This window comes from Melanotaenia boesemani, chromosome 20 (assembly GCF_017639745.1).
Source record: "Melanotaenia boesemani isolate fMelBoe1 chromosome 20, fMelBoe1.pri, whole genome shotgun sequence".
NCBI lineage: Eukaryota > Metazoa > Chordata > Actinopteri > Atheriniformes > Melanotaeniidae > Melanotaenia > Melanotaenia boesemani.
Genome location: NC_055701.1, coordinates 1,591,750 through 1,663,838, shown reverse-complemented (window position 1 = coordinate 1,663,838; position 72,089 = coordinate 1,591,750). Strand labels below are relative to the sequence as shown.

At 43.7% G+C, this 72,089-nt stretch overlaps 1 long non-coding RNA gene across 1 annotated transcript; it reads left to right on the top strand.

Annotated features, from left to right (window-relative positions):
• The first annotated feature begins 44,964 nt into the window (after window positions 1–44,964).
• On the top strand, window positions 44,965–55,369 carry LOC121631660. The gene is made up of 4 exons (XR_006008771.1): window positions 44,965–45,066; window positions 53,869–54,002; window positions 54,555–54,749; window positions 54,842–55,369. It is a non-coding gene; the product is annotated as an uncharacterized LOC121631660 (long non-coding RNA).
• Window positions 55,370–72,089: the final 16,720 nt, after the last annotated feature.

Genomic DNA, 72,089 nt, shown 5'->3' with positions numbered 1-72,089 from the left:
ACGTGTTGTGTGTTCATATACTATTCTGCTTAAATCCTCTTTCTTCCTCATTCTGCTGCTCAGTTTGAACTTCAGCAGGTCGTCTTCACCACGTCTATATGACTCCATGCTGCCGTGTGATTGGCTGGTCGGATACTAATAACAGGAAGTTGAACAGATGGAACTCATTATAAGGGCGGTGAGTGCATGTGTTATCTTTACTTTTTCCATTTGTATAAGAAAAAAAAAAAGCTTTAATAATGTAATTAATATCTAGAGAAATAAGATCAGGGTTTTGGCAAAGAACAGTGAAAGTAGGGATCTGCAAGGAAAAATTCCTGATTTTTTTATTTATTTATTTTATTTTAATTTATTTAATTAATTAATTAATTTATTTATTTATTCATTTATTTATTTATTTATTGGTGTGTGTGTTTTGCGTTGACCAGTTGGACCAAATGACTTCTTTTTAAGGATTTTCTCATCAGGCAACTTTCAGCAACAAGTAAAGCTGCTGCCAAGAAGGACCAGACAAAGGATCAACGTGGCACATTTACGACTGTAGAGCTGAGAAAAACCACACTTAAGACATTTCCAAACATGGAAGCTGATCTCTGAAGTTTGGATTCTGCAGTGCAGCAAAGCCTCGGCCCAAACAGATGAAAGGTGACGGGGAGAGGGGGAGAAATATCAAAGTGAACTGGTGTGATGTCCTGTAAATACATGAAGTGTGAGTGTAGCTGGATGAAGCGATAGGGGTGGTGGTGCATCTGAGCCTGGCATCCTGTTTCTCCAGCGAGGTGTTAACTGAGTGAGAAACGCGATGCCCAATAGGATGACTGGCTCGCCTCCACCTCCTCCCACCAACCCTACCCCCGTATTCATCTGATGTGTCAAAAAAAAGGAAAAAGAAAAAGTGAGGAGCAGCAAGACAGGGTCACGGGGGAGTACAGTCACACAGCACGACTGCAGGGAGCAGACACACTGTACATTTGTATGCGTGTGCTCATGTACAGATATCCTGGTTCTCTGAGAAGAATCAGTCCTCCAGGGTGTGTGGGGGAGTGTGATCTCCTACGTTTGTGTAGACGACTGAAGTGAGAGCTCCATGACCTGCATTTCTGTAAAATTAGCATCTGGGTTTTTACCAAACTGAGCTATAAATCTCATTCTAAAAACAGTTCTGCTAAAACCTGCTGATCCAGTCCTCATTACCTCATCTCTGACTTTGCTGTAATCTTTTAAAGTGGTCTTGATCAATAATTCTCCAGCTTTCTGAAAATGAGCATTTTTTTCTTTTTAACACATTTTCAGCCCAGTGTGACCTAACTCTGACCCATCAATCATTTAAAGAGGACATTACAGGCTCATAGCTCAAGGGATGAACCTTGACCTGTGGATGTCTCAATACAATTCGCACAACATAAAAACCAGGAAAGACCAGACAGTCTGACAAACAGGAAACAGGATTTTAGCAGCACCCCCAAACTTGGTTCATCTCAGCATGGAGGCAGAAACCAAACACATGGAGGACAAAAGAAGAAGTCAGGTCTCTATGGAAACGTGCCTGTTGGGGCAGGGATGGCTCAGGTGGCAGAGTGGGTCATCCAATAATCAGAAGGTTAGCAGTTTGATTCCCACTCCCCCAGTCATCTGCCGTTGTGTCCTTGGACCTTCGCCCGGCTTGCTTCCAGTGTCGGCATTGCTGGTGTGTGAATGTTCGGTGGTTTGCAGAGAGGCCGTGGGTTCGGATTGGCTGCCCCAGCGGTGGCTACCCGTAGCTTAGCATCACCTGGTATGAATGAATAATGAATACAATGAAAAGAGCTGTGGAAGTCGTTAGGGAGAAAAAGCTGAGGTATGTCACATGACACAAGAACTGCACCAAAGATCAGCGCCGAAGGAGGGACGGAGCCTCCCCAGAACCCGGACCTCAACATTATTAAAGCAGTGGGGGCTCATCTAAACCGAGGAACAAAAGGCAGAAACATCCAAAGAAGAGCTTTGGAAAGTCCTTCAAGGATCCTGGAAAACTACTTCTGGAAAGTCCTTCAAGGATCCTGGAGAACTGCTTCTGGAAAGTCCTTCTAGGATCCTGGAGAACTATTCATGGAGACTATGTTGAGGGTGTGAAGTGGTTTAGATATTAGCAATTATTTTAGTTTCCAAGTAAAGTTAATAATACTCCATTAAATTATTTCTAGAAAACTTTGATTACGTGGCACCACTGGAGGATAAAGTGGAAACTAATGACTGACATTCTTCTGTTAGTCTGTACATGGCAGTCTGGGGAAAGATACCACACAGAGCCAATGAGGAAAGACATGACTCTGAGTACTGACCTTCACAGCTAGCAGTTCTAATTTTAAGACATGACAGAAAGCTTCATTAATAAAGCTGCTCAGGCCAAATATTAGTCCTAAATTGAAATTATATTTGTGTTTAAATGTGTTTAAACAGATTGCTGCACATATTTCCTGTTTAATGGGACATATTCAAACAGACTATTATTATCATAACAATAAGATAATTTGACATTTTAGGGGCTGTTCTATTTTGATGTCATGAAAATTTGGACTCGTTTTGAGTTAGATTAAAAGTTAATGCTTGACTGTTTGCATGCGACTCCCATCAGTGCAGCTCCCTCCTCTTTCTCACTCCACTGTGCTGCTTGTTACTGGACACCGGCCTTCACCAAGGGCACCGTGGCAACGAGATCCACGGCCACCGCCCCTTCAGCCCACGGCCCGGAGCCCAGACAAGTGTTCAGGGGCAGAGATGATCGATACGGGGAGGCTGAGATATGCCATTACAGGTGAGGCCAGCCCCTGTGCCATCCTAGCTGCTCCTCACCACAGCTCCCTGCCCATTCAGCAATATCTGCACATATTGGGGATGTGGTAAAACGAGACAGGTCATTTATTCATTCAAGTGTTTTTGAGGTCCTGGGAGAATTTAGGGATCGTTAGGGCATCTATCGTTGGTCTACCACACCCTGCCTTGACATTGCCTGCGGCTTGGTCAAATGAAACTGCAAATCAAGCTCAATAATCCCTTAAAGCTTCTTCACAACTTTGCCCCCTGCTATTTGCATTGAGGAGCAGGGATTCGTTGTTGTTGAGTCACACTTAAGCTTTACAATAGATAAAGGGAAAATCATTTTCCTTCCTTCCCCCATGCCAAGGCTAAACAGCTAAATATCCCTTCCTCCCTTCACTCTCCCTATTTTCCTTCCAGAGGAGCAGCCAAGCAAACGCCGGCTGCAGCGCCTGTCGAACGTCCTCATGCCCTTTCAAGTTTGACTCAGTATAATAACAGTAATGACAAGGGATGTGGGAGTGGATACTTATCGCTGTTAAAGCAAATAATAGCTCTTAATGTAGCGCTAATGGGCAAAAAATAGATTCCCATTTTATCTGAGCAGTTAAGAGCACTTGTGCGGAATACCGAGGCCAGACTGCTCGCAGCTAATGGCTAAAGCACTGCTGAGGATCAACATGTGTTGCATATCGGCTCAAAGTCCGTTTGGTCCACTACTTCATGCTGAATTGAGGTCAACAAGCATGGTGAGGCATCTGCAGAAACAGAGCTTTGAAGAAGTGATAATGGCCACATCGTCTTCATGATGATGGTCATTGTCTGTGTGAGAAACACCAGGTTTGTAACTGAGGCATCTCCGTTAAATTAAAAAACATTGGACAGTTTTGTGCAGTTTCTCAGTCATTTACTGTGTTTGAGTTTGAACAGAGTATTTAAAAGTTTACTTCAAATTTCTCCTAGACCTGAGTGTGGTTTTCCTCTAAAGCCCACCAACCAACACGTCAGATCTCCTCACATTGACACCCAGATTAAAAGACCACAGTCAGCCATATATCAAAAATCCACCAGACAAAATGGCCCAAGTTTCTGTCTTCTCTGGAACTAAATGTCCCATCTGACTCTGGAAGGAGTCCAGATCTGGACAGTTCAATACATGTGATAATCCTCTGTTAGCAGACATGTTTGGGCCAAATCTGGGCCACTTTCAGCACTTATGGCTCAGTTACGGCACTGGCAAGTAGTGTGGCCAGAGGTGATCCAGATGTCAGTTGCCAGCCTGGTTTGAATTATTGTATGTCTCCTCTGGGCCGAATGTGGTCCAGATGTCAGTTGTTGGTCTGGACTTGTATTGCGGCCAGTATTTTATGGGCCAGAAGTGGTCCTAATGTGGAAAGCCTTCCGTATGGCAATTACCTTGTGGCAGCTATACAAACATTCAAAGACATAAGTCAAGGCCACATTTGAACCAAACAAAAATGTGCATTTAGGCCAAAGACTGTTTGCTATCTGGGTCCAAGGTAGGTCCAAATTCATGGTCTCTTGGCCACGTCTGGCCTATCCTGTAACTGAGCCATAAATACTTAAAAAAGCCCAAATTTGACCCAAATGTTCCTCCTATCTGGACATGTGAATGTGGTGGTTGTTTACAGAAGCTGCATCATTACAGATATTGTTTGATATAAAAATACATAAAATCATTGTATATTCAAAGCTTAAAAACACATAAGTGATGCTGTTTCTGACGTTTTGAACGTTATGTCTGAAATAACTGATGTAGAGCTTCAGCAGTGAGTTTGTATGGAATTATAATAATATGCTGATAAGTATGTTTAAAACTGAGAAGGTTTATCCATTTCTGAATGTGACTTTCCGTATCAGCAGGTTTCTCCTGGGTACACTGGCTAGTTGCTCCTTCCCTGCCTGCCCTTGTCCTTGGCTGGCTGCTAGCAGAGGACATGAGGCAGACCAGGTCAGCTTTCAGGGGCTAGTGGCTGGAACTTGAACTTCTAACATTCTTTAGTAGCAGGAGAGCCCCTCAGGGAGGCTCATATCAAAGAGGGGCTCCTTTTACTCCTCCTTCCCCTTCCACTAAAGGGGAGCTCTGCTCTTCTCCTGGGGAGGGGATGAAGGAGGGGTCACCTGTGATGGTGAGCTGAGGTCTGCTGATGTACAGCTGTGTAAATGATGACATATTCATGCAGAGACATGCAGACTGCAGCATGTCAATCAATACTTAAGATATGGGCCAAGGTCAAATATGCTGACGGACCACAGTGTGTGTGCGCGCGCGCGTGCGTGTGTGTGTGTGTGTGTGTAGGTGTGTGTGTGTGTCTTTCGGATTTGAAGCCATCAATCACAGCACAGACAAACTACATGATTTTACTGTTGACAGTGCGTGCAGCATCCTGAGAAGCTGCAGAACCAAATATTCCCTGGATGATGAGCTTGTTGGAATTTTTTATAGCACAGAAGGAGCTACAGCTTCGACACGGAGTCCTCGTTCATTGCTCTGTTTTATTTAAAGGAAAATGAACAAAACAAGCTGATGGAGAATAGAAGCTGGTTCATTTGTTTTCTTCTTGTCCAGAAGTAGTACCCTCCTCTTCCTCAGCCATGCTGCTGTAATGTAGCAGAATGTGGTTCTTCATCGTCTTGTTGAAAACGGCATGGACGTCGCTGGAAAAGACCAAGACAGCAGAACCCTGATCCAACCCCGTACCATCAGGGTTCCCTGCTCAGGCTGCTGCACCTGCGACCCGAACCCGGATAAGTCACAAAATTGGGTGTATGGAAAAACTGACCTTGAAGTTTTTAGGATTAAGCCCATAGAGAAAAGCATTTCAGCGTTTTGTAGTAATGATGTGAGAATCATCTCCAGATGGTTCGTAAATCCTGCACCGTGACTTTTTCTCATGCTGTGACCTCCATCATGTCTTTCTTTGTTGGTTGTGACCATTGTTTTTGATTGTCTCTAAAGCCTGAACAACCTTTCTTTTCTTCCTCACACTATCACCGTTCTACATCTCTTCTCATCTCCCTCGTCATCATTTACATTTTCAAATCTGCATTTTTCATATAGATCCCACCTTACTCTAATTTTAATATCACTGTTATTTCCCATGACACCTTTTGTTTTATTATACATTATGAATTTCTCCCTCTCTCTCCTCTGTTTTAGTCCCCCTTCCTCGTTCCCCCTCTTCTCCTCTAATCCCTGTGCCCACACTGTGCTTATGAGCTGAAATATTTTATCAGGTTGAACCCTCAGTCAAACTTATCATTTTAATCTTATTTCAATAAAAAAAATAATCTCTCTTCGTGGCTGTTTGACAGCAGCTAATGGTTTTTCGTTATCGTAAAGGAAACTTTGAGGACAAAAATAGACTGCCAAAAAAATGCAAAATAGCCCCCCCCCCCCCCCCCCCCTCCCCAATCACACGAGTTGAGAGGGCAAAACCTGCAAAGTAGATTTGTGTCTGCATGCTGATTTACATATATACTCCTGCACTTTCAACTCAGAGGGCTGGACTCTGAAGTCTCTCATTGTAGTTGACGGATCTAACCTTCAGAGCTGCTGGAGATCTTCATCGTCCATCACCTTCATCAGCAAAATCATCGGTTTGATTAAGTGATGAAAGGCCAGCGCACTCATATGTTTCATGATGTCTGTCCCGATGCTTGAGGCAGTGTGACTGTCAGCAGGAGTAAGGCAGCATCATTCATGTTGGTTCATTTAGAGCAGCACTTGGTAACAGTGGAGGAAAAAATCCATCTTGTAACAGGAAGGAAACCTGGACATTTCCAGGTCCGGGAAGGATGAGCATCTGCTTCAGCTTGGGATGTTGGAGCAGGAAAACAAGGAGAAGGAGCCTAAAAGCTGAGGGCTGGGATTAACTTGACTGCCATAGCAAAGCTTAAATGACTTTTTTCTATTTAATACATGTTGGTAAGCTGGGTATTATATATGTAAAATATACCCTTTCAGGTCCCTAGCAGAAAAAAAAGATTTAAAGACGGATCTTTAAAAAATAACACGTATAATCATGTAATCTGATGATCATTTAAAGGGTTAAAATATTTGTATAATGACACATTTGGGAGTTTTGATAAGAACTGAAGTTAATCAAAAGATTTGACCAAAAACTGGGAAGAAATATTTTTACAGCAGTTTTTGATTGAGAACTTTTTGCCCTCTAATGACCCAAAAGGGTCCCAAAGGGTGAATTATCAGATTTAATCCCACAAATCAGTATAACTATAACCATATCTGCACATATGACACACTCATCTCTAAAACAGTCTCTTTAGTCTCATTATCTTTGACACATTGATTATTATTCAGTCATTTCAACAACTCCAGTGTCCTCCTATACAAGCATTAAAATCACCATCATTTTCTACTTGTTCCAACTGAGTTTTACTACGTGTTAGTGAGATATATACTGGTAATAATACATTCCTCTGTAGAGAACAGTTTGGTTAGTGGTGTTAGGCGTCTAGTAGAGAAGGTGTGTTTCCTCAGGTTTTTGTGATGTTTGAATGATGTTTTATCTGATGAATGAAAGTAATGGATATAAAGTCTGACTTTAACACGTAACCATGAAGAGTCAAGGCCTGGACCACCTCTGGAAAGTTTAACTTGAAGCTATAAAACTCTTCGTTTTGGTTTAGGAAGATTCTCTGACTAATCTGCTTAGCTGCTTGAGAGATTTAAAAGCCTGGATGGAATTAAACTTTCTCCACTTAAATGAGGAGGAAACTGAAACTGTGGTCTTTGGAAGTTCTGAGCTTCTGAACGGTGCTGGAAGTGTTCTTGTTCCACTTGCTCCACTGTTGAACCCATGTGAAGAATCTTGGTGTGATCGTTGATAGCTTTTTGAACTTCCACCAGCAGGTCAGCTCAGTAGTAAAAAGAGTTTTCTTTCATTTGAGGCTGCTTGGCAAGATAAAGGCCGACCTGCCTAAGCCAGACCTAGAAAAAGTCCTCCACCTGCTCATCAGGTCCCACGTAGATTACTGCAGCTCCCTGTATTATGGCCTTGATCAGCCATCTCTTCACCGACTGCAGCTGCTCGGTTGCTTCCAGGGAGGAGGCGACGTGGTCACATCACCCCTGCTGCTACTTTGCATTGGCTTCCTGTTAGTTTTAGGACTCAGTACAAAGTTGTATTACTTGTTTTTAAAGCCTTAAACAGTTTGGCTCCCTTGTAACTGTCAGAGCTGCTGCTCCAGCCAGGGCTCCGAGGTCTTCTACGCAGCTCCTTCTGAGGGTCCTCCAGGCTCAGATCCAGGGGTGACGGAGCTTTTTGGCTGCTGCTCCAGTTGTGGAACGGTGTTCACATCAGAGCTGCCCAGTCTGGTTCTGGTTTTAAGTCCGTGTTCAAGACCCACTTCTTTGTTCTGGCTTTTGAACATAGTCGAGCTCGACATTTGCTTGCCTTTACTTATTTTTCCAGTTTTATGTCATTTGTTCTTTTTTCTGGTTTTTGTTGTTTATTATTTTACTGTGTAGTGTTTTACCTTAAAATTGCTGCAGGAAATGAGCTATAGAAACAAGCATGAACCGGAACTACTAAGCAGTCATGGTCAAATTTAAAATCCAGTGAAAATGTCAGTGCAGAGCAGATTAATACCTCTGTTTACGCGGTTCTGTAAACTGGACAGTAAGTTTTTAATCCACTCTGTTTCCCAAAAACACATTTCATATGTGCTGATTGTTTGATCCTGTTCAGCTGTGGAACCAGAGTCCTGGTGGCACCGAGCCCGACTCTCGGCATGAAAAGGCTTGTCTTCTCATCTTGTCAGCAACGCAGCGTCGCTCCAAACCAAATGAAAACATAAAAACATCTCTTCCTGTTCAGCAGATTACTAAAGGTTTTCCAGAATCTGGACGAGAACAAATGAAAATGGGAAATTTGCCAGCGGTTGGATCAGAATTCCAATCAGCGACGGCAGAAACACTCGGTGATATAAAAGTGTCACACTTTATCACTCTGCAGCTCCGTCACTTCTTCACACACCTCAGGGAAGCTGCAGCTAACAGATGAAGAGGAGGATGGAGATCAGGACGGGACCCAACCTCCTCCTCCTCCTGTGTCCATCCCTCCCTCCATCCTCCCTGGATTCACTGGGGGCACATTCCCTGACAGATAATTTGTTTAGTAAATGAAACAGATGTCTTGTTGGGAGCCATTTTTCTTTTTTCTCCTCACTGTGAGGGGAGTGTGCTGCCATGGGGAGGAGTGAATAGGTTTGGTGGCAGCATGGAGGAGCCGTGGGGGTGGATGGGGTGTCCAGGGGGTCAGACTGAATTCACTTCAGGGGCATTTGGAATAAAGAGAAATAAGAAGGCCCTGGCGGGGCGTCTGGGGACCCACAAGCATCATTTACATCTTCTCATAATCGTCAAGGCCATGCCGGGGTGCCTACTCCATTTACATAATACCGTCCCGACACTTTTACTCCTGCTATCCATCACGGCCGGGATGAGGGGATGAGGCCCTCTTCTCCTCCGCTCTGTCTTTCTTTCTTTCTGATTGGGTCTTGTGTTTATCTGCCTGAGCACCAAAAAGATTGATTCGCCACCGTTTCTGCCCCTTATGTTCAGCAGATATGAATTTTCACAGGATGATGAAGCACAGAGTCGGCTAATAATAAACAGAAAACACGTATCAGAGATGGAGAGAGGAACGGAGGAGGAGAGGGAGGGAGGTGGCCGATGAGGAGAGATGGATGTTGTTGGGTAAGAGACTGAAGAAGAGACTGCTTTGTTTTCTCTCCCCGTCACTTTCAAATGTCATCGTTTTACCAGGAGAGGAGGGAGGAGGAGATACAACACCAGGCCACGCCTCCTCCACACCTCAGATCACCTGGTGTACTTCATCTACCTACTTCACCCACTCAGATCTGTTCGTCTCGTCCTACATCACCATCATCAGTTACAGATAGAAAGACGGCTACCAGGTATTTTCCACTTTTCTTTATTTTCTTCACTGTAAGTTTCTTAACTAGATGTCAGTGTTCAGAATGTTAATGTTGTTGCAACTCTATGTTTTAATTATCTTGTTTCAGCTAAATAAAGTTCCTCCTTCACAGTTTCTTCTGCTGCAGAGGTCCATTGTTTCTGATACTAGCTGACTTACAGATGTCTGGGTGGAAAATGAAGCTTTGGTAGGAGCTGAGTGATGGAGAGCTTCTCTGTGAACCATCAGTTCAGCTTCATATGAGAGACGCCAGCTTACATCAGCTTCACACATACAGTCCACTTCAGTCTGTGTTCATAGAAATACATCAGCAAAAAGTTGCCTCACTAAAAGAACCTCCATCAGGACCAGAACCAGGAAGGAAAACCTCCATCAAGACCAGGAAAGACAGTTCTTTTCCTCCACCAGTTTCTCACTTCTCTGGTCCAATGGTCTCTCTCTCTCGCTCTCTCTCTCTCTCTCTCTCTCTCTATATATATATATATATATATATATGTCCATCAGTGCTATCACTACCTTACCCTTCAGCTGATCTACGGATGTTTTCCAGCATTTCTATCCCGTCCAGGAGGTTTACAATCCAGCCACTAAATGTAGTTTTATTCAGAGACTCTATCTGGTAAATCCACAATGATCCATGATAACAGCATTATTTATCACATTTCACCATAAAAACATCACTATCACTACTATGTTGCTAAGAGACCTCTATTTAGACCTGGACATGATGATGAAGCCACTTCCTGTCAGACTTTCCACCAATCAGAGAGCTTAGATTGACGGTAACGTCCAATCAGGAGCAGCCAAAGACCAACCAGTGAGCAGAAAGTTCTATGTGTGTGTGAAAAGAAGAAAAATAATGCTCCTCTATGGCTGGAATAAAGCCAAGAAGACGTTTCTGATGCACGGTGGCGCCACAAAGCAGCTGAGCTGGAGTTGGTTTAGTGGGGATAGCAGGTAAATAGTAGCAGGAATAACTGGAAATGAGGAAAAAGTGGAAACATGGAAATAGTTTCTGTTGTGTGTTTGTTTCAATAACAATATTTTTTCTCCTGAAAGCCAAGACTTGAGAGAACGATGAGATGAGAAAAGGTTTGGTCACTGTTGGTCTGTGTGTTATTTCTACAAAGTTCTGTTAGTAATAAATTCTGCTTTCTTCTTCTGGTCGACCTTTATGCTGCTACATATATTCATACATTCATTTTACATCATTTTAGCCTCAGAATCATCAGACAGAAACATCATGTCTGATGCTGACTGGGATTAAAAGCTCCAGCTTCAACATAAATAAAAAATAAAAATAAAGTGACAAAAAAGACAAAGAAAAAATGTCTTGAAGTTTTATGGGTTAAAAACATGTTTCCTCCTGTTTCTCATCAACTCTCCTAAATTAGTTTCATGCCAGGATTTTACCCTGAACTAGTCGCCAATGTCTCTGTTCTGGCTGCAGCATTAGATCGTAGTTCCCATGTACAGGGATTGTAAGATTAGACAGAAATGTTGGCCTTAAACAATAAGAAACAGCAGCTGTGTTTGTGCTGACAGAGTTTAAGTTCACCAGGTCGTGTGTTTACTGTTGGATGTTGTGACAGACTTATTCTGGAAAGCTTCAGGCAGGTGTCACTGACAGACCTGCAGAATGTGAAATGTAAAATCTTAATATGGAGCAGCGCAGGCCTTTAACTTAAATCAGAGCGATGTCGGGGATCTGTGTGATGTGTCTGCCAACGCATCGGGCCATGTCTGGTTCACAGAGGACATTACCATAAGTACCATTACTGTCAGCGAGCAGCAGATCAGTACAGCTGAAATATGCCAGCTGCAGCGGCATGTGCCATGACTTACAACACCTCTGCCCCAACACTGACATTTACCACAGACACAATGTAGAGGTGATGTGGCAACATGGTGAAAATCACCTGCCGTTGTCACGTGCCTGAAATCAGACTGAGGAGGATCTTCAGAACATCAGTTCCAGTAAAACACAGCAACTTTCTTCATATTCCAACAACCAAAACGAATATGCTCTCGCTTCCACTCAGCTGTGGAGCCTGAGCTGAAAAAACCCCCGTTGAGATGCAGGAAGACTGTTGGAAGGTTAAAACACTGGCAGTCGTCCTTAGAAAAGCAGAATTTATTTCTCTGTTTTTAATAAAACTGTGTAATGAGACTGTAAAACATGTTAACATGTTAACTTTATCCCTCTGCCTCCCAAAAAAGAAACTTATGAATGAACAACGATGAAAGCTTCTTCATCAGCTGGTTGGAGAAACAGAAAACAACAGGGAATCGTGAAGCTTCTGAAAGTTCCAGAGATACTGATTCTTTAGGTTAAAACATGAACATCAGGTGAAAATGGTTAAAACTGAGCTGAACAAAACCCCGACTGGCTGCTGAAACAGGTTTTAAATGAGTCTTTCCAGGATTGTAAATGTGATTAATACATCGATAAACTCTTCAGCCAAAATACACTCATTGATCACCTGTTCCACTTCCTGTTAACGCAGATATTCAACCAGCCAATCACACGGCAGCATGTAGCCATGTAGACGTGGTGAAGACGTCCTGCTGAAGTTCAGACTGAGCATCAGAATCAGGAAAAATGAGGATTTGAACATGGCATGGTTGTTGGTTTGATGTCAGAGGAGAATGGGCAAACTGGTTGGAGATGACAAAAATCAACAGGAAATCCAATCAGCACTGGTTCCTACCAAAGTCTGCAGAACAGCATCTCTGAACAACATGTCCAGCCTGGAAGCAGATGGGCTCCAGCAGCAGAAGACACAGCGGGTCCTCCTGCCAGCTAAGAACAGGAAACTGAGGCTACAATTCACACACACTCACCAACACTGGACAATAGAAGATGGAGAAACGTTGCTGGTCTGATGAGTCTCCATTTCAGCTCCACATTCAGATGCTCGGCTCAGAATCTGCTGGAAACATCATGAAAACATGGATCCATCCTGCCTTGGATCAACGGATCTCCTTCCCCTTCAGGCTGAGTATTGTTGCTGACCATGTCCATCCCTTTATGACCACAGTGGAGCATCTTCTGATGCTACTTCCAGCAGGATAATGCACCATGTCACAAAGCTCAGATCATCTCCACCTGCTTTCTAGAACATGACGATGAGTTCACTGGACTCCAACGGCCTCCACAGCCACCAGATCTCAGTCCAGTAGAGCAGCTTTGGGATGTGGTGGAACGGGAGATTCTCATCATGGATGCAGCCGACAAACCTGCAGCAACTGTGTGATGCTGTCATGTCAATATGGAGAAAACCTCTGAGGAAGGTTTCCACCACCTGCTTCATCTATCACACCAGGATTAAAAAGGTCCGACCCGGTACTAGAAGGTGGACCCGATGAAGAGGACGACCCGGTACTAGAAGGTGGTCCTGATGAAGAGGACGACCCGGTACTAGAAGCTGGACCCGATGAAGAGGACGACCCGGTACTAGAAGCTGGACCTGATGAAGAGGACGACCCGGTACTAGAAGGTGGTCCTGATGAAGAGGACGACCCGGTACTAGAAGCTGGACCTGATGACGAGGATGACCCGGTACTAGAAGGTGGTCCTGATGAAGAGGACGACCCGGTACTAGAAGGCGGTCCCGATGAAGAGGACGACCCGGTACTAGAAGGTGGTCCCGATGAAGAGGACGACCCGGTACTAGAAGCTGGACCTGATGAAGAGGACGACCTGGTACTAGAAGGTAAACTTGGTAACATGATCAGTGAGGATATGATCTGATCTTCAAGGCCCCATCCAGCTTTTCTGACTTCAACTGAACATCAAGCATCACTGATGAAAAACAACATCCCTGTTCAACATGAGTCCTTTCTGTTAGAGCAGAACTCCGTCCTTCCATCACGATGCCGACTTTCTGAAAGGATTTGGACACAACCTGTTTCAGCTTCTGTTGCTGCAGCCTAAATCACTTTCTTTCACTTTATTCTGCAAGCAGACGACAGTCCACAGAGAAAAGGTCTTCTAGGTCCATGCTGCACGACTGGTTCAATGTGATTAAATCATATTCCTGCTCCACATTTCACAGCATTGGTTTGCACTTTTCTGTCGTAAATATTCATAAAATATATCTTTCAACATTCAAATAGTTTTAACATATATGAAAACTCTGGGTTATACAAATCAGCATCTCCACAATACGTGATAATGAAGTGAAGCTCCCCAGCTGAGCCTTGTGTTTCATTCATCATGAAAACTTCTGTTTCCCTTCTGTAACCTCTGTATCTGTCAGGACTGGATGGCCACCTTTCTGCCAGCTCTCTGGCGTTTCTCAAAGTTTCTGTCTGAAGAAGGCTCTCAGAGGAACGAGGAGGAAGGGTAATGAGACGGGTGAATAAACAGCTGATTTTCTTATTTTTAGAAAAGTGGAAATGGTTGTAAATACTTTATGTTGAGAGAAGGTTAGAAGTTGAGGTTAAGTGGGCCGATTGTGAGATTTGAGTGGAGGGTTATGAAAATTAAAGGACATGGAAGGGATGTTTGGCTAAATATGGAGGCTAAATATGGCTGGAGGATGGAAAGGTTAACGCAGTGGCAACAGGATGGGAAAGTGCAGTCCTTTTTAGGGGCATAAAACGTTTAATTTTAACCCATCGAGAACTTCTGATTTCAGACTGGACCACTTCCAGAGGTGAGGAAACGTGAAAGGATTAACACAAATAAAAATTCTTTGGTGGGTTTTTACAAACGTCGAAGCTCATCAACATCAGGTTATGTAGACATTTATTAAAATAAATAAAGTTCAACATGCTCAGGAAATCATCATTTATCAACAGCCTCAGCAGCAACATGTTGATAGGCTGGTTATCCACCCAGCAAGTTGTCCCACACACTGAGAAACACACAGTTCTGGTCCAGGAAGGAGGTTCAAACTAAGCCTGAGTCTAGTCAGAAAGTCTGGCTTAACTTAGTACGAGTCTAGTCAGAAACTCTGGCTTAACTTAGTCTGAGTCTAGTCAGAAAGTCTGGCTTAACCTAGTCCAAGTCTAGTCAAAAAATCTGGCTTAACTTAGTTCAAGTCTAGTCAAAAAATCTGGCTTAACGTAGTACGAGTCTAGTCAGAAACTCTGGCTTAACTTAGTCTGAGTCTAGTCAGAAACTCTGGCTTAACCTAGTCCAAGTCTAGTCAAAAAATCTGGCTTAACGTAGTACGAGTCTAGTCAGAAACTCTGGCTTAACTTAATACGAGTCTAGTCAGAAACTCTGGCTTAACTTAGTACGAGTCTAGTCAGAAACTCTGTCTTAACTTAGTTCAAGTCTAGTCAAAAAATCTGGCTTAACGTAGTACGAGTCTAGTCAGAAACTCTGGCTTAACTTAGTACGAGTCTAGTCAGAAAGTCTGGCTTAATCTAGTCCAAGTCTAGTCAGAAAGTCTGGCTTAACTTAGTCCAAGTCTAGTCAGAAAGTCTGGCTTAACTTAGTTCAAATCTAGTCAAAAAATCTGGCTTAACTTAGTCTGAGTCTAGTCAGAAACTCTGGCTTAACTTAGTCTGAGTCTAGTCAGAAAGTCTGGCTTAACCTAGTCTGAGTCTAGTCAGAAAGTCTGGCTTAACTTAGTCTGAGTCTAGTCAGAAACTCTGATTTAACTTAGTCAGAGTGTTAGTTTTTGGTTCCAGATCAGCTGCTGTGTATTGGTTTCATCAACTCTGAGTATCTTTATCCAGAGTTTGGAACCACAGTAAAAACCATCACCAGTGGAGCCCTGATACCTGGATTCACCATGGAAGCCGCTCACTAAAAGCTAGATATTATATATATATATAGATATTTTATCTAGTTAGTTAATGTGAAAGTTCACTGGTCCACTGACTGGATGTTTAGGTTTATTAAAACTGCAGCATGTGGGTTAAAATGTTGGTGGATAGATTAAAATCTTATTTCTATGTAGGTTCAGTCCCACCGGGGAAAACCACACGGTGGAAACTGGAAAAGAAGGAAAAAGACATCTTTTAGAAAGTTATTTTACTTAACCATGACCATGTATTTTAAATTGGCTGATAAACAAAATAAATATTCAGTGGCTTACATCTAGTGATTTAAACCCTCAACAAATGCTGTTTTAACTCGGACAGTATATGTCCTCTCACCTGCTATTCTGAGTTTACATATATTTATACATATATATATACAGACAAAAACCAATCCTCTTCATCACAGGGATGAGGAGGTGGATGGTGGGAAGGAAGAGGATGGTGAGGAGAAGTCATCCATTGGGATCCAGAGAGACCAGCAGCAGATCTCGGTCTGTGGGTTTCAGTTTGGGCTTTTTAGTCTTGTCATTTTGAGCTCTGTCTTTCCTGTTTTATGTTGAAGTTTTTCCTGTTTCTGTTTTGCTTCCTGCTTCCTGTTCATCAGCTCACCTGGTTTGATTTGCTAATTCATATGTACCCCCTGATTTCAGTTACTCTGTCAGCTCGTCCTCGTTTCTTCAGCGTCTTCTTCTCTGCTGTTGTTAAAATTGACCTCATGTCCTGTCACATAACACCCAGTTTCTTCCAGCTCAGGTTTAACATGTTCTGAGTTTCAACATGACACAATTTCTGGAACAGGTCCTATAACTCAAATTTAAAGGAAAGCAATTACAAAAGGTTGAATCCCTGAACATGGATTTCCCATTTGCTTTTCTACACGTTGCACTGTGAAGAAAAGTGTACGTCGTTAGCAACACAAAGCTATGTCAAACTTCAAGAGTAGAAACTAATCTGATTTGACTCCAGAACAGCGGAATCCAGATATGTTTAAGTTTGGGAAGAAGTTCCAATTCCCAAAATGTGAAAAGAAAAATACAGTTAAAACTCCTTTTTGTGGTACATTTGACCCTTTTTGTATGTATTTTCTTAGACTCTGATTTCTGCTTCCATGATGCTCCAGATGTTGTGTACTGGTGAAAGGTCTGGACTGCAGGCAGGCCAGTTCAGCAGCCGGACTCTTCTCCTGTGAAGCCATGCTGCTGTGATGGATGCAGGATGTGGTTCAGCATCGTCTTGCTGAAATCTGCAAGGCCTTCCCTGAAAGAGATGTTGTCTGGATGGGAGCAGATGCTGCTCTAAAACCTGTAGATGTCTCTGATATGGACGCAGGCTCTGAACCATGAGCTGATAAGGTGGATGGTCCTTCTCCTCTTTAGGCCGGAGGATGCAGAGTGCATGATTTCAAGTTTGATATAAATGGGAGCCAACTGGCCACGTGAATCCTATCGTTTACTGGTGGTAGCTTCATGTTTTTGGGCTGTTGTGCTGTAACTGGAACTCACATAATCAGTGGAGACATGAGGACGATATCAAGACTGTTGACCAGAACATGAAACCATCGGGTAGATGATGAACGACTGGGTCAAAACAAAAAGACAAAAAAAAAAAAAACTAAACAAAAACATGAAAGCTGATTAATAAAGCTTAACCCTTTTAGAAGTCTCTGACCATTTTCAAAGCAGCACAAATTCCTGTCAACTTTGCTCAAAAGTGCACATTTGCACCTCTTTCCCAGTTTTAGTTTCACACTGATAAGCCATGGAAAACTGGAGATATGATTATTTTTATGGACTCTGAGCATAGAAGTGGGATGGCACAGAGAAGAGTGAACAAATTATTTCATTAGATGATTTGGGGGTATTTTTAAACGTTGATATGTTAATTAAGTAGTTTAAAGTGTAAAAATAATGATCAGATTGTGAAGGTGAAGTTACCAAACATGGGTACAAAATTATTTGATTGGATAGGCTCCAGCGTCTGTATAAGCAGGTATATAAAATAGAAGGATGGAAGTCTCGAGGACCAGTGTTTTCAACTAGATCATCAGAAACGGAGATGGTTGAAACACTCCCGTACCAGAAGAGGGTTTGTGAAAGTAAAGGCTGGGTGGAGAAAGGTGTAGCTAGCAGATAGACATGGTATGGATGGGCTGACACGTGTAGGTGAAGGTAGAGAAATGGGTTGACAGCTGGTTGAAACGAGGCGGAGGTAAGCAGAGATAAGAGGGGATAGGTGGAGGTATGCAGAGATAAAGTAGATGCAGATGTGGAATGGAATGAGCTGTGATGAATGAGGGAGCCAGAATATTGAGCATAAGGCAGAGTGACAGGGACGGGAGACGGAGTGAGAGACCCTCACGTAAAGAGAGAGAGAGAGACAAGGCGGAAAGTCCAGTCACAGCCAAGCCACTAATAACCCTCTCTCCATAACCCAACTCTGCCCTTCCATGTTAACATACTGTGAACTGAGCACAAGTGACAAAATCAATCCATCACCGCCGCCCGCCGACCGGCACAGAAAGGGACACAGGCGCTAACAGAAATTGATGACATCCCCACTCGAATTTTACACCGTTTCGGCCACAGCGGCGATTGAAACAGACAGAGATTTATAGTCCAGCCGGGGACCGCGGCTATCCTTGATTGCCTCTTTTTTTTCTCCCCCTTCTTTCTCCAACGCAAAGCTCCCTTTTTTGCATATTTATTCCCAAGCTCATCAAGACTGAGCGGACGCATCAAAGTGACAGTCTTATTTCACCTTTGGGGGGAGGTGGTGGCGCTGGAAGGTGGGACTTTACATCCGACTCTGTGATGAAAGCATGGCTGCCGTCCCAAGCTCTGTTCCAGTTCAACCCTAGATTGTTTTAACGGGACTACAGACACGGTTTGGTCAGATAGATCTATTTTGCATCTGTCCAGACTAATCGGAACACATCTGAATTCTTTCACATCAGATTTTGAAGGATTAATTCCAACATACAACACCCTTTTATCTGTTAACTCAAACTGGAGTCTGGACAGACGACACAGAGCATTTCTGCACAGATGATCCTTTCACTCAACAATGCAGAAGAGAAGAGAAGCCTTCACATCAAGCGGGGTCATCTCCCACCTCTAGTTTAACGTTCAGACTTTCAGCAAACACCCGACTGCAGACTGAACTGCTCAGAAAGCGCTGCTGGTCTGCACGCAGACTAACTTCTAACTTAAAACAAACGATAAAAGGTCACATCCAATGGTCATTTTGGGCTTTAAAGGGAAGGAAGCAGCAGCAGGACGTGGAGACCAACGATCAGATTCTCTAAATATCCCAGATGACGTTTAATTTGCAGATTAACAACATTGTTTTTCTTTTTTTAGTTGCTCTGATATTGATCTACATCTGGATTTTTTTCTTCAGACTTGTAGAGGCGTGTAGTTCTCAGACTGCTTCTTTGCCCCAAACAGCAGAAATAAGATGAAAGATTCATTTTCTCCGCTTGTCGAAATGATTGAGTTTTGAATTAAAGGAGACGACAAAGACAATGTACTTGTTTAACCTTGTGTTGGTGTAGAGAAGCAGCACACGGACGGCTCAGACCGGATACAGCTGCTGTAAACAAAATATAAACATTACATTCACAGCCTCTTTTTCAGACAAAGTTTAGGTGGAAGATGTTTGTTTTTCCTCAGAAGCCTCATCCGATGTCTGTGATGTGTCATTTATCTGCTGTTATTCTGAAGCGTCGCCAACATATCTGGCAGGTTGGCCACACCCCCCGTCACCTGAGGGTCTCTGGTCTCAGGTATGTGAGTGTATGAAGGTCCCTCATCCCGGGTGATGGTGTCCCTTATAGGTTTCCATCAGACATGTTATGTGGGCCAGAAGTGGTCCAGAGGTCGGTTATTGGTTTGGACGGGGATCGCAGAAAGTACTTTGTGGGCCAGAAGTGGTCCTACTAAGGGAAGCCTTCCTTATGGGCCACAGGTGGTGGTCCTGTGGCAGAGTTTTGACTGTCATAAGTCAGGGCCACATTTGTGCCAGAGTTTTTCCTTTTGCTATCAGGGACACTCAGGCAGCAGAAGAAGAAGTTTGTACTGTTTCCTGCTTCTCCGGCCTGTTGGAAGCTGTGCTTTTTCACATTTTCTGGCTGATAGTCTAAGTTTGGGGTTTGTTGCTTTGTGTTTATTGTTGGAAGAAAACTGGGGTTGATGTTAATGGTTTCAGCTCCTATGAGTGAGACCTGTATGGATCAGATGTTGGGTCTGCTTGTTCTTAAGTGTTTTTATTTGTGTGCTGGAGGAGGAGAAACGATGCCTCCTGCTTTTTATTGTGTTTGCAAGCTGTTCCATATCTCCATACAAACAGTAATCTTGTCTATTTGTATGTGAGGGACTTTGTTGTCTGCAGCTGCCATCTAACTGGGATGTCTGGGCGGGGGTGCCTCTCCTCGCTCAGTCATGCTGTGAAGGTTTTATGAGTACTTATGGAAAGTATAAATTTCACGGGCAGCGCCGAGCTGCAACCAAACGGTGCTTGACGGCGGTGTCACTGTAACGGCCACAGCAGTTAGCCTGACAGCAAATTGATTAGAATAATTCAAATGTGATGAATAACTTTCATCACGTAACCACATAGTCCGGTGGGTGCGCCATTCCTTGGGGCGACCGTGGTTTATGACAGGACTGCGCACTGGAGAGAGACAACATATCAAGCATTTGCATTACACCAAACATCTTTGTCGCAAATGGAAATGGCCCCACACACTCAGCGTGACAGTTGTCATGAAGAACCGGAGCTGTTCCCGTCACAGCTCCCATTCCCTCTCTGGAATTTCTGTCTTGGCATTATAGTATATGGGAATGATATCCAGGCTCCTTAACAGTGGCGTGAGGATGAAAATGTAATTATAGTAAACTGCAGATAATTCTAGTGTCAAAACATCATGCCCCCCCCCCCCCAACACACACACACACACACACACACACACCTGTTTAAAGATTAAAGATTAAAGATTAGATACACAGAATAGAAACAGATTCAGTAAATGTTGGTGTTCTAACTAATTGATTGGCAGAGTGTTTTAAAGCCTTAGTTGTCACGTTTATGGTCTTTATGTTCATGTTTTTGGGTTTCTGGTCATGTTCAGTTAGCTTTCCCTTGTGTGCTGTGGTTTTCTGTTCCTGCCTCGTTAGTTCACCTGGTCTGATTAGTCATCCACTTCACCTGTGTCCTGTTACTCCCTCTGTGTATAAGTACTCCTGGTTTTCTGTTATATGGTCGGATCCTCACCCTTCACGTTTGCCTGTTCCCTCTGGTTTACTTTTTCTGTTTTGTCCTGTTATGGATCCTGGAAATAAACCTTCTTGTAGCTGCACCGATTCTGCCTCCTGCCTACAATAGGGTCCTCACCTCCTCCCACTCCTGCCATTCGTGACGTTAGTGGCCTTCCAGATTCTGTTTGTATTTTCAGATCTTCATCGTCAAACTTCATCAGCTTCTTTCTTTTGGCAGATTCAACTTATAGAACCTTTATTATCATCCTGTCAGTCGATGGGAATAAAAACACAAAGTCTCCATGAAGATGGCTGTCCTACCTGGTTCTGGTTCTGATGGTGGTTTTCCTTCCCGGTTCTGGTTCCAGTGAAGGTTTCCCTCCAGGTTCTGGGTCTAATAGAGGTTTTCCTCTCCACTGTCTCCTGGTGCAGCTCCGGATGGAGGATTGGATAAAAGAAGTTTTTATTAGTTTTCTTTGCTGGGTTAATATGTTTATGAATCGGTTTATATCAGGGCTACTCAATTCGGTCCTACGAGGGCCGCAATCCAGCAGGTTTTCCAGGTATCCCTGCACCAACACACCTGAGTCAAATTAATGAGTCATTGTGTAGAACCTGATTGGCTGTTAGAGCCTCCTAATTTGACTCAGGTGTGTTGGTGCAGGGATACATGGAAAACCTGCTGGATTGCGGCCCTCGTAGGACCGAATTGAGTAGCCCTGGTTTATATGAATTGGACTAATGTGAATTAAGTTAATTAAGTTTAACAGGCAAAAACTGGATTACAATGAAGTTGATCTGGATTATTAATAGATTGAACAGGATGTAAATGTTTTGGGTTTGGTATCGTGTAAATTTACTAATTTAAAAGAAAACTGATTAACCTTTTTTTCTGCATTTCTCTCCTGTCCCCCAGTTATTCCGTGATATTCTCATTGTTTCTTATCACCTTGTTATTTAAGTTATAAATTGTGTTCATTTCCAGAGGACGCTGGTTAAATGTTATAAAATGTGCTGCACAGTCTCACCTTCTAACAGGGAGCATGCACAGGGTTTCATCCTGCATGCAGGAAGAAGGACGGCATCAGGAACAGAAGAATTCCCCTGACTGCAGCCCCCATGTTGAAATAAAGAGCAAAAATGTGTGGTTTAGAGACAAATTACTCACTGGTGTTTTTAAAGACTAATGCAGCTTCAGCCTCCTCGTCTACGTGTAGACACATTTTTCTGTCAGGTGTTATCACCGAAGCCCGAGAGCCACATTTGTGACAACTTTTAAAGCAATAACCGGTGACATTTTCTTGTGAATAAATGTCAGTGTTTCTAGTTTTCTGCATGAGATTGCTGTAACGCAGCAGGGAGTCAACCTATAGCCAGTTTATGAAAGCTTTTACATCTACTGTGGTAAACAGCTGGTGTCTGCAAGGTCTTCCTGACAAAAGGGAGGAAAAAAAAACAACAAATACCAGAAAAACGTGGTGTGCTTGAGCTTTGCTGTTTATTTGGAATAAATGGGCTGTAAGGAGGCTCTGTGGGTTCAGGTGAAAGGTCACAGGTTTGACCTGCCAGCCAAGATGAAACATGTCTACACACGTAAATCTCATGTATGTCATTTATTTCTGTTTGTCAAGTTTATTTCTATCAAAGATTTTATACAACCACAAGATGGATAAATAAAAATATAAACTAAGACATCAATAAATGAGCCAAACAATAAAGCACCAAAAAAAGATTTAAATAAATAAAAAAAGTGTTTGCATTAGAGAAAACATGAACATACTACTCAGCCAGGTTTAAAAACTACAGTTTTAAGCAAAGTGATGGAGGATCTGATGTGGAGAAGTCGAAAGGTTCAGAGAGTAAGAACCACATCTAAAATGGCTCCATCACCTCCACCTTTTAGCCTAGAAATGGGAACATCTAAAGGCCAAAAACATGCTTTAATTTCATGCATGTGTGTTTTACCGTGGCTGCCTCGTGTAGTTTTCTTTGTTTGAAGCAATGTTTGCTGAGAAATTAACGCGTTCAAAAGCTGTAACATGTGAGTAACATTTAGGGGGCAGCGTAGGTGCCAGTTTGACCAGATGGAAGGGAAGGTCACAGGATGAAATTATGAAAAATTTAGTTATCAAGACACGACGTAGTAGTTTATGGTTCTTATGTGCTGGTTAAGGAGCCTCACGCCTCAACCCCAACAACAATAACGCTGGGAGGGTGTGTAAAACATATAAAAACAAAATGCAATCATTTGTGGTACTTTTCCAGCCTTTTGTTGCTCCTGTTCCAACTTTTTCCAGACGTGTTGCTGCATCAGATTCACTATCAGCTCATATTTTCAGTCAGATGGTAAAGTAGGACTATGATTCCTCCTTCCTTCAGAAGCTGAAAACCATTCCCTCCTTTCCCACCAACCATGAGAAAATTTAAATCAATCATCAACGACAAGGGAGGGGCCGATAAGAAAAGATCCAAGCTGAGTTTTAGTCAAATAAAGCTCAACACAATAGCGTCAGCACATAAATCATATTCATTCAACTTACTTTCCTTCCATATTTCCCCCTAATTATCCACACTCCCCCCTCTGCAGTGGCTTTATGTCCCCACAGGGGGGCCCGCACCCAAGTTTGAGAACCCCTGGTTTTTCTCTGTTTCAGTGTAAATGTTCAGTGTCCAGTTTACTAACTAACTGTTGCTCATTAATACCAACAAAATGAAGGACAAGTTTTGTGCATCTGTGGCTGGACACAAATGCAGCAACCCGCCATCACAGCATCTGCATCCTGTGCAATTTGTCACTGCCACATCTCGTGCCACCATTGGCTGTTGCCATGCAACCTGTGTGTCTCACACACTATTTCCCATGATAAATTAGCTGGGCTGTTACTATGCCAACAGAATTTGTTACTTAATTAAACTGATTCGGATCACTGTTGGCTTGAGGGAGTGGAGAGAGAGAGAAACACTCACACATGTGGGCCCAGGAAGTGAGATGAGACGGAGGGAATCCACAGAGGAATGGCTGTTATTAGATGGGCTGAGATATTGAAATGGTCAGGCTTCGCAGACGAGGCCAGCAAAAGCAGAAAGGTGAAAACAAGTTGGGAGGAAAAAAGAAGAGCCCATCTGGAATTAACGTGGCTTACTTCAGAGGTGATTCATTTTTTCTCTCTAATCTTAAGAGAAATGGCTTTTTTACTGACAACAAATGTGTGTTTTTTTTCTGCTTTTATTCAAATGAGCTGCCGGCAGTTCAGGCTGCTCAGGTGGCGTTGAACTCTGCCGCTGTGGTTCAACATTAACAATTCTGCTCCTGAAGACAAACACCAGGCCTTTCACTGCTGCGACTGATTACAAAAGGTCACTTGAGGCTCTTAATTCCACATCTGTCAGAATAACTGTTGATGACCTCCTGGTTCCAGATGCAACCCCTTTCGGAGAAAAGAAATATGCGGAACAATTTGCCCACTGTAGCAGGACCAAACCTTTGGGTGCTGTGAGCATGTAATCTCCTAATTTGAGCATCAGAGCGTCAGATCCCTGCCTGCTCGCCGCCTCCTCTCGGCCTCACCTGTATCAGTAGGCGTGCTCTTATTTCCATAACTTCCTGACAAAACCGCTTTGTCCTGCCTGATTGGAGCGATTTGCATCGGACACCTCTTCTGCATATAGATTGATGGGTTTAATCAGAGAATCAGGGAGAGAGCTCAGACATCAATCACTGTCACGCCACTCTGTCTTGTTTTCAGTTGCAGTAGTGGCCTCGATTTGTTTCCCCCTTTTTCGGTCAGTCTTTGATTCTCTTTCCCTCCTTGAGCCCTCCCCACATTCCACTTGCATCCATCAGGGAATGCCGGAGAGCCGGAGAGACTGCCGGGGACAGAATGGAGTCCAGCTCTCATTTGTTACAGGCTCTAACGTGGCCACTGATGCTGCTTCTGTGTCTGAAGGAAAAAAAAGAAAAAACTGAAGACGATCAGTGGAGCACATCGGCTTCCAAACCTGTTGATCAGATTTTAATCTTGAATCTTGATATCTGAAAATTTCCTCAAATATATTGTTTAATGTAGAAATGCTCCATGATGTGTCCTGTTACTGCCGGGCCTGGTTGGGTTGTCCTTGAGGAAAGAAACGCTCCACTTAGATAGCAAATCTCCCGTCAAACCACATCCCAAAGCTGCTCTACTGGACTGAGATCTGGTGGCTGTGGAGGACGTTGGAGTCCAGTGAACTCATTGTCATGTTCTAGAAAGCAGGTGGAGATGATCTGAGCTTTGTGACATGGTGCATTATCCTGCTGGAAGTAGCATCAGAAGATGCTCCACTGTGGTCATAAAGGGATGGACATGGTCAGCAACAATACTCAGCCTGAAGGGGAAGGAGATCCGTTGATCCAAGGCAGGATGGATCCATGTTTTCATGATGTTTCCAGCAGATTCTGAGCCGAGCATCTGAATGTGGAGCTGAAATGGAGACTCATCAGACCAGCAACGTTTCTCCATCTTCTATTGTCCAGTGTTGGTGAGTGTGTGTGAATTGTAGCCTCAGTTTCCTGTTCTTAGCTGGCAGGAGGCACCCGGTGTGTCTTCTGCTGCTCCTGGTCCATCTGCTTCCAGGCTGGACGTGTTGTGTGTTGTGTGAGATGCTGTAATAAAAGGCGGCTATGATGCTGAACAGGACATTAAAAAAAAGATAAAAACTAATTAATTTATCATCTAATACATATAAATTGGTTATATATGTTGAATATAAATTATTGCAACAAAAGTCAACCCACACAGTACACATACGTTTTTTCAGGACTTTTCCCTTTTGTTTTATTTAAAAAAAAACATTTAAGAAAAAAACATTTACCTTATTTTTTTCTTGTTGTTCCTCAACTGAACCACAGAACTGAAGAGTGGAAGCCTCATGAATGTGAATGAATAATGGGCAGGAAGGTGCATGAGTGGGCTTAAAAAAGCAGCCATCGCAGGTCATTGAATTACTCCTAATCTTCCATTCAGTGTGCAGACGGGTGTGAGGCAGCATCCACGTGACATTACTGTAACAGCGATGCATGAATATTAAAACATGTAAACACTGACTTTGTATATTTCTGTGACCTAAGCTTACATCTAAGCCTCCTCACCTTTGATATTTACAAGTTAGATCAACATAGAGAAGGAATAATAAAGTGTGAGCGGCAGCATCGTCTGTAAGAGCGTCTATATGGGCTCAGTGTGAAGCCAAAGAGGTTCCGCGGCTATAAATGAGTGTTTGCAAGTAATATAAGTTTTTATTAGTAAAGTTTTATCATTCTGTAAAGTTTCTGAATGTGTAAGCTTGTAAAAAGATCTGTATCTGTAAAGAATGCCAACATTTATTTATGGACACAAAAGTCTGAAGCATCAGATCTTTGGCCTCGTCTTTACACCCGTCTGATTGGATGATGACAAATCAAACTGTCCAATCAGCAAGCAGACGATTTCCTGTCCTTCTGCACCACTGCAGGAGCTTAAAGGCGAGTAAATATATTTCAGACAGACAAATAAAAAACTTTCTGCTCACTGGTTGAACATTACCGTTTCAGCTCTCTGATTGGTGGAAATTTTGACAGGAAGTGCCTTCATCATCATTTTCAGTTCAGTGGACTGTAAACCTCCTGGATGGGATAGAAATGCCTGGAAAACCTCTGTAAAGCAGCTAAACTATCCATCCCATCCCAGTTTACCCCACAGAGCTACACACCACCGCTCCTGAGACGCTGATGGTCGAAGCGATAGCACTCGGAGGATCTGGTGGAGTTTTAGGAGGAATTTATGGTGGAATAACAAAATTTCATAATGATAAAATAAAACAAATGAATTGGATGAAAACTTTTCCCATATTTATTTTACTTAAATATTTGAGAGAATAGTTGGACCAGTCCACCAACCTCTAGTTTTATCCCTGTTTTATTCTGTATTTCTTCTCATCCTACAACAGCTGGATTGAATAGGTGTACATGTGGAGAATGACGTGCTTCATTAGTTTAGGTCAGAATTACAGCATGTGGAGGTTTTAACTGGGCTGCACTTTCCTGCATTGTGCTGGAACCGTCATGAAGCATGATTTGATTTGATCTTCTCTTTTACTTTCACTTTCTCCAGCCTACACGCTGCTGCAAAAGGTCAACAGAAGTTATGAGTCACAATTTGCTTTGAATAATTAATTCATTTTTATTGTCCTCTTGTAGGAGCAGAGGATAATACTGAGTATAGTTTGCCAAGAGCCAGAAGATTCATCATCCACAAGCATCCTGTGTGTGGTCCTCATCTTTAAACGGTCCTTTCTCAGCTCAGTTCCTGGACAAGCACTGAGTACCAGCAGCGATAAGAGCTTTGACGAAAACTGCTTTGTCTTTATCTGCAGCTCAGCGTCGCGTTGAGTGGGGAGAAAGTTTGAGCATGCAGGGCCATGAATGATGGAGATTTGCAAATGGATGCTGTTCTCTCCTCCCACTTAGCCTCCTCACATCCTCAGGCCCGCTGCTGAATTATGGAGGGAAACACTTTTCCTTTGAAAATATGTATCAATCAAACATTCATGGATGCAGAGGTCTCCAGACAATGGTACCGAGAAACCACCTCCTCAATACACTCTGCATATGTGTGTGTGTGTGCGGATACACTGGTTTGCCAATTAGAGCAGAAGCTGACCATCCTGTAAATATTTAAATGGGCATCACGTTTCATAAACATGAAGCAGCAAAGCATCGGAGCATGCCGCTGAACTGTGCAGAGGTCATGGACCCGGTCCTACAGCAGCGAGGTCAGGGACACCATGCCTGGCAGCCAGATGGAAGACAAGTGGAAGAATTTCATCCATCTCAGGACCATTTAGGACAGAGGACAGTTTTAGTGAAATGAAAGTCCTTTTGCTTAGAAGCCTTTCATCCAGGAGTCTCCTCACAGTGTCTGACAGAACAGCTCCACTGGTGTCACTTTGGAGCAGAACCAAGCAAATGTTTCCTGCAGCTAGAAATGCATTTTTACGGTGGTACACTAAAAACATAGCTTAGCCTGTACGAGTTTCCTTCATCATTTGACTCATTTGGACACCGGCTTCTTCAGTGCATGTAAAATTTAAAAACGAGACAAACTTCACCATGTTTGTGGTGATTTAAAATGTTTTTTCGTCCAAAATGTGGTGATCTGTGGTCTTCTAATTGCATTACATGGGAGGAAATGCAGCTGATGCAAGAAATATGCACATATGTGTGTGTGTGTGTGTGGTTCATGAGGCTGCAGGCTTGATAAGTATCAGCTCTGCTGTTGGCTAACGTCCTCTTTGTGGTATTAGCAGGTGAGAAAATGGTTTTGACTTGCTCTGTGTGTGCATCTGCAGATCTCGGTGTGTGTGAAAGCATCGAAATGCTGGCTGCTGATTAGGGCTTACATCGCTGAGTGGGCGGCTACTAAAGAGGGCCCCAAGGTGTAAAAGCAAATCTGATGATTGTGGCGAAAGCGATGTTTCCGAAACATCAACTAAGAGTGAAAAAATGAGAGAATCAGTTAAAGAGCAGCGTCAAGAGGAAAAAAAGGTGTCAAGCTCTGAAGTGGCTCAAACCACTGATGTTTGTGTGGAAGGTAAGTAGAGCACCATTAGGCTGAGAACTGTTGAAGGTCCCGGACTGATAACAGGATGTAAATGTTTTCAGATTCACTCTGACAGGACCTTACACTGAATGTGGGAATAGGTTGATCTGCGCTTGAAACTGTTCACCACAAAGTTCAGCAAACCTCAAGTTTCACAGTGAAAGCAGGTGGGATGTGGCTGATTTAAAACGCGCTCCATTTGATGGTTGTTTTTCAGTCGTTCCACCCGTCGCCAGACGAGCACCGTGCCCCCGTTTCAGTCAAAGACTCAGAGACCGTCAGGCTCACACACGGCCCACATCTGGCTGTAGTTTAGTTTATTGAACAGGGAGCATGTACAGCAGCGTTGATCTGAGGAAAATTAGCTCTGAGCTAATTTCCATCTGCAGCCCCTAAATCACACAGAAGACATCACACATAGAAAATACAAAGCACACATACAGACAATACTAAAATATAGATGTTGCATGGTATGTGCACTTTGAATCACCTTGTCGTTGAGTTGTTATACAAATAAAGTTGCCTTGCCGAATAAAATACAGTAAAATACTAGAGAAATATTTTAAAAGATGTTAGTTATAGTAGTTATAAAAGTAATCATGAGTTTAGCCTGTTTAAGCCCCGCCCACATTCCTCATTGCTCCATAAAATTATTCTATGCTGGGACATTTAAGGTCCTTTTCTGCTCCCTTTTGTATGTAAATAGCAGCGTCCATTTCAAGTGTTATCACACGTCGCCGTCCTCATGCTTCCATGCGTGTTTTACGTGGTTGTTGAGTCAGTTCCTCCACTAGGGGGCAGCGCTGAGTTCAGAGTTCACTCCCGCGATCTTACGTCAGTTTCAGTTGTCCTCATCTTCATTCTTCTTCTGCTGTTTGTTCCCTTTCTGATCCGCTTCTTCTTCTCTGGTTTGTTTCTTCCCTGGTTGCATATTCTGCTCACCGTGGTTTCCGGTGGTTTTGTTCCGTCTTCTGCATCAAGCAACAGACAGCTAAGCTCCATGAAAACAGACCACATTACAGCTTCGTATCCGCCTTCTGCATCAAGCATAAATGGGGATTTTACAGGTTTTTTTCTGTTTCTCTGGTCGAGTGAAACATGACAGATGATTAAATGAATGTTTTTTTAACAGATGCAGAATATTTTAAAGTGTTGTCGTATTTTAAATTCTGTTGGAAGTTTGTTGCTGCTCTTGTTTTCAGTGAGAAGGCTGGTTGTCCTGACGCAGTCTTCCGTCTGGTCGGCCACACTGATCGTTGATCTGCTGCTTATCTGTTTAGATGTTAAACTTTTAAACTGGGCTGTTTTATTGAATGACTGTACTGACTCAGGGTGAATGCGGCTGCCCAAACTCAACCAGATTTGCCCCAAATCCACATCATATCTGGGCCTTTGGTTCACATCTGGCCCTCGGTGTATGCTGTACTGGTTTATGACATTTAGGTCACATCTGGCCCATATAACTGAGCTAAAATCATCAAGAGTAGCCAAGATTGTGTCCACATTGGTTTACTCTTTGGATATATTTACCATTTTACCCCTCGAGTTTCATACAAGTAGTCATGCAGATTTTGTGGACTTAGAAGTAATCTGCTCCACACTGTAAAAAATGAAGAATAAAAACGGCGATTTTCCGTCAGCTGGAGCTCCAGAAGAAAACCGAAACACCAGGAAAACAAAACTAAACGTAACATTTCAGTAAAATTCCATAAAAACATACATTTTATGTCTCTACTTTTACATGAGATCTTTTGTTTTTGTTAGCACGAATGGTAGAAATTAAATCACCTATAAATACGATAAAACATAAAATGACAAAAAATAGTTTTTCTACAATTTTGTGAGAGATTTCTGTATTTATTTGATTTGTAATGTAATAAAATGATATGTCACAAATAACGTGTTTTATTTAAAATATACTTTATAAGTCCCTGTTTGAAATTTGTCCTCAGCTTCTGGAGTTACTGGGAGCAGTGGGACGACTGGGGCGCTGTTCGTGGTTTAAGGCCTTGCTCAAGGGTTCGCTCTCTGGGTACTTGAACCTGGATCCTCCTGCCCCAAGTCCACTGTTTTACCTCCAGACCAGATAATTACTTCACATTAACAGAAAAGAGCTTTAACAGTATTAAAGTTTAATTTAGAAGTTTGTTTTCTTTTAAAATGACTTTTTATTCAAATTAAATAAATGTGCAGGTGTCTTAACAACATTAACAACAATGATAATTTATGTAAATAAAATTGTAATTCCTATTAAAAACAGAAGTATTAAGTATTTTCATAGTTTCAGGTATTTCAAGATATTTTCCTGCAAATGTGTCGACGTGTAAATTTATGGTGTATTTCTGTTAATTCATTGATATTTCTCTGTATTTAAAAAATACCGGAAAACTGTATTAATATGGTTTCCTTTACGACGCAGTTCTGAGGTGTTATTTATTTATTTAGTTATTTATTTATTTTAACCCTGTCCCGTCCAGCATGAATTACTCTCCCAAAAGGTGGATAGAGGAGCAATAGCAAGAGAAAAGATATTCAAATTTTAAACTGTTAAAGTTTTGTTGCAGGTTTTTTGTTTTTTAGGATTTAAGAGGGTCAGAAATGACCTGAGGCCGCTGTGCTAACCACCACACCGCTTTAAACCGAGGACGTCCAGCTTCGGTTGGAGGGCTGTAGTCCTGCAGGTTTTGTATGTTATCGTCAGAATAATCGTCTCTCCTCAACAGCTTGTTGTCAAGTTTTGCCCAAGCATGTTGATTGTTTCTGATTCAGGTTTCTGAAGAAGGAAACATCCCAAACTTGCAGGACTGCAGCCCTTAAGGGCCAACTCTGACACTCCTGCTCAGTCTGTGATGTAGGACTGATGGAAACTAATCAAACTTGGTGAAGGAGGTGAGGTGTGAAGCAATGAGGTCTCAGGCTTGTGTTTCTTGGTATTCTTTATTCTACTGTGATTCGTGGAAGAGATAAAGACTGAATAAAAACTGCCCACACTTCTATTAATCATATAGTTTGAATCTTTCCATGACCTCACGTTACATCAGTCGACAGTCATTTTACTCTTTGAAAGCGTGTGGAGGCACTGACTGACGTGATGCTCCTACAGAGCTGCTCCTCAACACAAGCTTGTTAGAAAATCCTTCCCCTCATCTGAAAACATCACAAATGTGAAAAACATTACAAAGAACACAAATGCAATCGTTTCCTTTGATGCTGCTTTCATTTCCTGAGCTGCAGCCTGATAAGTACGACAGGTGTGACCTGTGGATCTGGAGGGGGTTTCTAAGGAAGCTGGTTCTGTAATTTGAACTAAAACCATGTAGTTTGGGAGGATCTTTTTCAGAAAGCAGGTCAGAAGTAACCAACTAGATTATGCCAGCGACTGAATGAAAGGCCTTTCTGCCCAGAGTGCTGATGACTGCCTTTCACATGAGCTGCACTCAAAAGCCATTCACACCTGCTGTGTGAGGAGGTTTCTGCTACCTCGCCTTTGTTGCTTGTTCAAAGTGTCAGAATGTTGTGATTGCATGGCCTTGGCCTTGAGCATGAATAGCTGTTGGCATGATTGCTCCAGATCCATTTAATGGCTTTAAATCTTTTGTTTTTCACTGAGAACGCTGCAGCCCCGCCACATCCAGCCTCGTTGCCATTTTCCCCTGCTGTAGGTCCACATTACTGAGGAAGGCAAAAGAAAAGGGAGGCTTTCTTTCCTCCGTTCCTGTCGGGCAAGGTTTCTGAGATGATTGAGCTGTTGTGGGGGAGGTCAGGAATAAAAGCAGAGAGGTGATAAACAAAGCAGCCTTGGGTCGACCGACTTTACCAGAACCCCACATGGTCAACAACGTTCTGTCTGAGCATCTTTTCTTTTAGTGTTTTGTCCAAGGATGACTTCTCATCCCACCGTCCCCGTGCTGTTAGCGTTTACATGAGCCGTCTGACCGAGGTGACCTAGAGTTCCCTTTTCCTTGATGATCATCTGCTTTATTAAAACAGCTTACTGACCCTGCGATCAAAGGTAATGACATCAGCGAGGTTACATGTGTCATGTATGTAGACATGTATGTAGACATGTATGTAGACATGTATGTAGACATGTATGTAGACATGTATGTAGACTAGTGGTTTCCTGGATCATGTCGTCAGTCTCTCTCATGGAGGTGGAGGAATTCCTCTCTTCCTTCCATGGTTGATTCAGGACATTTAGGTTTGCAGCTCTCTAAAGGTCCCACCACAGCTTCTCAGTCAGGATGAGGTCTGGACTCTGACTGGACCACACCGAGACCTGGTCTCCCTCCAGCCTGTCTGGTTCCTGCAGTCAGGTTGAGGTCTGGACTCTGACTGGACCACACCGAGACCTGGTCCCCCTCCAGCCTGTCTGGTTCCTGCAGTCAGGATGAGGTCTGGACTCTGACTGGACCATGCTGAGACCTGGTTTCCCTCCAGCCTGTCTGGTTCCTGCAGTCAGGATGAGGTCTGGACTCTGACTGGACCACACCGAGACCTGGTCTCCCTCCAGCCTGTCTGGTTCCTGCAGTCAGGTTGAGGTCTGGACTCTGACTGGACCACACCGAGACCTGGTCTCCCTCCAGCCTGTCTGGTTCCTGCAGTCAGGTTGAGGTCTGGACTCTGACTGGACCAGGTCAGCCTTGGTTCTGGTGTAGACCTGCTGCTGTGTTTGGGATCTTTGTCCTGCTGCATGAGACAGTTTCAGCTTCAGCTGTTGGACAGATGGACTCACATCTGACTGTAGAAGACTTTGGTATCCAGAGGAGTTTATGGTCCATCAATGACTGCAGGTGTCCAGACCATCATCCCTCCACCACCGTGCTGACAGCTGCTATGAGGCGTTTAAGGACCAAACATGTCCACTGTGGTCTGGACTGTCCAGACGACCTGGTTCCAGAAGTCTGGTGGTTTGTTCAGATGCAGCTTTGCCAGCCGAAGCCGTGCTGCCATGTTGTTTTTCTCCTGCAACCTTCCCAGGAAGCCGTACTGGTTCAGTCTTTTCTAACTGGACTGTCATGAACCTGAACATCAAACATGCTAACTGAGACCTGGAGAGTCTGAGACGATCGAGATCTGGGTTTTGACCTCGGACTGAACTTGCTGGGACGTCCACTCCTGAGAAGATTTGCATCTGTCTTGGATGTTTTCCACAAGTGAATAATTTATATTGCGGTTGTTTGTGATTTCCTAATATTCACAACAGTGTGAATATAATATGAACCCCAAAGGAATTTCCTTATAAAGTTTTCTAAAATAATTTGATTTAGACTTTCACTTCTGCATCTATAAAGTATATTTCCATGAAGTATCCTCAGCACAGTTCCCAAACCCCCAAACATTTCACACAGTTAGCTACTTCATCCAAGCTGCTGCCAGCTGGGAGTATTTTCTTTTAGGAATTATGCCTAAAAAAGCTTTTTACTGCAACACTTTTGTCTTCTGACTCTCAAATCTGAACAGTCAGCAAGAAGAGTTCAGCACAGCCAGATGCTTTTAATAGAGTTTGCTGCAGAGAGGAGCAGCTTCCACTTTTCACTGGGTCGGATTTATGACCCCAGACCACACAAAGAGAGGCACAAGCCACCGGTCAGAGACATTCTCCTCTTCTTTTAATTTGTTAATGTCTGTACGCAGTGTCTCTTCCTCACCAGGATAAGATTTATGAAGAGGAGATGACGAGCGATTTAACCGGCCGTGCTGGTTTGCAAATGTAAATACTGTGGGGATGCTGAAACTTCTTTGGAAGCACATTGTGGGGCGGGACCATGGCGGATCAGAGCCGTTTCTCAGTATATTACTTGTCTGTACTTGAAACGTCATCAGTTGAGGCCCAAGTTCTGTTCCAATTTAACCGTTTTTAAAGTGGCTTTAGCATTAGCTGAGCAGCTAACAGCTGGTGCCCCGTTCACAGCCTCGTCTCAGCTGTAGTCAAAGTAATAACTGGCTTTTTATTTGTTTGTTTGGCTGAATGTTAGATTTACTCATATTACACCTTTAAAAATACTTTTTTTGTGAATATTGGAGACGTTGTTTTATTTGAGGGACAAATGAAGAAACCCGGGTCCTCATTAACTGCTGTTTGGCCAGTGAGAGGCTTTTCACCGTCACAAATGATGTAAAAGTGGCTGGGAGTGAGTATTATTTTAGGTCATTATTCAGCAGGCGTGAAAGGACTTCTGACATTTAAAATGATGAATACTTTGCTGAAATTTTTGTTAGTTTTTTTTTTTTTTTTTTTTTTTTGTGTCTTCCAGGGATTTTGTTGTTTGCATTGGCCTGGCAACAACACCCCAAAAGGCCAAGAAAATAAGAAGACATAAGAAGATTTAACAAATATAACAAATATTTTATTGATCCTTAAGATAAATGTTTAACATTTTTCAGTAAGCAGGGCGGCTGCATGTCTGGGTCCACATGAGACCTGCAGGCAGCTCTGCAGGAGCAGAGACTTGGGCTGACGATTGCAAACAGGGGCCGAATCTCCAGGTCTGGAAAGAAAATGGATCGCCAGCGTCTCTTAAGCCAAAAGTATGCTTGATGATGTTTCTGGCCTTTGCTTGGTGCCTGATGAAACTCTCCTCCACGCCTGAATGTAAAGCATCAAGTTGAATATATATGAGTCACAGTAATTAATGAAACAGGATCTAGGTTAGATGAACACTAACTGGCAGCAGGTTGACGGTACGGGGTGATTACAGGATGCTGCAGCAGGGGTATCCACCATCTCCCTGCAGGAAGAACCCAGATGGAGGATAAAGGCCTGCTTGCTCATGGCCGATCGTCGTAGGTACACATCCAGGAAGACTCCCTTGGCATCACACACACCCTGCATTATGATCGAGGAAAAAGTTTTCTGTTTATGTAACTTTTCTTTTGTGGCTCTGCAGGAGGAAGAAATGAGACATCCATCCATGGCCCCAACAGCTTGGCGGAACCCCCCATTTTCCAGCAAGGCCTGCAGATCCGGCTCCCACCTCCTCCAGCTCTGCCTGGGGAAATGAATGCCTCTGTGGAGGATGGTCATCACTTCCTCCACAACACTGGACAAAAAATACTGCCTCAGGCCAGTAAATGGTGGACAGGACCTCACGGCTCCATCCATGTCGTTTTTACTGGGGCAACATTTGGACCAACAGCTGGTCACCTGAGATCACCTGAAAGCCAGTTTTAGGTCAGTTCCAGAAAGAAACAGGTCTAGGCCTCGGCAGTACCTCTGTGCAGGATCTGGCTCCTGTAGGAAGGAAAAATGGGGTTGGAGAAACTTGGAATTAGACTAATTTCTAAACTAAAAGATAGATTTATTTAATGTCTTTTTTACACATTGCAGTGTAGCCTAAAAGTTGTAACTAACCCTGATTTTCTTCTAGCTGGTGTAACGTGTATTAATGCTTGTGTATTACATTATTTAATTAAAACATTCTTGTTCATTACTACATCAAGTCATTCATAGTGAGTTATGTGCTTCAGAGCAGAGCAGGAAGGGGGATGAAATGTCATCTAGCTTTCTTTTAAACTGAATATTGTTTCAATTTATTTCTGAAATACACTCAAAGCAATTATCAGAAGGTATTGAAAGTATATTGTATACTTTATATATATATATATATACTCATCATATATTAAAAGTATACAAACACTAAATTTAACTTTTCACTGTTTATTTTTGTTTGGCATATCAAGTCATTTTAAAATAGATTTGTATTGTATTGTTTGTACTGGTAAATACTGAAAAAAGAGCAGTGAAAGAAAATCGTACCAAAGTTGACACGAGGAGACGCCTGCTGCTCCACCCTCTCCGCATCCTTTCCAGCAGCATCCACCACTGGCTCTGCTAGCTGCTCAGCGTTAGCATGCTAACACCTGCTGTCAGCTGGGAATTTAGAGTAAAAGACACGTTAAAACTCGGCACTCAGGACGTAAAGTGTGACCGTGCAGCTGCTGCCCAGCGGGAGTTGGTATCATCATGGGTCAATGTCAGAGGCATGGCTGGGGGGCGGGGCTTGTTTCAAAGGGCCCCTTTAAACCAAAGTGTAGCTGTGTTCATGTTCTTATACAGTTTATATAAAGTCAATATTAAACACACAATCTAATTTTATTTATTTACATTCATGCTGACCCCTGCACACACACACACACACACACATGCGCAGGCAGCTGCTGGGGGGGGGGTTATTCTATCAATGTCAAACTTCAATGATACTCTGATTTAGTTTTAATAAATGAGGGGCGAGTAGCCAAGCTGAATGCAGCAGTTTAACCCCCCGTAGGCTCAACGCAGCACGGACCCGCAGACATCATCATCCTCATCAGTCACAGCAGCTTCATCTTCTGCTGCTGGACAACACCTGGACAGCAGTCCGGATACCAGATGGTCCTTTTCAGGAAGTTTGATTTTCCTTTACATGAAAAAAGCAGAAAAAAATCTTGTTTTTGTTTCATAAACTAAAGTTAAAAATCAGAAAATGATCCGTTGAACATTTTCTGACCTTTGCTCAGGATAAAATAGTGTATGTGTATGTTTTCTTTCTTCTTGTTTCTCACTCTTATGATGAACACTTGAACTACGTAACTGTCGTGTAACTTTCTTGCCTTCACTTTTAAAGTCATATGATGAGTGAATTACATAGTGGAACGTGGTCCGTGAAGGCACCATTTTCTAAAAGTGATTATCAACGGCTTCCTGCAGCAACAACTGAGTTAATCAGTTGTTTTAAGGAACTTGAAATTATCACGTATTTAAAAATGAAAACAAGATTTTGTAACTCGTTGCTTCTAATTAGCACCGACCTGATCTAATCAAGTTTCATCAAATCAAGTGAAATTTTATTTATAAAACACGTTTCATACAGAAAGCAGCACAAAGTTCTTTCCACTTAAAAGTTAAAACGTGTCTAAACAGACGAATCTTTATTCATCTAACACTTTCCTCTGTAACGTCTGTCCGTCACGTTGAAAAGAAAACAGAAAAGAGCAGAAACTGCTCGGGAGCATCAGTTACCATGGTGATGTTTTGTTGTTTTTGTTATTATCATTATTGTTGTTTTAGCTGATATTTTCATTAAGTAATTTTGTTTTGTTTTACATATTTTCTACATACGTACCTTTTTTCTTTCCCTTCTTTTTCCTCGTTGATATATTATATGATATTTCTTAATATTCATTGCTATTATTATCATTATTTCTATTACAACCAAGATTGTGATTCTACTTTTGTTGAAGATATTATTATTACCATATTATTATTATTATTATTATTATTAATATTATGAAAAGTAACGGGGCGAGTACAGAGCCCTGTGGAACACCACATGATCTTCATACTGACATCGATTCTCCAGATTACTTCTTTACCAACTGTGTGAAATCTCTCGAACACCTAAAATCAAAATGTCTTTTTTCTTTTTTTTTTTTCTTTTTTTTGGTTTGTTTGGTTTTTTTTTTTTTCTTTGATGTGAACGTTTAATGACTTGTGTCCAACGTGAGGCTCTTTGCCTTTTAATTGCCCCCTTGGGGATAAACAGAGTTATGAAATGAAGTGTTTTCACTAATAGTTTATGGTCAGTGGTAACAAATGCTTTTTGGATCTTCTTTTCTTAACATTCTCTCCAATAAGTCTTTATTTTAATTTCTAAAACTAAAACTAACTAAAACTGTCTCTTTTGATCAGCGGCTCTGGGTGTTTCCGTCATGTTTGAGTCTAGCTGAAGCAGCTCGGTGACGATGTGCAGCATCACGAGGAAGCTTTCAGCATCGCGTTTCTGCTCCTCAGCATCACTCCAAGAAACATCTGTCTTTTGTGTTTATTAAGCCCTCACAGATTAGCTTCTCGTTTCCTCAGTGCTTAACCTGCTTCTTTTATATATTGTGACCATGAAAACAGTTTCTCCTTTCTTTTCCCGCTCTGCACTGTATAATGATCGTGGAGGCCTGCAAGCTGCTGGAATTTAATTTCTCCACATAAATCTCCACAATAGGAAAAGGAAATTAAAGTTGCCATTACTGTCGGCGGTATTATCGTATCCTCACTTAACCTGCCATTCAGGAGGAATGAAACATTTATACTCCCACCCCTCCTCTCGCTTCCTCTCGTATCGTCTGTGATCTCTGTGTGTGAAGCTGGGGGGGGATCAGTGGAGGGATATTGATATTTGAGAAGTTTATATTTCAACCAGCCAGAGTCCAAACCTTCATAGAGACCACTTTTCTTCTCATTCGCTCATGAAAAGCTCCTCTTATGTTTTTGTTTTGCATGTTTGGGAGCATCCCCTTTGTTTTCTCATCTAGCTAATCTCAGTAATCCCCAGCTAGCTAATAACACACACACACACACACACACACACACACACACACACACACACACACACACACACACACACACACACACACACGAACGAATGAACATAAAAGGAGAGAAAAAAATCAATTATGCTGGCCCTGACCAGGAGTGTCTCATTATTTCATAGGCAATAACCTGGATGATAGAGTAATAAAGAGCAATTTATTTGGAGAGGGGGAGTGAGGGAGGAGGGCCGAGCAGAAGATGGATGTGTTCAGATAGACAGATGTAATTAGCCTCATCCAAGCTGCAGCTAGCCGCTCTGCTCAGGCTAATCCTGGACTGCAGCTAATGACCAGCTATCCCACCTCCTCCTCCTCCTCCTCCTCCTCCTCTCTGATGAGAACGGATGAGAGAAAAACAACATGAAAGGTGAATTCATGAGTTGACTTGTGAACTTTTTTGTGAAACTTCAGTTTCAGGTGAAACGTGAATGTTTTCAGTGTTGCGTTGGACTAATGATGACGTACACCTTCATCCTTCTCTGTTACAGGAATCAACTCCTGAAATCACACAACAGTGAATTTAAGTCCCTCTGAATGTCGTCGGTTGTGTTTCAGTGCGTTGATATGATTCTGTTTCTATGTGGAACAGCTGTGTAGACAAACGGAGACGGAGGTGAACTCCTGGCCTGACATCACATTTTAGATTTTATTACAGATGTTATTTAAAGTCTTTATTCTCATTATACAAGTAAAATTAGGTTTGATGGGTGAACTCCTTTAGGTGCAGACATATACACTAAAATAATCAATAAACATTGTAATCATTTAAACAAAAATGGTAATACACACAAAAACTCAATTTCATACCATTTTAACCAGCTGTGTGCAGTTTTAAGTTGTTTTTAGTGTAAATGCATGAATTTGACTGTTTACCTCTGATCCAGATTTTAAGAAGAAAAGTAACTAAACTAGTTAACGTGTTTAATCCACATCCCCTCTTAATTTTCTGACGTTTCTCTTTCAAACTGGCACCCCTGAATCTACGCCGGCCCTGAACCTATACCGGCCCCGGACCTGCCAGTCCTGGACCTACACCAGCCCTGGCCCTGCACAGACCCCGGACCTGCCAGTCCTGGACCTATGCCGGCTCTGGTCCTGGGGGCAGTGAAAACCTTCTTTAGCTGAACTTGTTTAAACTTTTTGTTAATTTTTGTATGGAACCATTTACCCTTCAGATGGTGAAACTGAAGAAAGAAGGAATTATTTCCTGGGAACAGAGCAAAAAGAAAGTCCAGTCTGACCCCTGATGTGGATGATAAAACCAATATTTGAATTATCTTCATGTAATATTCAACTAACTTGCCTGGAAGCAGGTGATGTTGCACACAGGATTGGTACATTTTTACACCTTGGACAAGTTCTTTAAGTGTTTCTGGTGTAATTTTTCTCTTTTCCTTTAGCAGGATAACTAATATGAAACTGGTAACACCAAATAAAAGCATGGCTGTATTTCTAATCCCAGGTTACATGAAAGTATATAGAACAAGCATCCTAATTCATGATAGTTCCAGCGAATTAAAAGAGAAATAATAATTCCAGTTATCACATGACAAAGGTGACACATGATGATCACACTTATAGTAAATGTAGGATTTTAATGAGCATCTGAAGGCGGAGCTGAACTTCCGTCTCATGTAAGACGTGTGAAACAAACAGGAGTCGTACAGAAAACACTATTTTTTCATGTGATTGGCTTTAATGTTGCTTCATCGTGACCCTTCTGTTCATTTACACTCTGAGCATGTTTATGTGTTTACACTGTGCACGTGACAGTGCACAAACCATTCTGCATGGGGACGCGTGTAATTAATATCACTGATTTATTCACAACAGAGAGGGGGAGATAACAGGCAAATTAATCTCAACCTTAAGGGAGAGCGAGGGAAATGAAGACGGGAGAGAAGAAGGAGAAATTGGCCTTTGGATGGCTGCCATCTCTGAATTTCCATCTGTTTATCCTCCGTCTCCATGACCTTTCTGTCATTTCTGGGCGGCTGAGGTTCACTGACCCCCTCTCTCTCTCTCTCTCCCTTCTTTAATGCCACCATCCCTCCATTCCTCTATTCTCCCTACATAATTTAATCCTTTTTCATGTTTAAAAAAAAAAAGGGTAGAACCTGATTAATAAAACTCTGAATGTAATGCTGGAAAACTATCAGAAATTTCATGAATTAGAATGAGAAATGTTTTTTGTTGCATTAGGTTCACAGCTGTGATACGGCACCTATAGATGATGCAACATTTGGATGCTTTTATTCAGCACTGGATTACACTCACCTGTAAACTTTTTAGCAGCATATTACATCTCACACCACAGGCTCTCACATTAGCAGCTAATGCTAAGACTGCGGGCTCTCACATTTAGCAGCTAATGCTAAGATCGCAGGCTCTCACATTAGCAGCTAACGCTAAGACTACTGGCTCTCATATTAGCAGCTAATGCTAAGACCACAGGCTCTCACATAAGCAGCTAACGCTAAGACCGCGGGCTCTCACATTAGCAGCTAACGCTAAGACTACTGGCTCTCATATTAGCAGCTAATGCTAAGACCACAGGCTCTCACATAAGCAGCTAACGCTAAGACCGCGGGCTCTCACATTAGCAGCTAACGCTAAGACTACTGGCTCTCATATAAGCAGCTAATGCTAAGACCACAGGCTCTCACATTAGCAGCTAATGCTAAGACCACAGACTCTCACATTAGAAGCTAATGCTAAGACCGTGGGCTCTCACATTAGAAGCTAACGCTAAGACTACTGGCTCTCATATAAGCAGCTAATGCTAAGACCACAGGCTCTCACATTAGCAGCTAATGCTAAGACCGCAGACTCTCACATTAGAAGCTAATGCTAAGACCGTGGGCTCTCACATTAGAAGCTAACGCTAAGACCATGGGATCTCACATTAGCAGCGAACACTAAGACTGCAGGCTCTTGCATAAGCAGCTAATTCTGAGACCACAGGCTCTCACATTAGCAGCTAATGCTAAGACTGCAGGTTTTCATATAAGCAGCTAATGCTAAGACCACATGCTCTCACATTAGCAGCTAATGCTAAGACCGCAGACTCTCACATTAGAAGCTAATGCTAAGACCGTGGGCTCCGCATTAGAAGCTAACGCTAAGACCATGGGATCTCACATTAGCAGCGAATGCAAAGACTGCAGGCTCTTGCATAAGTAGCTAATTCTAAGACCACAGGCTCTCACATTAGCAGCTAATGCTAAGACTGCAGGTTTTCATATAAGCAGCTAATTCTAAGACCACAGGCTCTCACATTAGCAGCTAATGCTAAGACTGCAGGTTTTCATATAAGCAGCTAATGCTAAGACCACAGGGTCTCACATTAGCAGCTAACGCTAAGGCAGTAGGCTCTCACAAGACCACAGGCTCTCACATGAGCAGCTAACACTAAGACCACAGGCTCTCATATAAGCAGCTACCGCTAAGACTATTGGCTCTCATATAAGCAGCTAACGCTAAGACTACTGGCTCTCATATAAGCAGCTAACGCTAAGACTACTGGCTCTCATATAAGCAGCTAACGCTAAGACCATGGGTTCTCACATGAGCAGCTAATGTTAAGACCACGGTGTCTTACATAAGCAGCTAACACTAAGACTACAGGCTCTCACATTAGAAGCTAATGTTAAGACCGTGTATTATCCTTTGCGTTTAGATGGAAATAGTAATTCCAAATTGAGTTTGACATGGAAAACATGTTTAATCACCTTTATTCAATTCCTCTTTACATCTGGGGTTTGGGAAGGGTTCTGATTGGACAGAAGTAAAAAGTTTGTTTACTTACTACCAGAAGAAAACTCTAGTTCCTGCTTCTTTACATTGCTTATTGGGCAGCTGAGGAGGGGAAGGGAGGTAGAGTACCGTATCGTCATGGTGACAGGACCAAGGAACGAGCATGCTCAGAGTGACTGGAATTCATTTAAAGCGGAATGAATGTTTACGTGATCAAGGAATTGTTCAAATCTGACCTAAAATCAGAATAAACCAGCCACTTAATTTGAATTAAGTTTAGTTTAGTTTGGAATTAGGTGTTTAGACGGTCATTTTATTGAGTATTTAATTTTTATTCTGAATTAAAGGGGGGTTAAAACTGTAAAGGTAACCAGTGATGCGTCTCATTTAAGATCTGTGATTGGCTGGAAGTTAAGAGAATGGGGTGGATATTTTATTTTGTTATTTCAGCCAAAGGTGGTCTCACTTCCTGTCAATAAACTGTCCACAATTCTGGATCCCCTTCCTCATTCGGACTGAAGCGTTATCTTTACCTTTAAATAGGCAATGCCTTGATTGTGGTGAGGACTGATCATTAGTCTGATTTGTTTGACGAATATGTGCAGAAGTTCAGGCCCTGAAGGCTTTTCCTCTTCTGCCTCTGCTCCTTCCATGAAAACCACATCCAGTCATTTACTGCACGATGGTTAATTCAGCTCCTTTCAAATGCAAATGCTCACACACTCACCACCGCAACTGGCAACTCCTCTTTTATTGCTCAACATCCTCATTACAATGGAGGGGAGAGTGTGTGCACGGCGCTCTGGCTTTGTGTGCTCGCAGGCAGGTCTACCTTTGTGTGTGTCTGCATGTGTGTGCGTGATAATGGATGAGCACAGCGCCACAAGGGGGAGTCGAGAGGTGGCGATTCAACACTCCATAAAACACACATCCAGGAGGAAGACGGAGGTGTGGACAAGGAGAGAGGAGAAAGGCTGGAAGGAGGTTAGGGAGGATCAGGAGGAGGAATCAGATGAAGACATGATGAATGAGAAGGAAGAGGAAGAGAAAAGCAAAGAAGAGAAGGAAGAGAAGGTAGAGAAGCAGAGATGCATAAGGTGAGGTGAAAGTTGTGAAAATTAAGACAAATAAGGACGAGAATCTTTCGACCAATGAAATGTTAATAAAAAATTATCACACAATTCTGTCATGTGACTTTTTTTTTTTTTTTGGTCAAATCTAAAAAAACATAGAACAAAAAACTGTAATGATAATGAGTCTAATTTTACATTTTCCTGACAGTTTGTTCATAATGTGGTTATTTTAATGTGTTTACTCATGTCCCCTTACTCATGATTTTCAAAGAAATTCTGTATAGTTAAGATAAATAAGAACAGGATAAAGTTAGTGTTGCTTATGGTTATTAAAGGGACATTTCCATTTACACCCACCATCCACGTTACCAGGACCACCTTCTAGTACCGGGTCCTCCTCTTCATCAGGTCCTTCTTCTAGTACCGGGTCGTCCTCTTCATCAGGTCCACCTTCTAGTACCGGGTCGTTCTCTTCATCAGGTCCACCTTCTAGTACCGGGTCGGACCTTTTTAATCCTGGTGTCATAGATGAAGCAGGTGGTGGAAACCGTCCTCAGAGGTTTTCTCCATATTAACATGACAGCATCACACAGTTGCTGCAGGTTTGTCGGCTGCATCCATGATGAGAATCTCCCGTTCCACCACATCCCAAAGCTGCTCTACTGGACTGAGATCTGGTGGCTGTGGAGGCCGTTGGAGTCCAGTGAACTCATCGTCATGTTCTAGAAAGCAGGTGGAGATGATCTGAGCTTTGTGACATGGTGCATTATCCTGCTGGAAGTAGCATCAGAAGATGCTCCACTGTGGTCATAAAGGGATGGACATGGTCAGCAACAATACTCAGCCTGAAGGGGAAGGAGATCCGTTGATCCAAGGCAGGATGGATCCATGTTTTCATGATGTTTCCAGCAGATTCTGAGCCGAGCATCTGAATGTGGAGCTGAAATGGAGACTCATCAGACCAGCAACGTTTCTCCATCTTCTATTGTCCAGTGTTGGTGAGTGTGTGTGAATTGTAGCCTCAGTTTCCTGTTCTTAGCTGGCAGGAGTGGCATCTACATGACTGCATGCTACCGTGTGATTGGCTGGTTAGATGTTAGTGTTACCAGGAAGTAGAACAGGTGAAGCTGATGAAGTTGACGCTAGGTGTGAGTGATATTTTCCATTTTGCAACAGCATATGCAAACGGTCTCAGCTAATGTAAAATCTTTTATTGGTAGTTTTAGGCCTAACATGTTGAAACTCTTTTTTTTTTTTTTTTTTTTTTTTTTTTTTTTTTAAATAAAAAAAAAAAACATAAAAAATAAAAAAAATAATAAAAAAAAAAACATGTTGAAACTCTAACATCCCTGATGAAGGAAAACTTAAAGTTAAATTTGCAGTCACATCACAATGCTAACCTCTGGATGAACACTGTTGGATTGATGGCCTGGTTTCTGCAGATCTTTTACAAGTTGATGTGAGTTGTCTTTGCTAACATCAGAGTCAACATAAGAGCAGGTTTAGAACATAATGATGTCATGCATCTGTACACCGTAGAAACTGGAATTCAGTGTTGCTGGCTGCATCGCTACCTGCAACGTAAAGACAGACACATGTCAGACAACTAATTCTGACCATGTTTACAATAAACATGTAAAGTAAGAAGTGGAAATCATCTGAATGAAGGAAGATCAGATCAAAATGTGCAGATCATGGTTAAAGGTATCTGTATCGGAACATTCAGACATCACGCTGAATCCTGGATGCTAACACCACTAGCACAAACAACAATAACAGTACATGAGGACACAGATACTAACAAGGTTTTCAACCATAACTCATAGGTCAAAGGTCATCTCAGCATCTACTGTCCAGTTTATTAATAAGATCTACCACCTTTCTGTGCTGCATTAATAGATTTCTTCTTCTTCTTCTTGATTTGGGCCGCAGTGTCTGTAAAATAACTCCTGAGGAGGCTTGTGTGTGTTCTACATTTCTGTGTCACGTAACCTAAAGAGTAACAGTACATTAATCATTTCTCACACCTGAAGATTCAAAAGGTGTTAATTTATTCTCCTTCAACTACTCTAAAACACTGAATACAACACCAGCACCTTGCAGATAATTGTATCTGCAGTCCACAGCTCTGCTGTTAGCACGTAGCATTAACACCCCCACCCGACCATCGCCCCCCTCAGGACATTCTGCAGCTCCCTGCCATTATCACCCCCCATCGCAGCGGATTAGGTGCCAACTAACCCTCCTTTAATTAACTCATGATTAGGTATTAATATCTGGCGCGGGTTCCAGGCTGCAGTTGTTGCCTTAATAAGTGGATTAGCGTTAGCCTCTCGCTGCTCTTCCTCTCTCTGGCTAAGATGTATCATCCTCCACTCCATTTCACCCTCCTTCCACATCCATCCCTCTTGGCTTCCTCTGGCAGCCGTTCAAAAACACCATTTCCCTGCTAACCAGTTTGTTCATGTGGTCAGACAGTGTATGCTCAGGAGGCTACAATGAATTACATGGAAGTTAATTCACCTTCACACAGCTGATGGGTGATGCTGGACTTTGGTTTGGATTTTATCTGAAGCGATCGCATGAAGTGGTCATGGCTACTTTTTCTCTTCTCTCATGTTACTTCACGTTTCCCATTAAAGAGTCAAACATCTATGACTTAAAAACCAGTTCTTTGGAAGAAGAGGGCCTTCCAGACAGACAGTATCTCCTCTGTACAGCAGAAATGGTACCAGATCCTGGAATACCACTTTCCAGGTTATGGAAGACCAGACAGAAAACCTAAAACCAGAAGCAGCATGGCCTCTCCCTGTTGAATCCAGGAGAGAAACACAAAAGCTGAGGTGGAAGCAGGAAGAGCCAGAGCTCAGTGTTCATCTCATATTCTCAGATTTATGCTTTAAATATCCTCAGCTGGTGTTAATGCTGCCCAGAATTCTGCAGAAACCATTACAAGGTGCTCGAACGTTCGTCCGTTATCTACAGCCATGTTTCACACCATCAGACCTGCTCTCGTTAATGAACTGCGTGTGGGTATGAACATCATATTCTGGACAGCTGTCTCGCTGAACCGTGATCCTCTACAGAAAACAACTGGGACAGATTTGCTCTGGATCTCAGGAGGAAGAGCAGTTGTCTTCCAACCGGAATGTCGGTGGATCGATTCTCTGACTTCATGCCTAAGTGTCCTTGGGCAAGACACTGAACCCCACGTTGCATCCAGATGTGTTTGTTGGGGTGTGTGTGTGTGAGTGTGTGTGAATGGGGGAATGTGGCATGCAGTGTAAAGTGCTTTGATTGGTCAAGCTGACTAGAAAAGGGCTTTATAAGTACAGCCCATTTACTATAAAAGAATGTCAGTTGCAGGTAATATGTCACAGCATGTGTCTATTTAATGTTTTGGTGGTACTGTTAATGCTAAAGTAGCTTTATTAATTTATTTGTTATGCATTATTCTTCATCCCTGGTATGGTAAGGTATAGTATGGTATGGTATGGTATGGTATGGTATGGTATGGTATGGTATGGTATATTATGGTATGGTATGGTATGATATGGTATGGTATGGTGTGGTATATTATGGTATGGTATGGTATGGTATGTATTTTGTATTACAAAACAATAACCCAAACGGCTCCGAGCTACCTTCACTCCTTAATCCAGAGCTACACTCCCTCTCGAAACTTACGCTCTACCAGCGAAAGACGCCTAGTGCTCCCACCACAACGTGGCGCAAAATCAGTAGCTAGACTCTTCTCCTCTGTTGTTCCCCGGTGGTGGAACGATCTACCAAACTCCGTCCGATCCGCAGAGTCCGTATCCACTTTTAAGACCAAGCTAAAGACTCAGTTGTTTAAGGAGCATTTCCACATTTAGCTTAACTAAATGAGTCAGAAAGATTTGTCCAGCTTTTTGGCTCAACCAAGTACTGAAGAAGCTGTGTGCACTTATGCCCAAGATGATATTGTGTGATGAAATCATGCACTTATGCCCAATTTAATATTATGTGATGAAATCATGCACTTATGACCTAGTTGATATTGTTTGATGAAATCGTGATCCTGTATTTAAATAAAATGACTAAAAAAAAAAAAAAAAAAAATTATATGCACTGCACTAGCACTACATGACAGCACCTGGGTCCAACTGGACTCAAAAGCGGTCTGACTATCACTTAATTATGACGTCCCATCTTGTTTGAATTCATGCTTGTGTTGTTCTTCCTCTCAAATGTAAGTCGCTTTGGATAAAAGCGTCTGCTAAATGACTGTAGAATAGAATAGAATAGAATAGAATGATATGGTATAGTATGGTATGTATGGTATGGCATGGTATGGTATACTATGGTATGGTATGGTATGGTATGGTATATTATTATATAAAATGGTATGGAATGGTATGGCATATTATGGTATGGTATGGTATATTATGGTATGGTATGGTATGACCCCAGAATTTATGACAGCGTTTCCTTGGTCCTTTTAACTTGCTTTTACCCTCTGTGTTGTGTGTGTGTTTGATGGGGAGTGGGCTTGCTGCTCTCTTGGGTTGGGGTTCTGGGGGATTTTACTCTCTGTAAAGCACCTTGAGTTGCTATTTTTATGTATAAAAGGTGCTATATAAATAAAGTTTGATTTGATTTGATTTGATTATGGAACGGTATGATATATTACGGTCTGGTATGGTATGGTATGGTATGGTATGGTATGGTATGGTATGGTATAGAATGGTATAGAATGATATGGTATGGTATGGTATGGTATGGTATGGTATGGTATGGTATGGTATGGAATGATATGGTATGGTATGGTATGGTATGGTGTGGTATATTATAGTATGGAATGATATGGTATGGTATGGTATGGTATGGTATGGCATGGTATATTATGGTATGGTATGGTATGGTATGGCATATTATGGTATATTATGGGATGGCATGGCATGCTATGGTATATTATGCTATGGTATTGTATAGTATGGTACATTATGGTATGGTATGGTTTGGTATAGTATGGTATGGTATGGTATGGTATATTATTGTATGGTATGGTATATTGTGGTATAGGATGTTATGGCATGGCATGGTATGGTATGGTATGGTATTTTATGGTATGGTATGGTATGGTATGGTATGGTATGGTATGGTATGAAATATTATAGTATGTATGGTATGGTATGGTATGGTATGGTATGGTATGGTATGGTATGGTATGGTATGGTATACTATGGTATGGTATGGTGTGTAATGGAATGGTATGGTATGGTTTGGTATAGTATGGTATATTATGGTATATTATAATATGGTATATTATGGTGTGGTATGGTATGGTATGGTATGGTATATTATGGTATGGTATAGTATATTATGGTATGGTATGGTATATTATGGTATGGTATGGTATATTATAGTATAGGATGTTATGTTATGGCATGGCATGGTATGGTATGGGGTATGGTATGGTGTGGTATGGTATGGTATGGTATGCATGGTATGGTATTGTATGTATGGTACGGTATGGTATGGTATGGTATGGTGTGGTATGGTATGGTATGGTATGGTATGGTATGTATGGTATGGTATTGTATGTATGGTACGGTATGGTATGGTGTGGTATGGCATATTATGGTATATTATGTTATGGCATGGTATGGTATGGTATATTATGCTATGGGATGGTATAGTATGGTACATTATGGTATGGTATGGTATAGTATGATATGGTATGGTATATTATGGTATTGTGTGGAATAAAATGGTATGGTTTGGTATAGTATGGTATATTATGGTATATTTTAATATGGTATATTATGGTATGGTGTGGTATGGTATGGTATGGTATATCATGGTAGGTATAGTATAGTATATTATGGTATGGTATAATATGGTAGGTATAGTATGGTATATTATGGTATGGTATGGTATGATATAGTATGGTATAGTATGGTATGGTAATGGCATGGTATCACGGCCCCTTCTTTGTGGCCGTGTTCTGTAATTATGTGTGTGTGCAGGTGAAGCTGGAGTGTACCTGGCTGTGAGTGTCAAGGGCCCGACGCACTGCTCGTAAAAAAGACCTGCCTATGGCCAGCCTGGGGGCGCGCTTACCGCTCCCAGGCCGCACCTGCGCCGGCTGCACCTTGTTGTTTGCTTTGCTTTTAGTTTAGTTTTACACCATACAACACTGCACTCATTATACCCTTTCACACAACCATGCACGCACCTACACTTCTGATTTTGCAGACAGCCACACTTCATGGTTATCTTATTTTGCCTTAGTTTTGGTTCATCTTTCGTTAATAAGTTATCATAATTGGCCTTATCTGTTGTTTGGAGTGATTTTATTATAGCCGTGAGCCGGGTTATGATACATGGCATGGTATTGTATGGTCTGGTATGTTATGTTATGGTATGGTATATTATGGTATGGTATGATATGGTATGGTATGGTGAGGAACAGTATGGTATGGTATGGTATATTATGGTATGGTATGGCATGGTATGGTATGGTATATTATGCTATGGTATGGTATATTATGGTATGCTATGGTGTGGAATGGAATGGAATGGAATGGTATGGTATGGTATGGTATGGTGTAGTATGGTATATTATAATACGGTATATTATGGTATGTTTACAGCCATGCAGACTTCTGGCATTCTGTCAGTTTGTTGAGGTAATCTGTAGAAATTTCACCCCATGCTTCCTGAAGGACCTCCCACAAGTTGGACTGGCTTGATGGACACTTCTTACACACCGTGCAATCAAGCTGTTCCCACATCAGCTCAGTAGGGTTGAGATCTGGTGACTGTGCCGGGCACTCCATTATAGACAGAATACCAGCTGACTGCTTCTTCCCTAAATAGTTCTTGCATAGTTTAGAGCTATGCTTTGGGTCATTGTCTTGTTGTAGGACAAAACTGGCTCCAGTCAAGTTCTGTCCACAGGGTATGGCATGGTGTTTCAAAATGGAGTGATAGCTGTCCTTATTCAACATCCCATTTACCCTGTACAAATCTCCCACTTCACCAGCACAAAGCCATCCCCAGGCCACCATGTTTCCTCCACCATGCTTGACAGATGACGTCAAGCACTGCTCCAGTATCTTTTCATTTGTTCTGCGTCTCACAAATGTTCTTCTTTGTGATCCAAACAACTCAAACTTAGATTAATCTTTCCACACTTTTTCCAGTCTGTCCAGTGGCTGTGTTGTTTTGCCCATCTTAATCTTTTCCTTTTGTTGGCTAGTCTCAGATATGGCTTTTTCTTTGCTCCTCTGCCTAGAAGGCCAGCATCCTGGAGTTGCCTCTTCGCTGTTGGTGTTGAGACTGGTGTTCTGCGAGTATTTAATTTAATTTAATGAAGCTGCCAGTTGAGGACCTGTGAGGCGTCCGTTTCTCAAACTAGAGAGTCTGATGTGCTTGTCCTCTTGCTCAGTTGTGCACCCGGCCTCCCACTTCTCCTCCTAATGTGGTTAGAACCATTTGGTGCTGTTCTTTGAAGGGAGTAGTACACACCATTGTAGGAGATCTTCAGTTTCTTGTCTATTTCTCTCATGGAATAGCCTTCATTTCTCAGAACAAGAATAGACTGACGAGTTTCGGTAGAAAGTTAGAAAGAACTAGCCAAAGGAAGACCAATTTTATTGCTTCTTTAATCAGTACAACAGTTTTCAGCTGTTCTAACCTGATTGCACAAAGCTTTTCAAATGAACAATTAGCCTTTTAACATGATAAACTTGGATTAGCGAACAGAATATGCCACTGGAACACAGGAGTGATGGTTGCTGACAATGGGTCTCTGTACACCTATGTAGATATTCCAATAAAAAAAACAGCTGTTTCCAGCAATAACAGTCATTTACCACATTAACAATGTCTACGCTGTATTTCTGGTTAATTTCATGTTATATTAATTGAAGAAAATGCTGCTTTTTATTGAAAAAAAAAACATATCTAAGCAACACCAAACTTTTGAATGGTAGTATAGATAGATAGATAGATAGATAGATAGATAGATAGATAGATAGATAGATAGATAGATAGATAGATAGATAGATAGATAGATTCATGTATATATATGCACATGTATATCATTTCAGACACACCACAAAGCAGTTATGCTTGGGGCACCCAGCTGGCTAGCAGCGGCCCTGCTCCTGACCAGTGAGCAGAATGTACTGAAGGTGTGCAGGTACGTCGTTCAGGTGTTTTGCCGCAGTGCATAGTGCCTCTCCGCTGCAACAATCACCCAGAGAAAAGCATTTCTGCTGAAAAGGATCACCAACCACCTGAGGCAACATTTCACCAATGCTAAACTTCTTCAGAAACAGGCACATAAAAAACAGTTAAATATTTAGCAGGTGTTAATAAGGATTTACAGCAGAAAGAAATACATTTTCCAGCATATTAAATCCAGCCACCTGCATCACTTAGCAGGTCCAAAGAGCAGCTTTCAGGGAGCACTCTCCAATTTAATGAGAGTATGTCAGCAAAAGGCTCTGCCAGCCGGCATCAGAGCCGACCACAACAAAGTCGCTGTGTTTGTTCAAGTATTTACAGCTGGCCGGCACCGGCCGAGAAAACTCTTTGTATGCGACCTTCAAGGTTTAAATGAATGAAATGTGGAAAGAATGAAGACGTGATCACAGAAAACTGGAGCCACTCTGCTTTAATGCTGCGTTCTCACCTTTTCTTAAAGGGGTGATCACAGCTGGTCGTGATTACTTCACATCTCTGGAAAACATGAAAAATGGCGTCCAACACGGGTGCACACTCTGACCCCATCAAAGGACGAAGAACATCATGCATTCGATCTGTATGTGCACATCTTTTAGATGTAATAATCCCTCATGGAGCTGTGGAGGTTTCCGGATAATTCCCAGCATCTGTCCAGCTGTCAGCAACTGCATGACAAAGAAAGAATCATGAATGAAGGGAGCTGAGATCCCAACTCTGTTCCTGACATCGATGGTCAGAGGTCTGTTCAGTGCTGCAGGTTGGAGAGTTTAAATTGTGGTGAATAAATCTACATGTAGGTGTGATGGTTAGCGCTGCGGTAAGCACGGCCTGAAGAAGGAAGGTTGCTGGTTCGAGCCTCGGCTGGGTGGGTTGAACAGTGGCCTTTTTGCGTTTGGAGTTTGCATGTTCTTCCCGGGTATGCGTGGGTCCTCTTCTGGTACTCTGGCTTCCTCCCACCATCCAAAGACATGATGGTAGGTTAACGGGTCACTCTGAAAGACTGAGTGCTTGTTTGTTCCTCCATGTTGACCCTGTGATGGACTGCCGACCTGTCCAGGTGCACCTGCCTCTCACCTGCCTCTCACCTGCTACTTACTGGGATAAACTCCAGGACTACATTAGACCTATTTGTTGCTGCTGATCAAATCATGCTAAAATCATGTTAACACATCAGGGACAAATCTGGTCATACTGAAACCGCCTCTTAGGTTGTCTTGCTATAAGATATTCCCACAACTCATGCTGCATAAAAGTGTTTTACAGTCTAAGTCTAAACTGAGTAAATTAGTACATGACAGTCACACAAAAACAAGTTAAAAATACAAGAACTAATAATTAAAACAAGACTAAAAACAAATAAATGTTAACTTCCATAAAAGTTTGTCTTCAGTGGATAAAAGGATCCAGTGCTTGTTCAGATTGTTCCAGAGCCTGAGAGCTGCAGAACAGTCTGCAAGAAGACTCTGAGGTCAGTTCAAGCTGCGTTCAGACAAGCCCTAAAAGCCAAAAACCCACCCTCCCTGCAGGATCTGACAGAAACATCCACCTTGGATTTTAAGATCCTCCAAGATTAATCGAGCCCCACAGGTCAAGTGGAGCCAGTCCAGAGGCGAGCGACATATTCCAGTGTTTTAGGTCAGTCTGTGGTCTCGTTCCCAGCTAGGGTCAGGGTCAGGGTCAGGGTTAGGGTTAGGGTTAGGCCTTGAAAAACAGGAATCAGCTCCTCCCATTTGCTTCACAATAAAACTGAAATCATGGTGGTTAGAAAATGAGGCCATTCCTCATTTCTCATAATTATTATTATTTTTATTAGTATACTTTTTTAGGATGAATTGCACATTATCAGTTATTTTACTTCTACTTATATGTGCGTAGTTTTTATTGCCCGACTGCTTTGTGCTGTGATTTGTTGAGTCAAAGGGACCAGAGATGAAGCTTAACTTTACTAAATCCAGCACATTATGCAGAATGCGTGATTATGTGCATTGTCTCTTTAAAATAAATAAATAAATCCAATCTTCAGATTTTAGTTTTGTCCTTGGAGTGGGAAGATCTTCTGAGAACCGGACCTCGTGGTTCTTCATTAATAAGCAGCAGCTCAGAAAGATTAGAAGGAGCTCGGCTACGAAGAGACGTAAAAACTTTAAACAGGATCCTGTAAGTAACACGAAGCCAGTGAAGAGATGTCGACACTGGGTCACACGTTCCTTCCATTTAATACCAGTCAGCAGACGAGCGGCCAACTGGACACGATGAACAGAGGACTGGTCCAAACCACAGAGCTGCAGCTAATAGCCGATGGTTAACACATTCAAAGACATTAGCTTTACCTTGTGTAGCTTTCTGAGGTGGAAAAAGCTGGACGCACCTGTCTGCAGAGTTTAACCATCCGGAAGCCCTCAGAGGTCTCCTGACGATAAGAAGATAGGGGCCCGGAGCCGCTGTCAACATCTGGAATAACAAAGCTGCCAAAACTGTTCTTTTCATTTTACAAAGTTTTAAAAGTTTTAAAAAGATATCCACTGTTGACTGTCGTCAAGGCAACACAGTCTGTCCCTGAGTTTAGAGGTGAATAAATCTGCAAAGCAGGAAAAGATGTTTTATTTTGAAAAGATGGACCCCGGGGTCTCCGTGTGAGACGCTGAGTTATGTTTTAGCTCTTTTTTTACAGCAGCCATTGTATCTGTGTGTTCCTTCACATGTCATCAGTCACCGCGGCGTCATCTTCATCATCTCTCACCGAGGACAGAATCTTCCTCCTCCTCTGTTCCTGCACGTGTTGGATTATTACGGCTCTATCTACAGCTCATACCTCCCCATTCAGATTCTTCTCTCTCTTCCTCTCTTTCTTGCATAAATGCCAGCTCCCCCACCTGAAAGCCTTTTGCGCTGATTTACGAGCAGGTTTGCACCATTCACATTATAAATCTCTCACCCCGCTGACACGCCTCTGCTGGTGTTCGTCCACCATTTTTTATTTTGTCTGTTTGTTACAGAGTGCTGTGCTTTGGACCCGGGCCAAGGAAATGCACTTTGGGATTATCGAGAGGTTTAACAGGAATGAGGTGTGAATTACAATCTTGCAGCTTTAACCCTGCTGCCAGCCTCTGCAGACCTTCAGCCTCATCTTCATCAGACCTCGCCAATGATTCCTCACCTCAGAAGCAGCCGGATACTCAAGGAAGAAGGAATTTTTCATTTTTAAAGTTCTAAAATTTACTGGTGTATATGGCAGTTTTACTTTGAATTCGTAGGAATTTGCTAGTGCACGTTGGACCTGCTTTTCTTGGTTTAGATTTAATGTAAACAGGAAAAAATACCTTAAAAGAAAGTAAAGATTAAACTGCTGCTTACAAAGAAAAAAAACTGTGGAAAGAGCTGAGAACTCCTTCTCAACCAAATGATGCATTCACTGACCAAGAAGAACCCAGGTTTCCGTTATTCAACTTTAACAAATTTAATTAAAAATAATAAATCAAATAAACGGCACAAAGGGCCGGATTTCAGGAGTCAGAAAATCTGGGAAAATCCTTCATCCCTGACATTTTCAGTTTTATTCTTTTTATGAGCTGATCACATTAAAATAAGGTCAATATTCTTTATTTATATCCTTTGTTCATTTGTTCAGATGCTAAAGGAATTTTTAATGTGCATTTGTTGATATTAATGAAGCAAAACTTATAGGAGAATTAATTTCCAATATTTTATGTCTGAGTTACAGTGAATGAGCGTGAGACCAGTTGGACTGAACCACTGAGAAAATTAGGAGGGGATCAAACTGTGTAAAAATAACCTTCAAAACACATTTTTAGAAGTAAATAAAACACACTTTATGTGTTGTAGGTCGATGATGGAGATGATGGAATAACAACAAGAAGGCCAACAAGAACTGGTTGAAAAAGACGACCCGGTACTAGAAGGACCCGATAAAGAGGACGACCCGGTACTAGAAGATGGTCCTGATGAAGAGGACGACCCGGTACCAGAAGGTGGTCCTGATGAAGAGGACGACCCGGTACCAGAAGGTGGTACTGTTGAAAAAGACGACCCGGTACTAGAAGGACCCGATGAAGAGGACGACCCGGTACTAGAAGATGGTCCTGATGTAGAAGACGGCCTGTTACTAGAAGATGGTCCTGATGAAGAGGATGACCCGGTACTAGAAGATGGTCCTGATGAAGAGGACGACCCGGTACTAGAAGGTGGACCTGATGAAGAGGACGACCCGGTACTAGAAGGCAGTCCTGATGAAGAGGACGACCCGGTACTAGAAGGTGGACCTGATGAAGAGGACGACCCGATACTAGAAGGCGGTCCTGATGAAGAGGACGACCCGGTACTAGAAGGAGGACCTGATGAAGAGGACGACCCGGTACCAGAAGGTGGTCCTGATGAAGAGGACGACCCGGTACTAGAAGATGGTACTGATGAAGAGGATGACCCGATACCAGAAGGCGGTCCTGATGAAGAGGATGACCCGGTACCAGAAGGTGGTCCTGATGAAGAGGACGACCCGGTACTAGAAGATGGTCCTGATGAAGAGGACGACCGGATACTAGAAGGCGGTCCTGATGAAGAGGACGACCTGGTAGTACAAGGACCTGATGAAGAGGACGGCCTGGCACTAGAAGGTGGACCTGATGAAGAGGATGGCCTGGTACTAGAAGGTGGACCCGATGAAGAGGACAACCCGATACTAGAAGGTGGTCCTGATGAAGAGGACAACCCGGTACTAGAAGATGGTCCTGATGAAGAGGACGACCCGGTACCAGAAGGTGGTACTGTTGAAAAAGTCGACCCGGTACTAGAAGGACCCGATGAAGAGGACGGCCTGGTACTAGAAGGTGGACCTGATGAAGAGGACGGCCTGGTACTAGAAGGTGGACCCGATGAAGAGGACGGCCTGGTACTAGAAGGTGGACCCGATGAAGAGGACAACCCGATACTAGAAGGCGGTCCTGATGAAGAGGACGACCTGGTAGTAGAAGGACCTGATGAAGAGGACGGCCTGGTACTAGAAGGTGGACCTGATGAAGAGGACGGCCTGGTACTAGAAGGTGGACCCGATGAAGAGGACAACCCGATACTAGAAGGTGGTCCTGATGAAGAGGACGACCCGGTACCAGAAGGTGGTCCTGATGAAGAGGACGACCCGGTACTAGAAGGTGGTCCTGATGAAGAAGACAGCCTGGTACTAGAAGGTGGTCCTGATGAAGAGGACGACCCGGTACTAGAAGATGGTCCTGATGAAGAGGGCGACCGGGTACTAGAAGATGGTCCTGATGAAGAGGACGACCCGATACTAGAAGGCGGTCCTGATGAAGAGGACAACCTGGTAGCAGAAGGACCTGATGAAGAGGACGGCCTGGTACTAGAAGGTGGACCTGATGAAGAGGACAACCCAGTACTAGAAGGTGGACCTGATGAAGAGGACAGCCTGGTACTAGAAGGTGGACCCGATGAAGAGGACAACCCGATACTAGAAGATGGTCCTGATGAAGAGGACGACCCGGTAGCAGAAGGTGGTCCTGATGAAGAGGACGACCCGGTACCAGAAGGTGGTACTGTTGAAAAAGACGACCCGGAACTAAAAGGACCCGATAAAGAGGACGACCCAGTACTAGAAGATGGTCCTGATGTAGAAGACGACCCGGTACTAGAAGGTAGTCCTGATGAAGAGGACGACCCGGTACTAGAAGATGGTCCTGATGAAGAGGACGACCCGGTACCAGAAGGTGGTCCTGATGAAGAGGACGACCCGGTACTAGAAGATGGTACTGATGAAGAGGATGACCCGATACCAGAAGGCGGTCCTGATGAAGAGGATGACCCGGTACCAGAAGGTGGTCCTGATGAAGAGGACGACCCGGTACTAGAAGATGGTCCTGATGAAGAGGACGACCGGATACTAGAAGGCGGTCCTGATGAAGAGGACGACCTGGTAGTACAAGGACCTGATGAAGAGGACGGCCTGGCACTAGAAGGTGGACCTGATGAAGAGGTTGGCCTGGTACTAGAAGGTGGACCCGATGAAGAGGACAACCCGATACTAGAAGGTGGTCCTGATGAAGAGGACGACCCGGTACTAGAAGATGGTCCTGATGAAGAGGACGACCCGGTACCAGAAGGTGGTACTGTTGAAAAAGTCGACCCGGTACTAGAAGGACCCGATGAAGAGGACGGCCTGGTACTAGAAGGTGGACCTGATGAAGAGGACGGCCTGGTACTAGAAGGTGGTCCTGATGAAGAGGACGACCCGGTACCAGAAGGTGGTCCTGATGAAGGGGACGACCCGGTACCAGAAGGTGGTACTGTTGAAAAAGACGACCCGGTACTAGAAGGACCCGATGAAGAGGACGACCCGGTACTAGAAGATGGTCCTGATGTAGAAGACGGCCTGTTACTAGAAGATGGTCCTGATGAAGAGGATGACCCGGTACTAGAAGATGGTCCTGATGAAGAGGACGACCCGGTACTAGAAGGTGGACCTGATGAAGAGGACGACCCGGTACTAGAAGATAGACCTGATGAAGAGGACGACCCGGTACTAGAAGGTGGACCTGATGAAGAGGACGACCCGATACTAGAAGGCGGTCCTGATGAAGAGGACGACCCGGTACTAGAAGGAGGACCTGATGAAGAGGACGACCCGGTGCAAGAAGGTGGTCCTGATGAAGAGGACGACCCGGTACTAGAAGATGGTACTGATGAAGAGGATGACCCGATACTAGAAGGCGGTCCTGATGAAGAGGATGACCCGGTACCAGAAGGTGGTCCTGATGAAGAGGACGACCCGGTACTAGAAGATGGTCCTGATGAAGAGGACGACCGGATACTAGAAGGCGGTCCTGATGAAGAGGACGACCTGGTAGTACAAGGACCTGATGAAGAGGACGGCCTGGCACTAGAAGGTGGACCTGATGAAGAGGATGGCCTGGTACTAGAAGGTGGACCCGATGAAGAGGACAACCCGATACTAGAAGGTGGTCCTGATGAAGAGGACAACCCGGTACTAGAAGATGGTCCTGATGAAGAGGACGACCCGGTACCAGAAGGTGGTACTGTTGAAAAAGTCGACCCGGTACTAGAAGGACCCGATGAAGAGGACGGCCTGGTACTAGAAGGTGGACCTGATGAAGAGGACGGCCTGGTACTAGAAGGTGGACCCGATGAAGAGGACGGCCTGGTACTAGAAGGTGGACCCGATGAAGAGGACAACCCGATACTAGAAGGCGGTCCTGATGAAGAGGACGACCTGGTAGTAGAAGGACCTGATGAAGAGGACGACCCGGTACTAGAAGGTGGTCCTGATGAAGAGGACGGCCTGGTACTAGAAGGTGGACCCGATGAAGAGGACAACCCGATACTAGAAGGTGGTCCTGATGAAGAGGACGACCCGGTACCAGAAGGTGGTCCTGATGAAGAGGACGACCCGGTACTAGAAGGTGGTCCTGATGAAGAAGACAGCCTGGTACTAGAAGGTGGTCCTGATGAAGAGGACGACCCGGTACTAGAAGATGGTCCTGATGAAGAGGGCGACCGGGTACTAGAAGATGGTCCTGATGAAGAGGACGACCCGATACTAGAAGGCGGTCCTGATGAAGAGGACAACCTGGTAGCAGAAGGACCTGATGAAGAGGACGGCCTGGTACTAGAAGGTGGACCTGATGAAGAGGACAACCCAGTACTAGAAGGTGGACCTGATGAAGAGGACAGCCTGGTACTAGAAGGTGGACCCGATGAAGAGGACAACCCGATACTAGAAGATGGTCCTGATGAAGAGGACGACCCGGTAGCAGAAGGTGGTCCTGATGAAGAGGACGACCCGGTACCAGAAGGTGGTACTGTTGAAAAAGACGACCCGGAACTAAAAGGACCCGATAAAGAGGACGACCCAGTACTAGAAGATGGTCCTGATGTAGAAGACGACCCGGTACTAGAAGGCAGTCCTGATGAAGAGGACGACCCGGTACTAGAAGATGGTCCTGATGAAGAGGACGACCCGGTACCAGAAGGTGGTCCTGATGAAGAGGACGACCCGGTACTAGAAGATGGTACTGATGAAGAGGATGACCCGATACCAGAAGGCGGTCCTGATGAAGAGGATGACCCGGTACCAGAAGGTGGTCCTGATGAAGAGGACGACCCGGTACTAGAAGATGGTCCTGATGAAGAGGACGACCGGATACTAGAAGGCGGTCCTGATGAAGAGGACGACCTGGTAGTACAAGGACCTGATGAAGAGGACGGCCTGGCACTAGAAGGTGGACCTGATGAAGAGGTTGGCCTGGTACTAGAAGGTGGACCCGATGAAGAGGACAACCCGATACTAGAAGGTGGTCCTGATGAAGAGGACGACCCGGTACTAGAAGATGGTCCTGATGAAGAGGACGACCCGGTACCAGAAGGTGGTACTGTTGAAAAAGTCGACCCGGTACTAGAAGGACCCGATGAAGAGGACGGCCTGGTACTAGAAGGTGGACCTGATGAAGAGGACGGCCTGGTACTAGAAGGTGGACCCGATGAAGAGGACGGCCTGGTACTAAAAGGTGGACCCGATGAAGAGGACAACCCGATACTAGAAGGCGGTCCTGATGAAGAGGACGACCTGGTAGTAGAAGGACCTGATGAAGAGGACGGCCTGGTACTAGAAGGTGGACCTGATGAAGAGGACGGCCTGGTACTAGAAGGTGGACCCGATGAAGAGGACAACCCGATACTAGAAGGTGGTCCTGATGAAGAGGACGACCCGGTACCAGAAGGTGGTCCTGATGAAGAGGACGACCCGGTACTAGAAGGTGGTCCTGATGAAGAAGACAGCCTGGTACTAGAAGGTGGTCCTGATGAAGAGGACGACCCGGTACTAGAAGATGGTCCTGATGAAGAGGGCGACCGGGTACTAGAAGATGGTCCTGATGAAGAGGACGACCCGATACTAGAAGGCGGTCCTGATGAAGAGGACAACCTGGTAGCAGAAGGACCTGATGAAGAGGACGGCCTGGTACTAGAAGGTGGACCTGATGAAGAGGACAACCCAGTACTAGAAGGTGGACCTGATGAAGAGGACGGCCTGGTACTAGAAGGTGGACCCGATGAAGAGGACAACCCGATACTAGAAGATGATCCTGATGAAGAGGACGACCCGGTACCAGAAGGTGGTCCTGATGAAGAGGACGACCCGGTACCAGAAGGTGGTACTGTTGAAAAAGACGACCCGGAACTAAAAGGACCCGATAAAGAGGACGACCCAGTACTAGAAGATGGTCCTGATGTAGAAGACGACCCGGTACTAGAAGGCAGTCCTGATGAAGAGGACGACCCGGTACTAGAAGATGGTCCTGATGAAGAGGATGACCCGGTACTAGAAGATGGTCCTGATGAAGAGGATGACCCGGTACTAGAAGATGGTCCTGATGAAGAGGACGACCCGGTACTAGAAGGTGGACCTGATGAAGAGGACGACCCGGTACTAGAAGGCAGTCCTGATGAAGAGGACGACCCGGTACTAGAAGGTGGACCTGATGAAGAGGACGACCCGATACTAGAAGGCGGTCCTAATGAAGAGGACGATCCGGTACCAGAAGGTGGTCCTGATGAAGAGGACGACCCGGTACTAGAAGGCGGTCCTGATGAAGAGGATGACCCGATACCAGAAGGCGGTCCTGATGAAGAGGATGACACGGTACCAGAAGGTGGTCCTGATGAAGAGGACGACCCGGTACTAGAAGATGGTCCTGATGAAGAGGACGACCGGATACTAGAAGGCGGTCCTGATGAAGAGGACGACCTGGTAGTACAAGGACCTGATGAAGAGGACGGCCTGGTACTAGAAGGTGGACCTGATGAAGAGGATGGCCTGGTACTAGAAGGTGGACCCGATGAAGAGGACAACCCGATACTAGAAGGTGGTCCTGATGAAGAGGACGACCCGGTACTAGAAGATGGTCCTGATGAAGAGGACGACCCGGTACCAGAAGGTGGTACTGTTGAAAAAGACGACCCGGTACTAGAAGGACCCGATGAAGAGGACGGCCTGGTACTAGAAGGTGGACCTGATGAAGAGGACGGCCTGGTACTAGAAGGTGGACCCGATGAAGAGGACGGCCTGGTACTAGAAGGTGGACCCGATGAAGAGGACAACCCGATACTAGAAGGCGGTCCTGATGAAGAGGACGACCTGGTAGTAGAAGGACCTGATGAAGAGGACGGCCTGGTACTAGAAGGTGGACCTGATGAAGAGGACGGCCTGGTACTAGAAGGTGGACCCGATGAAGAGGACAACCCGATACTAGAAGGTGGTCCTGATGAAGAGGACGACCCGGTACCAGAAGGTGGTCCTGATGAAGAAGACAGCCTGGTACTAGAAGGTGGTCCTGATGAAGAGGACGACCCGGCACTAGAAGATGGTCCTGATGAAGAGGGCGACCCGGTACTAGAAGATGGTCCTGATGAAGAGGACGACCCGATACTAGAAGGCGGTCCTGATGAAGAGGACGACCTGGTAGCAGAAGGACCTGATGAAGAGGACGGCCTGGTACTAGAAGGTGGACCTGATGAAGAGGACAACCCGGTACTAGAAGGTGGATCTGATGAAGAGGACGGCCTGATACTAGAAGGTGGACCCGATGAAGAGGACAACCCGATACTAGAAGATGGTCCAGATGAAGAGGACGACCCGGTACCAGAAGGTGGTCCTGATGAAGAGGACGACCCGGTACCAGAAGGTGGTACTGTTGAAAAAGACGACCCGGTACTAAAAGGACCCGATGAAGAGGACGACCCGGTACTAGAAGATGGTCCTGATGTAGAAGACGGCCTGGTACTAGAAGGTGGTCCTCATGAAGAGGACGACCCGGTACTAGAAGATGGTCCTGATGAAGAGGACGACCCGGTACTAGAAGGTGGACCTGATGAAGAGGACGACCCGATACTAGAAGGCGGTCCTGATGAAGAGGACGACCCGGTACCAGAAGGTGGTCCTGATGAAGAGGACGACCCGGTACTAGAAGATGGTCCTGATGAAGAGGACGACCCGGTACTAGAAGATGGTCCTGATGAAGAGGAAGACCCGATACTAGAAGGCGATGTGATGAAGAGGACGACCTGGTAGTAGAAGGACCTGATGAAGAGGACGGCCTGGTACTAGAAGGTGGACCTGATGAAGAGGATGGCCTGGTACTAGAAGGTGGACCCGATGAAGAGGACAACCCGATACTAGAAGGTGGTCCTGATGAAGAGGACGACCCGGTACTAGAAGATGGTCCTGATGAAGAGGACGACCCGGTACCAGAAGGTGGTACTGTTGAAAAAGACGACCCGGTACTAGAAGGACCCGATGAAGAGGACGGCCTGGTACTAGAAGGTGGACCTGATGAAGAGGACGGCCTGGTACTAGAAGGTGGACCCGATGAAGAGGACGGCCTGGTACTAGAAGGTGGACCCGATGAAGAGGACAACCCGATACTAGAAGGCGGTCCTGATGAAGAGGACGACCTGGTAGTAGAAGGACCTGATGAAGAGGACGGCCTGGTACTAGAAGGTGGACCTGATGAAGAGGATGGCCTGGTACTAGAAGGTGGACCCGATGAAGAGGACAACCCGATACTAGAAGGTGGTCCTGATGAAGAGGACGACCCGGTACTAGAAGATGGACCTGATGAAGAGGACGACCCGGTACTAGAAGGTGGACCTGATGAAGAGGACGGCCTGGTACTAGAAGGTGGACCCGATGAAGAGGACAACCCGATACTAGAAGGTGGTCCTGATGAAGAGGATGACCCGGTAGTAGAAGGTGGACCTGATGAAGAGGACGACCCGGTACTAGAAGATGGTCCTGATGAAGAGGGCGACCGGGTACTAGAAGATGGTCCTGATGAAGAGGACGGCCTGGTAGTAGAAGGACCTGATGAAGAGGACGACCCGGTACTAGAAGGTGGACCTGATGAAGAGGACGGCCTGGTAGTAGAAGGTGGACCTGATGAAGAGGACGGCCTGGTAGTAGAAGGACCTGATGAAGAGGACGACCCGGTACTAGAAGGTGGACCTGATGAAGAGGACGGCCTGGTAGTAGAAGGTGGACCTGATGAAGAGGACGGCCTGGTAGTAGAAGGACCTGATGAAGAGGACGACCCGGTACTAGAAGGTGGACCTGATGAAGAGGACGGCCTGGTAGTAGAAGGTGGTCCTGGTAACGTGGATGGTGGGTGTAAATGGAAATGTCCCTTTAATAACCATAAGCAACATTAACTTTATCCTGTTCTTTTTTGTCTTAATTATACAGAATTTCTTAGAAAATCATAAAAATTAGCTCGATGCTTCCTAACGAGAAAGCATCACTTGGATTGTGGTCTGAGTGGCTTCAAGCTGTAATGTGGATGGAGGTGACACCGGAGTCCTGCAGGAGGGGGCCTCCTCTCCCTCCCCATCTGGACAGCTTTATTTCCATGATCCTTACATTCTGTGCTGAGACGTGGCTTTAATCACTCAGCGAGAGGCTGTCTGCAAAGGTCAGCTCCATTGATTAAGTGTGGAAAGGGAGAGTTGTCATCTTTCATGCCAGGAGTGGCGACATCTCTGTAAGTCTGAGGTATGAGAGTGGACTAGAGATGTACACCCTGTCCTCTGCTAAATCATGCTGGAACACTGCTTATAGAATAAATCAGTCCAGCTTTGAAGAGCTGATTCATGAGCTCTTCCTAGTCTACTGACATCAGGCTCAGTTTAAGACAACACCTGACACCTTTCTTTCTGGGTTTCCGGGTGACGAGAAGCGTCACGGATACGTGGTTTCTGTCATTTCACGTTAAGATCTGAGTGTTTGAAGAGGAGGAACATTTGTTCTTATTGTGTTCAGAGAGTTTATCAGAATAAGGATGTTTAGGTAGAACTCGTCTGAAGGGACATTATGTGTTACCACTCTCACCTATCCTTCTTCCCTCATCCTCTTCATCACATCTCACCCCTCTTCGTGTCATCCATCTTTTCGTTTCAGCTGCCAGAAGAGTGGGGTCCACATTCTGCTTCGACATTGGTAGAAACCAGAAACACCTGGAGGAGCATTGGACAACTACTCAGGTTACCTGGCAACAGGTCAGTAACATGACTGGGTATAAAAGGAGCATTTCAGAGAGGCAGAGTCTCTCAGATGAAAAGACGGACAGATGTTCACCAATCTGGGCGAACTGGCTCTAAAACTGTGGAACAATTTCAGAAAAATGTTCCTCAGACTTTGAAGATCCTCCATCTTCAGCAGCCATTCCCAAATAGCGGCCCACGGGCCAAATCCGACCCATGAGAGCAAAGTGTCCGGCCCGTGCAGACCTTGTGACACTATATAATAAACAACCATAAGGTGAAATAAAGCATATTTGGCTCTATTTTGACCACATCCCACACCGTACACTTGACCTGTATTGTCCTTTCTGCGCGCTTCATCTTCAACTAGCTAGCCAACCACATTGGTAAGCGAAACATTACCAATAAGTCACAATAAATAATGAACCAACAACAGCATGGCCTCCGTTAAGAAGCGTAAGGTTGACCAGGAGACCCGTCAGTTCAAGTCTGACTGGACAGAGGAGTTTTGTTTAATTTTACCATCCATGTCAATACAAAGCCAACATGCTTAATATGCAGCAAACTGTTGCTGTTATCAAAGCTGAGAATCTAAAGCAGCACTTCACACTGTGCATGCTGTCAGCTTCAATGCCAGCTACCTAATATAATAGCAAGCCCGCTAACGTCGTATAAGCAGTCCGTTTCTACGATGACTGATTCGACCTCGGCACAAGAGAGCGCCTCCGCTGCATCACTGCAGGTTTCATGGACCCTGACTGAAGCTGAAAAGCCTTTTCTGATGCCGAGTTGATTAAAAAGTGTGCAGCTGAAGTTTTGATGGGAAAAAGAAGAGTGCCGTTGTTGAGCTGTTAAAGCTGGTGCCACTGTCGGCAATTAGGCAACCAGAAGAGTAGAAGTTTTAGTGGAGGAGTGTTTTTCCTGCTTACTCACCAACCTGAAAAAAGACTCGTCCTGTGACCGAACCGATAAGGAGCAGCTGGCTGTGTTTGTAAGATTCTTCGATGGGAAAACATTTCGGGAAGAACTGCTTTGTTTGCTTCCTTTACAACCGGAGAAATAGTCTTTAACGAGTTGACACAGTTCTTCGAGAAAAAGGGCTTGGATTTAAACAAAATCATGCCAGTGGAGCCGGACGGAGCTCCATCGATGGTGGGACAACGCGAGGATCTGGGTGAGCTGACTTTTCACTGCATCATTCACAAAACAGCACTGTGCGCCAAAACTGAGTGGAGGAAAGATGTAACACTGTGACCAGACTTGTGAACTTTGTTCAGGAGAGCTCTAGTCTGCAACGTGGTCTTTTCAGAGCTGGAGGATCTTCTGCTACAAGGCCGTGTGCTGGAGAGGGTGTGCGACCGGCGTGAGGAACTTGTCTCTTTTTTGTCCAAAAAAAGAATTTCTTGGCTCTTTATGTGACAAGAAGGTGATGGCAGATGTGAATTTTTTGTGTGACATCATGTCTCATTTAAATCTCCTAAATCTGCAGCTACAAGGCAGAAACCACACTGCTGCTGACATGTATGAGCAGTTCAAGCTTTCCAAGCAAAACTCAGCCTCCTGGAGAGATATTCATGGAAGAGAGTTGCACTTTCCACGTCTGCGGGAAGATCCAGCGATGAAGGATTTTGTGTTGAATCTGGCAGAAAACTTTACGGAACGATTTGAAAGCTCCCCTAAACTCTCATTTGACATCCTGAGACATCCGTTCTGTTCCAGCTGCTGGCCAGTGGACTGCAGAGGCTCAGTCGCTGCTACCTTCTGCTGATGAGGCAGAACTTCAAATGAAGGTCTTGGAGATGCAACTTGTGATTTGCTCAAAGCACAGCACGAGGATGTTAGTGTTAGGGACTTTTGGGTTAACGTGGTTCCACAAGCTCGATTCAAAAACACCCGAGCTGTTGCAATGTTCTCACTCACTATGTTCCCCTCCACATATATGTGAGTCATCACACGAGGACAGAAACAGACTGTCCAGCACTCGTCCTGGACAGAACCTCAGGACAAAACAAGCCTAACCTCAGAAAGAAAGTCTGCCAAATCCTGTCGCTCTCACTGATTGCTGAGTAAACATTTGAATCTTCACCCATTTTGTCAATTAATTAAATAAGAGAACAAAATTACTTTCAAACTTTTAAAATTTCATACAACAATAAAATAAAGAAAATAAAAGTAATTTTTTAAAAATTCCAATAAAACTAAATGGCATTGTTTACAACAAGAAAAGAAAATACTTGGTACACACATTTAAATGTGGTTAATAATATTTTGCGTTCTTATGTTATTTTAAAAGGGGACAAGCTGATAATCTGTCTCTGTCTTTGTCTTCCTGTCTAAGTGTGTCTGTTTGGAGGCTCTGATGTCCTCCGGGCTCGTCTTTAGGCGAACGTGGCTGTAGAAATGCTGCTGACAGCTGTCTTTGGGGAAAGTTTAACAATCAGCATCAGTGCTCCTGAATTTGGTTTTCAGAAATGTGCCAGGTGTGTGTAGAAAAGTTATCGGTTATCTTTGCCTCAACTTTTTACTCTTGTTCAAAACTTGCTGTAGGGCTGTTTTTGGTTATTGATCAAACTGGTCATATTATTTTGATCAAAATATTCTCCACGGCCGTTCAAATAAATCCATCTTTGATGTTGGCTTATTTTTTTGAAGTGTGCATTTTTTCTGTTGTCTGTCCCTCAACACAGGCTATATCTGCTACTACTAGTATTACTAATCATGACAGTAATACAAGCCTACTTCTCTTATTAACAGCAACAATATCATCACATACAACAATCTTTACTTAATCTATGGAAAATAAAAGGTCGGCGCTTAACATGACAACCTGTTCAAATTTGGCCCTTGGTGAGAACTAATTGGGGAACCCTGATCCACAGTGTAGAATATCATCAGCAGAATTAGGAGGAGTCTCTGTGTGCATGGGACCACTCTGGATGCTGGTGATCTTCTGCATTAAAAGCAGACATGATTCTCTACTGGAAACCACTGCACGGACTCAGGAAGACTTCCAGAAACCACTATCTGTGAACACAGTTCACCCTGAAATCCACAAATGCAGGTTAAAGCTCCATCATGCAGAGAAGAAGCCAGATGTGAACAGGATCCAGAACCAGCTTCTTCCGTCTTCTCTGGACCAAAGCTCATTTAAAATGGTCTGAGGCAAAGTGAAAACCTGGATGAAGATGTGAACTAGTTTGTGGAAAGCATGGACGGCGTGTCCTGCAGACTAAAGAGGAGAGGGAGCATCCATTTTTGTGGAGCAAGGGTTGAACGTCCCTGTAAGCAGCAGCTTAACCGGTTTCAGTCGGTACTTTCAGCCATGGTGTGATAACTGTTGGTTCATAACAAATAGAAATAAATGTTTTCCAGTCGTCTCACTCATGGCTGATTGAAGTTCGGACTCTTCGTCATCAGCATGTGATGGTTTCCACCGTCAGACTGAAGGGTTCAGGTCAACGTACCTTTTTCACGTCACCTTGTGAGACTGGGCTGATATTTACTGCCAACAACAACCAACACACTTATTTCAGCTCTCGGTGCCGAGACGTGGGCACATGATGGATGACTGTTTACTCCCTGAGTCACAGCTTCATGAATCTTCATGAATGAATTTATATTCTCCACTTTTGTCTTCCTTAAGATAGAGTTTAGTTTAATACAACTTACCTGACAGAGGAACACGTTGCTTCATTTTTTGATTGAAGACAAACGAATTCAACTCTTAGGAGTCTAAAAAATAAATTTACAATAAAAGTAAAAAAAAAGTTGTTTCGTCTGTTAATGTGAAGATGATCATCGTTAAAATTTGTTTCCTCCCAGCAAAGACTTCAGTACGACTGATTTCATTTTGCTTCCTCGGATGTTTTCAGGGCTCATTCTGCCCAACTTAATTAAAAAGAAGGAGCTTTTCAGGTGAGGGGCATCGATCGGGTCCTAAATCTGCTCTGACAGGAGGACGATGGTTATCTCTGCATCCTCGTTTCCAACTGGTTCAGCTGCTGTGTCAGAACAAGCCTCCAGCACCAGCAGGCTCTCAGACAGGAACAGACTCGCAGAAGATGTGGAGAAACCTTCAGGAAAGTTCTGATTCCGCTCTGAGACACAGTTCAGTTCAGTCCAGTTCAGTCCAGTTCCAGAACTGGGAAGGAAAACCTCCATCAGAACCAGAACCGGGAAGAACAGCCATCTGACTGGACTGGTTGGAGGTGGAGAAGGCAGAAAAGACGGGTCATGATCATGGGATGCCCCCCAGCAGCCTCGGCCTCTAGCAGCAGGACTACAGGATGGATCAGGATCACAGAGCCAGACCTACAATTTATTAGGAAGGAAAGTTTGAAGATGACCTGAAGGTAGAGAGGGGCTCTGATACCTGAAGGTTCTGCCTCTCGTTCTACATGTAGAACCTCCAGGAACCTCCAGTAAACCTGCAGAGTGAAGCTCTGATGAGAAAATCTGGACCCAGTGGATCTGGGTCACTATGAGTGATTAGTTCGTCCTCATCCTCTAAACGAAATGCATCCATGATTTACCGGGAATCCTCTCCCTCCGATCCATCTGTGAGCAATCCCTACTCAGACAAGTTAGTTAAGTTTTATCACACATCCTTCATCCTGAATACCAGTTATTACCGTCTGGGAGAAGCAAAGTTCCAAAATTCAGACAGAACCGTTTTAAGGATTCATTTCTCCCCATTTCTATTAAAATCTTAATTTTAAATAGTGTCTTTATGGCCACATGAACTGCAGTATCTCTTCCGGGCTTTTTCTGTCCGTCTCTGCTGGTTTGAGTAAAGATGTTTATGATGTTTGCCGTGTGGCTGATCTTTTCTTGTAGTTTCCTTGATGATAATGTAACAGCACTTCACCTGTTAATCCTCCACCTCCTGACCAACCAGAGCTGAGGGTCAAAGGTTGAATTTGCAACCGTCTCCAGACACCCGAGGGAGCCTTGGTTTGACCCCCCATCCAACCTCTGACCCGTCCAACCAGGACCCAAGAGAGGCACAGAACACACACACATTCACACAGAGCAGCGTGTCATCCACCACCTGCTCGTGTTTCAGACTTTGTCTGCAGCAAAGACCTGCAGATGGAAGGAATGGAGAGACAGGTGGGAACAGGAAGAAACAAGGAAAGTACACGGAGGAGATTTGGGGAGAATCCAGTGATGGAAACAACTGAGTCAAAGTTTCACCCAAAACCTGAGAAACAAACCTGAGAAAACACGAAGAGTCACAAACAGCAGCTGCAACACGACCGCTGCAACAAATGAATGTGATAAAAGAGGAGAGGTGCAGGAAAACGACAAGAGAAAAGGCAAGGAGCGACATGGGATTAAAAGAGAGACGGGGCAGGGAAATAAAATGAAACTAAAACAAGAAAAGTAGGAATAATGAGACGGATGAAAGCAAAGGAAGATAAAAAGAAAACCTGAAAACAAAACGGTGGGATGAGAGAAGATAGAAAGGGGAAAGTAAAAGAGGAGAAAAAGAATTCAGGGTCACAAGAGAAAGATGGAACAAAAAGGCAAATGAAAGAAGAAGAAAGAGGAGAAGAAACAGGATGAGGAAAGTCTGAGTGAAGGATTAGCAATGCTGATAGATTCGGTGTCGATCTGATACCAAGTACATAAAGGGATAGTATCGCTGATACCAAAACCGATCCCGATACTGATACCAATACTTCTTATATAATAATAACAATAATAACAATAACAATAATAATAATAATAATAATAATAATAACCCAGTTATTTTCTTTTTTCTGTGCATTGACCTGTTGATACCAGACATCCTGCAGGGAGGACGTGAGAAATAAATCTACATTTTACTCTACAGACATATAATACACCATTTCAGTGCACTGCGGTCACCAGCACAGTTTATCTCTGCATCATACTGACTCCAGTAGCAGATGATGCTGCAGAAACGCTGCTACATCAGCAAGGGTCTGGGTAAAGTAGTGCAGTAAAACAGCTGGTCCACAACATGTCTTTTATCCATAAAAAGGAACAACTTTAGGTTAGAATTTCTGGACTTTAAGGGATTAACACATAAACAAGAAAGTTATTACTCATGCCAAATTAAAAGTCTGATTTTGGGCACGTAGGCGTTGAACCGCATTGACCAAAATCCACTTTATCCTCCTTATTTCTGAAGATTCTGACAGTTTTCCAGCCTTCCGCGTAGAGGATGTGTCATGATCTGTGTGTTTATTTGGTTTTTTACTGTCCTGTGTTCATTGTCTTGTCAGGTTTCCTGTTTTATTTTGGTAGGTAGGTCTGGTGTGCTGCATTCTGTTTTATTTTCTTTTTCATCAGCTCACCTGCTTCTCATTGTTAATTCACTCCACCTGCATCTCGTTAGCTGCGTTCCTGTTATATATCCCGTGTTTAAGTCACATCCTTGTGGTATTTCCCTGTCGTGTGGTTCCTGAGTTCCTTGAGTTTGGATTAAAACATTTGTTCCTGCATTTCGTCCGCCTTCTGCCTCTGAGTCCTGCATTAGGGCCTCACCTTGGTGACAGGATGCTGCAGGATGACCCATCTGATCCATCCCATTAACCCATCTGTCATCCATCAGACATTCTGCTCCACACTCCTGAGCAGTTGGTGGTTCTTTGGCGATATTATTGATACCAAGGCTGGTATCAGTATCGATCGATACCAGTGTGAGGAGATGGATATTTTTCTTGCAAAGGGCTTTGGGGATGAAAAGCCAAAGAATGTAAATCGAGCCAACCATCTGTTGTTTAGCTAATTTACACTGTGTTTGTTCCCTTTTATCACAGATTGTCGGAGCAAAATAATTCTTCCGTTGTTACTTAGTTATTTTATATTGTTTACAAAAAAAACTAATTTAAATTTAAATTTCGCAGTTTTTCAGTTTAATAAAAGTTTTATTTAACAAATGTTTGTACTGTGTTTTATTAAGATCATAATCAATCAATAATGATGGGATCTAGGATCAACATTGATATCGATATCCACGCTGGTATCGATATTTGTATTGATCTGCCCACCACCAGTTTGAGTTACAGATGAAAGAGTAAGAGGAAAGCGGCAGCTGGGTGGACGGACTGAGGAATTTGCAGGGATGGACACAGCTCGACACTGAAACAGAAAGATGCTGAAAGCCGGAGGCAGACATTCCGGTTTCCAGGAATCCAG